The sequence below is a fragment of the Hemitrygon akajei genome, chromosome 6, assembly GCF_048418815.1.
Source record: "Hemitrygon akajei chromosome 6, sHemAka1.3, whole genome shotgun sequence".
Classification (NCBI taxonomy): domain Eukaryota; kingdom Metazoa; phylum Chordata; class Chondrichthyes; order Myliobatiformes; family Dasyatidae; genus Hemitrygon; species Hemitrygon akajei.
Genome location: NC_133129.1, coordinates 91,060,152 through 91,131,267, shown reverse-complemented (window position 1 = coordinate 91,131,267; position 71,116 = coordinate 91,060,152). Strand labels below are relative to the sequence as shown.

The 71,116-nt window shown below is 54.7% G+C and overlaps 2 protein-coding genes across 5 annotated transcripts in view; both read right to left on the bottom strand.

Moving 5' to 3' along the window:
- The window catches only part of LOC140729258 (acetylcholine receptor subunit beta-like), a 44,006-nt gene extending 26,450 nt beyond the window's left edge, over positions 1-17,556 (bottom strand). The window contains exons 1-2 of one of the 2 annotated variants that reach the window (XM_073048836.1): positions 17,267-17,556; positions 2,061-2,200 (exon numbers count right to left, since the gene is read on the bottom strand). In XM_073048836.1, the coding sequence (XP_072904937.1) occupies positions 2,061-2,200; positions 17,267-17,327 (201 nt within the window). In that variant the 5' untranslated portion in view covers positions 17,328-17,556. The remainder of the gene's footprint in view (positions 1-2,060; positions 2,201-17,266) is intronic. The other variant, XM_073048838.1, reaches the window with a different exon arrangement.
- A 17,112-nt stretch (positions 17,557-34,668) lies between these two features.
- Positions 34,669-57,766, bottom strand: pofut1 (protein O-fucosyltransferase 1). Of its 3 annotated transcripts, none has more exons than XM_073048831.1 (9): positions 57,663-57,766; positions 51,391-51,494; positions 46,097-46,288; positions 45,854-45,975; positions 42,248-42,430; positions 42,042-42,154; positions 39,775-39,967; positions 38,758-39,000; positions 34,669-35,493 (listed from the first exon to the last, which is right to left on the bottom strand). In XM_073048831.1, the coding sequence occupies exons 3-9, from the start codon at positions 46,215-46,217 to the stop codon at positions 35,305-35,307; spliced, it is 1,164 nt and encodes a 387-aa protein (XP_072904932.1). In that variant the 5' UTR covers positions 46,218-46,288; positions 51,391-51,494; positions 57,663-57,766; the 3' UTR covers positions 34,669-35,304. The 3 variants fall into 3 exon arrangements, with proteins under 3 accessions (XP_072904932.1, XP_072904934.1, XP_072904933.1); XM_073048833.1 differs by having other exon boundaries at positions 57,685-57,703; XM_073048832.1 differs by lacking the exon at positions 51,391-51,494 and having other exon boundaries at positions 57,663-57,756.
- Between the last annotated feature and the right edge of the window lie 13,350 nt (positions 57,767-71,116).

The following is a 71,116-nucleotide window of genomic DNA, read 5'->3' as shown; positions in this document are numbered from 1 at the left end:
GCGGAGAGGATGGTTCCTCTGGTGAGAGAGTCTAGGACCAGATGGCACAGCCTCAGAATAAAGGGCCATCCATTTGGGATGGAGAGGAGAAGGAATTTATCTAGCCAGAGGGTGGTGAATCTGTGGAATTCATTGACACAGATGGCTGTGGAGGCCGTGTCATTGGGTATATTTAAGGCAGAGGTTGATAAATTCTTGATTAGTCAGGGCATGAAGGGCTACGGGGGAGAAGACAGGAGATTGGGACTGAGAGGGAAAATTGGATCAGCCATGATGAAATGGCAGAGCACTCGATGGGTGAAATAGCCTGATTCTGCCCCTATATCTTATGCTCCAACCAGGCAAAACAATAACAATGCATAATAAAGTGTAAGAGCGGATGAAAAAGTGCAGTGCAGGAAGATCTTAACAAGGTAGATTGAGAGACCAAGAATCCATTGTATTGTCCAGGAGGTCTGTTCAGAAGTCTGATAACAGTGCGACGGAAGCTACCTCATTATAATCTTGCACGTTATCGTTAACCTACATTGCACTTTCTCTGCAATTGTTACGCTCCATTCTGTATTCTGTTATTATCTGACCTTATTCTACCCGGGTCGATTTAGCTGAGTGAAGTGTTATGTGAGACTGGACTATCGAGACAGCAGGTGGTGCATTTGCTAATCATCGGCTGCTGTCGGAGGAAGGCCCCGGTACTCATAATCTCTCTCGCTCCCCACCCCCTCAGAGAAAAATTGTAACATGGGGGGGAGAGAGTTGCTGGACTCTGCTCTCGTTGTTGTAGGAGTGATCTCTCTCTCTCCCTCACTGGAGAGAGAGAGACAGAGAGAGCCTGTCTGAGATACCAAAGTACTGGTTTGTGAACTGCCGTTTGACGGAATCTGGATCGGTGGGCCTTTTGGTGCATCTGCTGCTGCTCCAGTGGTGGGGTGTCGATGCTTGTGTAAAGGGAGGGGGGCTTCAATGTTTATCGTTCATTCTATGGGGTTTCTTGTTTCGTGGATGTCGGTGAAGAGGGCGAAATTCAGGTTGTGTTAATGCATACATCCTCCAAGAGGACCATAATCTTGTCATTGGGTTTGGAGGCTCGTGGGCCTCAGTGACCAGGAGAGCCATGTTGGCTGGAGTCAGGGCTTTATGCTTTGGCTCTAGGTAGGGTTACCCATGCCAAACAGGTCAAAGGGTAGAGGTCACCAGTCCTCCAGGTTCAAGAGTTCAACTCAGACTGGCCAAACAAAATTGTTATGGACACGGCAATGAAGAATCCTACATCTGAGAGTGACGGTATTCCTGAGTCTCCACCTGGGATTTGCGTGACTGACAGTGGTGAAAACTGAGAGGAAGCTACTGACACGATGAAGAAACCCTGAGCACCCCAGAGATGAACAGCATTCACTGCTGGGCCAGGCACCAGTGGTGTGACGGGAAGTGTCTGTGTCATGATCTGATCTGTAAGCAAGGCGTGCTTTTCACTGTGTCCTGGTACGTGTGACCATAGCAAAGAATCAGGAAGTCATGAGGCTGTGGTATTGTGTGCAATTCCGCTTGCCCGATAAAAGGATGGAGATCGAGGCTTCAGGGAGAGTGCCGGAGAGGTTAATCGGGATGCTGCCCGGATTAGAGGGCACGTGCCATAGGCAGAGTTTGGACAAACTTGGGTCGTTTTCTCGGGGCGTAAGAGGACAAGGGGCACCTAAGATGATGACAGCCACAGATTGACCAGACAAGCAGATTCTTTTACCCAGGGTAGAAATATTAAAGGACGTGCAGTGAAGGTGAGAGGGAGAAAGTTTAAAGGGTGAGTTTATTTGACTCAGAGAGTGGTGGAGGCCTGGAAGTGGGGGCAGTGGACTGGCATTTAAGAGGCCGTTAGACAGACACACAGATATGCAGGGAATGGAGGGATGTATATCAGCTATACGGACAGGAGGAGTAGGCATTGTGTTCAGCACAGGCACAACGGGCTGGGATGCCCGGCCAACACTGTAAATTTCAGAGTGAAGCTGACTGGGATCTGAGGGATCATTTTGGCCCGTGTTTCTGCGGCCGCAGCCACTCACCACACTGATCAGCTGGGAGAGGGTCATCCCCACCCTCACCGTCACCTTCTCATCTGCTGTTTCCGCCGGGCGCACCTTGGCGTTGTACCTGCTGAAGAGCTGCTCGAGGAGCCTCTTCTCCGCCTCCGATGCCCCCGCCCCTGGGTCAGAGGTCAAAGGTGAGGTGAGGCAACATTTTGCTTTCCCAGTTTCATCACCCCCCTCTTAACTCCCCCCCTCCTGTCTGTCCCGTCCCCTCCCGTGTGACACTTCCAGCTCCACCCCTCCCGATACCACGTCCCCTCTCCATGCCCATTCCGATCCTACCCCCTCCCTACCAAACCAGTCCCTTCTCTCCACCTCCATCATATCCCACATGACCTTCTGTGTCCACTGGCCATTCTTCTGCCTGGAGGAGAGGGAGGCACAACACAGCAAATCGCCTCCCCCTCCCCAACAATCTACTCACCACACAGGTCAATGGGACATGGACAATGAACTGTATTGGATCAATTGCGAGAAGGTCATATGCACATGCGGTCAGTTGAATGCTCGGTGAATCCACTGGCCTCAAAGTGCCAAATGCCCCTCTCTTCTTGCACGGGCTTTCGATTCCGCGTGTTTTCGTCTCGGCGGGCTCGGTTCCCGATCCCCACACTCTGATTTGTCCACTGCATCCCGTGACTAACATGACCCAGAAAATAACTTTAATCCCACTGCTCCAATGTCGTTCTTAATCTACGCACACGGAACAGACCAGATGCAGGGCTGTTGCAGACAAATCCGACCGTTTCCTTGGGACCCAAGAATCCATCTTTGGTCCCACGTACGGAGTAGAATACTAAAGCAAGGATGTGATGCTGAGGCTCTACAAGGTGTTGGTCACACTGCGCTTGGAGGATCGCGAGCCGTTTTGGGCTCCTTAGCTCAGAAAGGGTGTGCTGCATTGGAGAGGGTTCAGAAAAGGTTCACAAGAGTGATTCCAGGAATGACGGGGTTAACATACGAGGAGAACTTGAGGCCCTGGGTCTGTACACTCTGGAGGTTAAAGAATGAGGGGGTATCTCAATGAAAGCTGTTGAATATTCAAAGATCTGGAGCGTGTGGATGTGCAGACAATGTTTCCGATGGTGGGGGAGTCTAGGACCGGAGGGCACAGCCTCAGAATATAAGGACATCCCTTTAGAACAGAGATGAGAGGGAATTTATTTAGCCAGAGGGTGGTGAATCTGTGGAATTCATTGCCACAGACAGCTGTGGAGGCTAGGTCATTTGTGTATATTTAAAGCCGAGTTTTATAGTTTCTTGATTAGTCAGAGTGTCAAAGGTTACGGGGAGAAGGCAGGGGAATGGGGTTGAGAGGGGTAATAAATCAGGCATGATGAAATAGCAGAGCAGACTCAAGTGGCAAGTGGCCCAATTCTACCTACGTCTTCTGGTCTTATAAAGGGGTGGGTTTGACTTTGGGGCTTGTTGGGAGGAGGGAGGAAATGACACCACTAATTCCTCACCGGCCCATCCCAAAACGTCAGGTCCAAAGCATCCTTTTCCGACCAGTACCAGCTAAAGGAGTATGTGAGGGGGTATTAGGAGTACGTGAGTTTAGAAGGATGAAGGATAATCATTGGATAAAGGACGAAAACTGGAGTTGGTTTATTGTCGTCGGATGTTCCCAGGTACTGTGAAAAGCTCGTCCTGCATACCGTTCGTACATCAACTCATCAGAGGTTAGTTTTACTCGTCACACGCACATCGAAACATACGGTGAAATGCCCCGATGACCAACACAGTCCGAGGATGTGCTGAGGGCAGCCCGCAACCTACTAACCCTTAATCCGTACGTCTTGGGAATGAGGGCAGAAACTGCGGCACCCAGAGGAAAACCGCATGGTCGCGGGGAGAAAGTACGAGTTCCTTACGGAACCCGGGTCACTGGCGCTGTTCCGCTAACTGTTATGTTACACAGTGCATCGGGGTAGAACTATAACAGAACGCAGAATAAAGCGTTAACAGCCACACAGAGAGGGCGGGCAAGGCAGATCGTGAGATCAAGAGACCAGCTTATCGGTCTGCATTGTTAAAGTCAGCCAGCGTTCATCTTGACAAGGCAATATAAAGGCAAACAAACTGTCAATGACACAGTACTGTAGTGGTTAGCACAATGCTTTACAGTATCAGCAACCTGCGTTCAATTTCCACCGATGCCTGTAAGGAGCAACACACACTAACACTGGAGAAACTCAGCAGGCCAGGCAGCATCCAGGAAAAGAGTCCTACTGAAAGGTTTTGGCCCGAAACATTTTGTCAGTACCCTCTCCCTGGATGCTGCCTGGCCTGCTGAGTTCCTCCAGCATTTTGAGTGTGTTGCTCTGGATTTCCAGCATCTGCAGATTTCCTCGTGTTTGATGCCTGTAAGGAGTTTGTACGTTCTCCCTGTGACCACGTGGGTTTCCTCCCGAAGTCCGAAAACGTACCAGTTGGTAGGTCAACTGGTCTTTGTAAAATGCCATGCAGTTAGGTTGGGGTTAAATCGGAGGTTGCGGGGGGGCACGGATTGAAGGGCCGGAAGGGTCTATTCTGTGCTGTATCTGAATAAATTACATACTAGGGGTCCACTCAGTACATTAATGGTTCAATTTAATAGCAGAGAATGTATACAGTATACAACCTAAAATTCTTACTCTTCACAGACATCCAGGAAACAGGAAAAAAGCTAAAGAATGAATGTCAGAAATATTACAGCCCAAAGTATAACAGAGGGATAGAAGCTGTCCACAAGCCTGGAGATCCGTGAGTCCGGTGATCCGTGACCCTGGTGGTCCGTGACCCTGGTGGTCCGTGAGCCTGGTGGTCCGTGACCCTGGTGGTCCGTGACCCTGGTGATCCGTGACCCTGGTGGTCCGTGACCCTGGTGGTCCGTTAGCCTGGTGGTCCGTTAGCCTGGTGGTCCGTGACCCTGGTGGTCCGTGAGCCTGGTGGTCCGTGACCCTGGTGATCCGTGAGCCTGGTGGTCCGTGTGCCTGGTGATCCGTGACCCTGGTGGTCCGTGACCCTGGTGGTCCGTGACCCTGGTGGTCCGTGAGCCTGGTGGTCCGTGAGCCTGGTGGTCCGTGACCCTGGTGATCCGTGACCCTGGAGGTCCGTGACCCTGGTGGTCCGTGACCCTGGTGGTCCGTGACCCTCGTGATCCGTGACCCTGGTGATCCGTGTGCCTGGTGATCCGTGGCCCTGGTGATCCGTGAGCCTGGTGGTCCGTGACCCTGGTGGTCCGTGACCCTGGTGGTCCGTGACCCTGGTGATCCATGACCCTGGTGGTCCGTGACCCTGGTGGTCCGTTAGCCTGGTGGTCCGTGACCCTGGTGGTCCGTGTCCCTGGTGGTCCGTTAGCCTGGTGGTCCGTGACCCTGGTGGTCCGTGAGCCTGGTGATCCGTGACCCTGGTGGTCCGTGAGCCTGGTGGTCCGTGAGTCTGGTGATCCGTGACCCTGGTGATCCGTGAGCCTGGTGATCCGTAAGCCTGGTGATCCGTTAGCCTGGTGGTCCGTGACCCTGCTGATCCGTGAGCCTGGTGGTCCGTGACCCTGGTGGTCCGTGAGCCTGGTGATCCGTGACCCTGGTGGTCCGTGAGCCTGGTGGTCCGTTAGCCTGGTGGTCCGTGACCCTGGTGATCCGTGACCCTGGTGGTCCGTGAGCCTGGTGGTCCGTTAGCCTGGTGGTCCGTGACCCTGGTGATCCGTGAGCCTGGTGATCCGTGAGCCTGGTGGTCCGTGACCCTGGTGGTCCGTGACCCTGGTGATCCGTGACCCTGGTGGTCCGTGAGCCTGGTGATCCGTAACCCTGGTGGTCCGTGACCCTGGTGGTCCGTGTGCCTGGTGATCCGTGACCCTGGTGATCCGTGAGCCTGGTGGTCCGTGAGCCTGGTGATCCGTGAGCCTGGTGGTCCGTTAGCCTGGTGGTCCGTGACCCTGGTGATCCGTGAGCCTGGTGGTCCGTTAGCCTGGTGGTCCGTGACCCTGGTGATCCGTGAACCTGGTGGTCCGTGACCCTGGTGATCCGTGACCCTGGTGGTCCGTGAGCCTGGTGATCCGTGAGCCTGGTGATCCGTGAGCCTGGTGATCCGTTAGCCTGGTGATCCGTGAGCCTGGTGGTCCGTGAGCCTGGTGGTCCGTGACCCTGGTGATCCGTGACCCTGGAGGTCCGTGACCCTGGTGGTCCGTGACCCTGGTGGTCCGTGACCCTGGTGATCCGTGACCCTGGTGATCCGTGACCCTGGTGATCCGTGTGCCTGGTGATCCGTGGCCCTGGTGATCCGTGAGCCTGGTGGTCCGTGACCCTGGTGATCCGTGAGCCTGGTGATCCGTGAGCCTGGTGGTCCGTGTGCCTGGTGATCCGTGGCCCTGGTGATCCGTGAGCCTGGTGGTCCGTTAGCCTGGTGGTCCGTTAGCCTGGTGGTCCGTGACCCTGGTGGTCCGTTAGCCTGGTGGTCCGTGTGCCTGGTGGTCCGTGTGCCTGGTGGTCCGTGTCCCTGGTGGTCCGTGACCCTGGTGGTCCGTGACCCTGGTGGTCCGTGAGCCTGGTGGTCCGTGAGCCTGGTGATCCGTGAGCCTGGTGATCCGTTAGCCTGGTGATCCGTGAGCCTGCTGGTCCGTGACCCTGGTGGTCCGTGAGCCTGGTGGTCCGTGACCCTGGTGGTCCGTGAGCCTGGTGGTCCGTGACCCTGGTGATCCGTGACCCTGGTGGTCCGTGACCCTGGTGGTCCGTGACCCTGGTGGTCCGTTAGCCTGGTGGTCCGTGACCCTGGTGGTCCGTGACCCTGGTGATCCGTGACCCTGGTGGTCCGTGACCCTGGTGGTCCGTTAGCCTGGTGGTCCGTTAGCCTGGTGGTCCGTGACCTTGGTGGTCCGTGAGCCTGGTGGTCCGTTAGCCTGGTGATCCGTGACCCTGGTGGTCCGTGAGCCTGGTGGTCCGTGACCCTGGTGGTCCGTGACCCTGGTGGTCCGTGAGCCTGGTGGTCCGTGTGCCTGGTGATCCGTGACCCTGGTGGTCCGTGACCCTGGTGATCCGTGACCCTGGTGGTCCGTGAGCCTGGTGGTCCGTGACCCTGGTGATCCGTGACCCTGGAGGTCCGTGACCCTGGTGGTCCGTGACCCTTGTGATCCGTGACCCTGGTGATCCGTGACCCTGGTGATCCGTGTGCCTGGTGATCCGTGGCCCTGGTGATCCGTGAGCCTGGTGATCCGTTAGCCTGGTGATCCGTGAGCCTGGTGGTCCGTGACCCTGGTGGTCCGTGACCCTGGTGATCCGTGACCCTGGAGGTCCGTTAGGCTGGTGGTCCGTGACCCTGGTGGTCCGTTAGCCTGGTGGTCCGTGACCCTGGTGGTCCGTGTGCCTGGTGGTCCGTGTCCCTGGTGGTCCGTTAGCCTGGTGGTCCGTGACCCTGGTGGTCCGTGAGCCTGGTGGTCCGTGAGCCTGGTGGTCCGTGAGCCTGGTGATCCGTGACCCTGGTGATCCGTGAGCCTGGTGATCCGTAAGCCTGGTGATCCGTTAGCCTGGTGGTCCGTGACCCTGGTGATCCGTGAGCCTGGTGGTCCGTGACCCTGGTGGTCCGTGAGCCTGGTGATCCGTGACCCTGGTGGTCCGTGAGCCTGGTGGTCCGTTAGCCTGGTGGTCCGTGACCCTGGTGGTCCGTGACCCTGGTGGTCCGTGAGCCTGGTGGTCCGTTAGCCTGGTGGTCCGTGACCCTGGTGATCCGTGAGCCTGGTGATCCGTGAGCCTGGTGATCCGTGAGCCTGGTGGTCCGTTAGCCTGGTGATCCGTGACCCTGGTGGTCCGTGACCCTGGTGGTCCGTGAGCCTGGTGATCCGTGACCCTGGTGATCCGTGACCCTGGTGGTCCGTGTGCCTGGTGATCCGTGACCCTGGTGATCCGTGAGCCTGGTGGTCCGTGAGCCTGGTGATCCGTGAGCCTGGTGGTCCGTTAGCCTGGTGGTCCGTGACCCTGGTGATCCGTGAGCCTGGTGGTCCGTTAGCCTGGTGGTCCGTGACCCTGGTGATCCGTGAACCTGGTGGTCCGTGACCCTGGTGGTCCGTGACCCTGGTGATCCGTGACCCTGGTGGTCCGTGAGCCTGGTGATCCGTGAGCCTGGTGATCCGTTAGCCTGGTGATCCGTGAGCCTGGTGGTCCGTGACCCTGGTGGTCCGTGACCCTGGTGATCCGTGACCCTGGAGGTCCGTGACCCTGGTGGTCCGTGACCCTGGTGATCCGTGACCCTGGTGATCCGTGACCCTGGTGATCCGTGTGCCTGGTGATCCGTGGCCCTGGTGATCCGTGAGCCTGGTGGTCCGTGACCCTGGTGATCTGTGACCCTGGTGATCCGTGAGCCTGGTGATCCGTGAGCCTGGTGGTCCGTGTGCCTGGTGATCCGTGGCCCTGGTGGTCCGTGAGCCTGGTGGTCCGTTAGCCTGGTGGTCCGTGACCCTGGTGGTCCGTGACCCTGGTGGTCCGTGAGCCTGGTGGTCCGTGAGCCTGGTGGTCCGTGAGCCTGGTGATCCGTGAGCCTGCTGATCCGTGACCCTGGTGATCCGTGACCCTGCTGGTCCGTGACCCTGGTGGTCCGTGAGCCTGGTGGTCCGTGACCCTGGTGGTCCGTGAGCCTGGTGGTCCGTGAGCCTGGTGGTCCGTGACCCTGGTGATCCGTGAGCCTGGTGGTCCGTGAGCCTGGTGGTCCGTTAGCCTGGTGGTCCGTGACCCTGGTGGTCCGTGAGCCTGGTGATCCGTGAGCCTGGTGGTCCGTTAGCCTGGTGGTCCGTGACCCTGGTGATCCGTGACCCTGGTGGTCCGTGAGCCTGGTGATCCGTGACCCTGGTGATCCGTGACCCTGGTGGTCCGTGTGCCTGGTGATCCGTGACCCTGGTGATCCGTGAGCCTGGTGGTCCGTGAGCCTGGTGATCCGTGAGCCTGGTGGTCCGTTAGCCTGGTGGTCCGTGACCCTGGTGATCCGTGAGCCTGGTGGTCCGTTAGCCTGGTGGTCCGTGACCCTGGTGATCCGTGACCCTCGTGGTCCGTGACCCTGGTGATCCGTGAGCCTGGTGGTCCGTGACCCTGGTGGTCCGTGACCCTGGTGGTCCGTGAGCCTGGTGGTCCGTGACCCTGGTGATCCGTGAGCCTGGTGGTCCGTGACCCTGGTGGTCCGTGAGCCTGGTGGTCCGTGAGCCTGGTGGTCCGTGAGCCTGGTGATCCGTGAGCCTGGTGATCCGTTAGTCTGGTGGTCCGTGACCCTGGTGATCCGTGAGCCTGGTGGTCCGTGACCCTGGTGGTCCGTGAGCCTGGTGATCCGTGACCCTGGTGGTCCGTGAGCCTGGTGGTCCGTTAGCCTGGTGGTCCGTGACCCTGGTGGTCCGTGAGCCTGGTGGTCCGTTAGCCTGGTGGTCCGTTAGCCTGGTGATCCGTGAGCCTGGTGATCCGTGAGCCTGGTGGTCCGTTAGCCTGGTGGTCCGTGACCCTGGTGGTCCGTGACCCTGGTGGTCCGTGAGCCTGGTGATCCGTGACCCTGGTGATCCGTGACCCTGGTGGTCCGTGTGCCTGGTGATCCGTGACCCTGGTGATCCGTGACCCTGGTGGTCCGTGAGCCTGGTGGTCCGTTAGCCTGGTGGTCCGTGACCCTGGTGGTCCGTGACCCTGGTGATCCGTGAGCCTGGTGGTCCGTTAGCCTGGTGGTCCGTGACCCTGGTGATCCGTGAACCTCGTGGTCCGTGACCCTGGTGGTCCGTGAGCCTGGTGATCCGTGAGCCTGGTGATCCGTTAGCCTGGTGATCCGTGAGCCTGGTGGTCCGTGACCCTGGTGATCCGTGACCCTGGAGGTCCGTGACCCTGGAGGTCCGTGACCCTGGTGGTCCGTGACCCTGGTGATCCGTGACCCTCGTGATCCGTGACCCTGGTGATCCGTGTGCCTGGTGATCCGTGGCCCTGGTGATCCGTGAGCCTGGTGGTCCGTGACCCTGGTGATCCGTGACCCTGGTGATCCGTGAGCCTGGTGATCCGTGAGCCTGGTGGTCCGTGTGCCTGGTGATCCGTGGCCCTGGTGATCCGTGAGCCTGGTGGTCCGTTAGCCTGGTGGTCCGTGACCCTGGTGGTCCGTTAGCCTGGTGGTCCGTGACCCTGGTGTTCCGTTAGCCTGGTGGTCCGTTAGCCTGGTGGTCCGTGTGCCTGGTGGTCCATGTCCCTGGTGGTCCGTTAGCCTGGTGGTCCGTTAGCCTGGTGGTCCGTGACCCTGGTGGTCCGTGAGCCTGGTGATCCGTGACCCTGGTGGTCCGTGACCCTGGTGGTCCGTGAGTCTGGTGATCCGTGACCCTGGTGATCCGTGAGCCTGGTGATCCGTGAGCCTGGTGATCCGTTAGCCTGGTGGTCTGTGACCCTGGTGATCCGTGAGCCTGGTGGTCCGTGACCCTGGTGGTCCGTGAGCCTGGTGATCCGTGACCCTGGTGGTCCGTGAGCCTGGTGGTCCGTTAGCCTGGTGGTCCGTTACCCTGGTGATCCGTGACCCTGATGGTCCGTGAGCCTGGTGGTCCGTTAGCCTGGTGGTCCGTGACCCTGGTGGTCCGTGAGCCTGGTGGTCCGTTAGCCTGGTGGTCCGTTAGCCTGGTGGTCCGTTAGCCTGGTGGTCCGTGACCCTGGTGATCCGTGACCCTGGTGGTCCGTGAGCCTGGTGATCCGTGACCCTGGTGATCCGTGACCCTGGTGGTCCGTGTGCCTGGTGATCCGTGACCCTGGTGATCCGTGAGCCTGGTGGTCCGTGAGCCTGGTGATCCGTGAGCCTGGTGGTCCGTTAGCCTGGTGGTCCGTTAGCCTGGTGGTCCGTGACCCTGGTGATCCGTGAGCCTGGTGGTCCGTTAGCCTGGTGGTCCGTGACCCTGGTGATCCGTGACCCTCGTGGTCCGAGACCCTGGTGATCCGTGACCCTGGTGATCCGTGAGCCTGGTGATCCGTGACCCTGGTGATCCGTGAGCCTGGTGATCCGTTAGCCTGGTGATCCGTGAGCCTGGTGGTCCGTGACCCTGGTGATCCGTGAGCCTGGTGATCCGTTAGCCTGGTGATCCGTGAGCCTGGTGGTCTGTTAGCCTGGTGGTCCGTGAGCCTGGTGGTCCGTAACCCTGGTGGTCCGTGACCCTGGTGGTCCGTGAGCCTGGTGGTCCGTGACCTTGGTGGTCCGTGAGCCTGGTGATCCGTGAGCCTGGTGGTCCGTGACCCTGGTGGTCCGTGAGCCTGCTGGTCCGTGACCCTGGTGATCCGTGACCCTCGTGGTCCGTGACCCTGGTGATCCGTGACCCTGGTGGTCCGTGACCCTGGTGATCCGTGAGCCTGGTGGTCCGTGAGCCTGGTGGTCCGTGACCCTCGTGATCTGTGAGCCTGGTGATCCGTGACCCTGGTGATCCGTGACCCTCGTGATCCGTGAGCCTGGTGGTCCGTGACCCTGGTGGTCCGTTAGCCTGGTGGTCCATGCTGTCAGGGTTTTGTACCTGCTGCCCGATGGGTGATTTTGAGATGTTACCACCAGTAGGAGAGGCTCAAGCGAGGGGGCAGAACTACAATGTAAGAGGAGGCAATTACGAATACATGGTTCCCTGAAAGTAGAGTCACAAATCAACATGGTGGCGAAGGCAGCTTTAGGCACACTGGTCTTCATCAATCAGGGATGTCATGTTGGAGTTGTACAAGACCTTGCTGAGGCAGCATTTAGAATATTGTGTTCAGTTTCGGCCACCCTGCCACAGGTCCGTTTGTAATGTGAACCTATGTCGTATGACATGGGCGATAATGGTCTTTCCATCACCATAATTGTTCTTGGCAAGTTTTTCTACAGAAGTGGGCAGTGTCTTTACAAGACGGGTGACCCCAGCCATCATCAATACTCTTCAGAGATTGTCTGCCTGGTGTCAGTGGTCACATAACCAGGACTTGTGATCTGCACCGGCTGCTCATACGACCATCCATCACCTGCTCCCATGGCTTCATGTGACCCCGATTGGGATGGGGGGGGGGGTGCGCTACAGGTGCTACACCTTGCCTAAGGGTGACCTGCAGCTAGCAGAGGTAAGGACTCCTTTCGTAGAGACACATCTCCACCATGATACCCACCTGCTATAGGAAAGATGCCATTAAGTTGAAAACAGTGTGAGCAGATATATGACAGATCAGAAACGTTTGGCAGTTAGTTAGTTACTGTCTGGCATTTAGGGCAGCAATGAAGGTCCTCCATCTGTCTGTCCTTGGCCATTTCCTCTATTCAGGGACCTCATTTCTACCTCTATGGTACAGCACCAAGTTGTCTCTGGTCTCCCATGTTTCCTCTGCCCTTCATGGGTCCAATGAAGTGCTGTCTTGAAGATGGAGTGGGTCTCTCTTCTCATCGTGAGCCCGATCTATCTCCATCACTTCCTCATGACGACTGTGGCCATGTCCTCTTGGTGACTCTGAAGGAGCAGGCTGTGGTTGGAGATCTTTCTTGGCCAGAAAATACATTGGGCCGGTTAGGACATTATTCCTCGGAGTTTCAGAGATCGGGGTTGAGTTGATGGAGTTGTATATAAAATCACGAGGGCCATAGACAGTGTGACGTGGTCTTTTTTTCAGGGTTGCGGAATCGAGAACACAAGGGCACAGGTTTAAGGGCGAGAGGGAAGAGATTTAATAGGAACCTGAGGGACAACTTCTCCACGCAGAAACCGTAAAGAGTATGAGTTGCCAGAGGAAGCACTCATGTCGGGTTTAAAAAAGGTATGTGAATAAGAAAGGTTCACAGCAGGAGTTCCCAACCTGGGGTCCACAGACCCCTCAGGTAATGGCATTGGTCCCTGGCATAAAAAAGGTTGGGAACTCCTGGTTTAAGGATATATGGGCCAAACGCGGGCAAGTGGGCATATTGATTGCTGTGAACCAATTGGGCTGAAGGACTTTTTCCATTTGGGATACTCTGTGTATGTAGGAACTAATACAGGCAAAGGGGGAGAATCTCTGGAATTCTCAACCCTTGAGGGTGAGGAGGAGGTGGACAAACTTTTGATAGATCGTGGGGGAGGGGCTGAGACAGAGGGGACGAGGCCTGCAGGAGATTAGCTACAATTATAGAGAATGGCAAGGCTGGTTAGAGAGGCCGAGTGGCCTACAGCTGTTCCATCCTCTTGTATTTCTCAAAAGACTAGGAGATTGCCAGTGTTACCCTGCACCCTGGGTAGTAACTAAGCTAATTGCTAACAGGGTTCAAAGTAATTTTTTTTCCATATTTATTTTGAATTTTTTTTTCTAATAGGATGAAGTCAGAATGGTTTCCTGAAGGGGAAATCTTGCCTGACAAATCTGTTGGAAATCTTCTAGGAAATGACAGGCAGGATAGACAAAGGAGAGTCAGTGGATGTTGTTTACTTGCATTTTCAGAGAGCCTTTGACAAGGTTGCTTAACAGGAGCCCATGGCATTACAGGAAAGGGTATAGCACAGACAGAAGATTGGCTGAATGGCAGGAGCGGGAATAAAGGGAGCCTTTTCAGGTTAGCTCCCAGTGACTAGTGGTGTTCCGCCGGGGTCAGCTTTGGGGCCCCTCCTTTTCACGTTCTACCTGGACGATAACTTTGGGGCCGGGTTTGCGGACTGTACAAAGATAGGTGGGGGACAGGTAGCATTGAGGAAGCGGGGAGTCTGCAGAGAAATCGGGACAGATTCCGGGAATTGGAAAAGCAGTGGCCGATGGAATATTGTGTAGGAAGTGTATGGTCTTGTACTTTGGTAGGAGGAGTAAAGGCATAGACTATTTTCTAAGCAGGGAGCAAATTTAGAAATCAGAGGTGCAAAGTGACTTGGGAGTCCTTGTGCAGGATTCCCTAAAGGTTAATTTTCAGGCTGAGTTGGTGGTGAGGAAGGCAAAAGTTAGCATTCGTTTCCAGAGCACTAGAATATAAAACCAAGGATGTAATGGTGAGGCCTCACTTGGAGTATTGTGAGCAGGTTGGGCCCTTATCAAAGAAAAGATGTGCTGACATGGGAGATGGTCACAGGAATGATCCTGGGAATGAAAGAGTTAACACACGAGGAGTCTTTGATGGCTCTGGACCTGTGCTCGCTGGAGTTTAGAAGAATGACAGGGGATCTCAGTGAAATCCATCGAATATTGAAAGGCCTGGATAGAGTGGATATGGAGAGGGTGTTTCCTGTTGTGGGGGAGTCTAGGACCAGAGGGCTCGGCCTCAGAATAGAGGGACATCCCTTTAGAAAAGGAGATGAGAAGAAATTCCTTTGGCCTGAGAGCAGTGAATCTGTGGAATTTGTTGCCACAGGTGGGTGTCGAAGCCAGGTTATTGGGTATATTTAAAGCGGCCATTGACAGCTTCTCGATTAGTGAGGGGGTCAAAGATTACTGGGAGAGGACAGGAGATTGGAGCTGAGAAGGAAGATGAATCAGCCACGATGGAATGGTGGAGCCGACTCAGTGGGATGAGTCCTGCTCTCACGTCCATTGTCTTTGGCCTTAACATTGAAGTATGGATGTTACCTCATACTACCTTAAGATTCATTCTCTTGTTTGCAATTATAGGGAAAAAATACAATGGACAAGGACTGACTAGCAATGTGCAAAAAACAAACTACGCAAGTATATATTACACTGAGAACATGGGTTGTTGAGTCCTTGAAAGTGAGTCCATAGGTTGTGGCATCAGTTCAGAGTTGAGGTGAGTGAAGTTATCCTCTCTAGTTCAGGAGCCTGCTGGTTGCAAGGTAATAACTGTTCCTGAACCTGATGACAGCAGCAAAAAGAGAGCGCAGGACCTTAAGATATAGGCCATTTGGCCCATCAGGTCTGCTCCACCATTTAAGGCTGATCCATTTTCCTTCTCAGCCCCAATCTCCTGACCTCTCCCTGTAATCTTTGACGCCCTGACTAATCAAGAACCTGTCAACCACCACTTTATTGACTTGTGGTCTCCAAATTCCACAGATTCACCACCCTCTGGCTAAAAAAAAAATCCTCCTCATCTCTGTCCTAAAGGGACATCCTTCTGTTCTGAGATTGTGTCCTCCGGTCCACAATCGAGAAAAATCCTCTCCATATTCACTCTACCTGGGCCTTTCAATAGTCATTCGGTTTCAATGGGCTGGAGTTCCCATCCTGGGGTCCACAGACCCCTCGGTTAATGGTAGGGCACCCATGGCATAAATAAAGGGTTGGGAATCCCCGAGGTGAGGGTCCTTGCTGATGGATTCTGCTTTCTTGTGGCAGCACTCCTTGTAAATGGTGGGGAGGGCTTTGCCCGTGATAGAGCAGGCTGTGTCCGCCACTTACTGTGGGGTTGGTCAAAGTCCAAAAATAAACACAGCAGGCGGCTTGTCTCTGTGATTTTGCTGTCCCATGCTAAGTATGAATAGACCAGGCTCGTATATTCGTGTGGGGCGAGTCAGACAGACTTGTTACCTGATAAGTGAGTCCCCACCAACATTCCCCAGACTTAAGCTGTCTGCCTGCACTTCTTACTCACTCAGTGCCCGATACACCACAGGCATTTAGGGCACCATTGAAGCCCCTCCATCTCTGGGGGTGTTCAGGTCTTCCTTCATCATGTCAGTAGCTTCCTCTCGGTTTTCGCTCCTGTCAGTCACACAAGTCCCAGGTGGAGGCTCAGGAATACCGTCACACTCAGATGTAGAAGAATTCTTCACTGCTGTTTCCCTAACAAATTTGTTTTACCAGTCTGGGTTGTTGGCCCTGAGCTGAACCCCTGAACCTGGAGGACCGGTGAACCACTCCTAGTCTGACCTCTACCCTTTGACCTGTTTGGCATGGTGACCCTACCAAGAGCCAAAGCATAAAGCCCTGACTAGCTCTCAGGGTCATTGGGGCCCAACGACAAGGCTGTGGTGGTCCTGGAGGGCCTGCGCTGCAAGCAAGGCCCAGTGTGCCAGAGGAACTGGGCAGGTCGAGAAGACCTCTGTGGGAGAGAAGCAATTGTCGACATTTTCTGTCGAAACCCTCCGAAGATTTTCACCACATCTCACTAGATGTGACAACAATAAACCTCCCCTCCCTTACCCCCCACCCCCGGCACTGTGGAGATCAGACGAAACCAGCCAATGCTAGCTGTCTGACAGGGCGTCCTGGAGTCAAGATCTCAGCTGTTCCTCCCTCCACAGATGCTGACCAACCTGCTGAGAGTTTCCAGCAGTTCTAGGTTTCATTTTGGACACCCCACCCTCCCCATCAAACCCACCTCAGATCCCAGAGCCCCCCACCCTCCCAATCAAACCCACCTCAGATCCCAGAGGCCCCCACCCTCCCCATCAAACCCACCTCAGATCCCAGAGCCCCCCTTCTCCATCACTCACCTCAGATCAGAGACATCCCCCACTCACCTTCCATTTCAAAATCCACCTCAGATCACAGAGCCCCCCACTCTCCCCATCAAACCCACTTCAGATCCCAGAACCCCCCCACCCTCCCCATCAAACCCACTTCAGATCCCAGAACCCCCCCACTCTCCCCATCAAACCCACTTCAGATCCCAGAACCCCCCCACTCTCCCCATCAAACCCACTTCAGATCCCAGAGCCCCCCCACCCTCCCCATCAAACCCACTTCAGATCCCAGAGCCCCCCCACCATCTCCATCAAACCCACCTCAGATCACAGACATCCTCACCCACCCCTTCATACCCACCTCAGATTTCAGAGAACCCCCATCTACCCCTTCAAACCCACCTCAGATCACAGAGAACCCCTCGCTCTCTCTTTCACATCCACCTCAGATCTGAGACTCCCCGGCCCTCCCCTTCAAAACCCTCCTCAGATCTCAGAGACACCCCCACCCTCCCCCATGACCCATCACTGTGATACCTGTCCCTGCTTTCTCCCTCTCCCTCCAGCCCCTCCTCTCTCCCACCACTTCCCTATCATCCCTCCCTCTGTCCCCTCCAATCTCCCCCTCGCTCCTCTCCTCCTCCCCGCTCACCTCCTCATCCCTTCCATCCCCTCACTCTATTCTGTCCACATTTCCTCTGTTCCTTCCCCCTCCCTCTCTTTTGCTCACCCTCCTTCCCCCCTCCCCCGCGCTCTCCTCCCCTGCTGGATCCTGTGTTCTACACCCCTCCCTGGGACGTGCTGTGTTATCCACGAGCTGTGACCCCTAGTTCACACCACTCCTTTACCCCGACCCTCCTGCCTCTTCTGGAACGGACCCCTCGTTTCTTACCTATGCCTGCCCCCACAAGGAGCAGAACCTGAAGACCCAGCGCCAACCTCACCCGTTCCATCTTCTCCCGAAAACTTCCCACCAACTTCTGTCCGGCCACTGTCTGCCGAGCCCCGATTGGCCGCCGGGCTCGGACGGAGGGCAGTGAGCGCCGTTGAGTGGTGGGCACGGCCTGTCACTCAGCGGGTGGGCGGGATCCACCCTCGATAGGGCAGTGGGACGCCGGACACGGTCCCCCGCCCGGGAGGAACGAACACCTGTCCCGGCCAGTCAGCGATGCCCCCCACCCCACATCCCTCTGAAGGGCATTTAAAGGGACAACTGCAGCGATGTCAGTGAGGAATGTTAGGCGGTTTCATCTGCCGGGCGTTGCAGACGGGAAACCTGGATTTTAATCCTTCCCTGGAGTCACTTGTAGTCAGAATCAGGTTAATTATCACTGACGTGTGTGGTGAGTTCCTCCAGCATTTTGTCTGTGTGTGTTGTTTTGCAGCAGCAGTACGGAGGAAGCTATATAAATTGCTATAGGTTACAATATGAAATATACACAATTAAATACATGGTCCCAAAAGAGGGCAAAATTGTGAGGTACGGTAGTGTGCATGGACCGTTCAGAAATCTGATGGCGGAGGGGAATGGTTCGGTGTAATGTCAGAGGATGTATACAGTATACAACCTGAAATTCTTACACTTCACAGACATGCACGAAAGAAGAGACCCCCCCCCCAAAGAATGAGACAGGAAAACGTTAGAATTCCAGAACCTCCCACACCCTCCCCCACTTACTCCCACAAAAGCATCAACCCTCCCCTCCCCCACACTCCCAAAAAGCATCAACCCTCCCCCTCCCCCACACTCCCGCGAAAGCATCAACCCTCCCCCTCCCCCACTCACTCCCAAAAAGCATCAACCCTCCCCCACTCACTCCCACAAAGCATCAACCCTCCCCCTCCCCCACTCACGCAAAAGCATCAACCCTCCCCTCCCCCACTCACTCCCACAAAAGCATCAACCCTCCCTTTCCCCCCACACTCCCACAAAAGCATCAACCCTCCCCTTCCCCCACACTCCCACAAAAGCATCAACCCTCCCTTTCCCCCCACACTCCCACAAAAGCATCAACCCTCCCTCCCCCACTCACTCCCAAAAAGCATCAACCCTCCCCCTCCCCCACACTCCCACAAAAGCATCAACCCTCCCTTTCCCCCCACACTCCCACAAAAGCATCAACCCTCCCTCCCCCACTCACTCCCAAAAAGCATCAACCCTCCCCCTCCCCCACACTCCCACAAAAGCATCAACCCTCCCTTTCCCCCCACACTCCCACAAAAGCATCAACCCTCCCTTTCCCCCCACACTCCCACAAAAGCATCAACCCTCCCCTCCCCCACACTCCCACAAAAGCATCAACCCTCCCTTTCCCCCCACACTCCCACAAAAGCATCAACCCTCCCCCTCCCCCACACTCCCACAAAAGCATCAACCCTCCCCTTCCCCCCACACTCCCACAAAAGCATCAACCCTCCCCTTCCCCCACACTCCCACAAAAGCATCAACCCTCCCCTCCCCCACACTCCCACAAAAGCATCAACCCTCCCTTTCCCCCCACACTCCCACAAAAGCATCAACCCTCCCTTTCCCCCCACACTCCCACAAAAGCATCAACCCTCCCCTTCCCCCACACCCCCACAAAAGCATCAACCCTCCCCTCCCCCACACTCCCACAAAAGCATCAACCCTCCCTTTCCCCCCACACTCCCACAAAAGCATCAACCCTCCCTTTCCCCCCACACTCCCACAAAAGCATCAACCCTCCCCTTCCCCCACACTCCCACAAAAGCATCAACCCTCCCTTTCCCCCCACACTCCCACAAAAGCATCAACCCTCCCCTTCCCCCACACTCCCACAAAAGCATCAACCCTCCCCCTCCCCCACACTCCCACAAAAGCATCAACCCTCCCCTTCCCCCACACTCCCACAAAAGCATCAACCCTCCCCTTCCCCCACACTCCCACAAAAGCATCAACCCTCCCCCTCCCCCACACTCCCACAAAAGCATCAACCCTCCCCTTCCCCCACACTCCCACAAAAGCATCAACCCTCCCCCCCACAAATACATCAATCCCCACAACCCACTACCACAGTGCAATCACAATCCCCCAGAAACCATGATCTGGAGTCCATCAAAAACTACTCCCCATCCCAACACTTCGACCTCTCAACAGGCTCTCTTGCTACTGTGGCCTCCGTTGGTCGGGGTCGACCATGGATGTTCCACCCTCGCTGTCTGGATACGCAAGCCAGGGCAGTGCGACATGGAGAGCGAGCTGTTGCCCGTGTAGCAAGCTCCCCCTCACCACTCATCTGAGGAACCCATTGAACGGCAGAGACCGATACAGTTTGGCACCAGCAGCATCACAGGAGTTGCCAGCCACCACTGAACTCAACACAGGACTATCTTAGGGATTTCAGCTCCGGATTTACTCCTGAAATAGTAGGTATAAGCTGGAAGGCAGTGGAGGTTTGAGATCAGAGTTTTCCTTCACTTAGATGAGCTGCCAAGCCCCAACTGCCCAAAGTGACAGGTTTTAAGGCTCCAGTAACCCACCTTTGCCCCTTCTCCTGCCAGTAGAAATGGTTCTGCTGGATTAGTAGCTAAGCCACACGTGAAGGTCAGGAGCTGGACCTGGTTGTCAAAGGCTATTTGAGGTGCACGCCATTGGGAGTATTTAATAGATAGAGGGAGTTTGTTCCTCGACTACCGCCCTGGCTATAACAACCTTAAGGAACCTTCCCTCTCTGTCATTAACAAGAGTGAAGAAATATCGCTCCTGCTATGGCAAGAGGAGAGGCCAACAGCTCGCTGTTTCAATGTTACAATCTACAATGTCGCTTATTTGAGTCTCTCGACTTGAGAACCAGCAAACTTGATGTTTTGATCTCCTGCAACGCTTCAGATATTGATGGTTGAGGGGAAGAAGCCGTTCATAAATCATTGAATATGAGTCTTTGGGCTCCTGTACCTCCTCCCTGATGATAGTAATGAGAAATGGGCATGTCCTAGATTGACAGGGTCCTTCATAACACTGGACAATATTTTTTTTCTGAGCGTTGCTTCCTCAGAATTTTTTTTGGTCTATGACAGACCATTTGAAGCCGAACATAAATTCCAGATTACTTGAAACAAGAAATTATTTTTTCATTGAATACAATGCGTTTAATTGCATAATGGTGTTGACACTTCGCAATAGTTCAACTAAGCTAGAAATATTTTGTTGATGATTTTCGTTTGTACTCAGTGTCTGAAGCTTCTTGCTTAAGTGTCCAACAATAATCAGCCAGCATTGATGGATTCCAGTTGCTCTGACACTGTTTCTGTATAACTGCAATGTCCTGGCCAAGATCTGCAGGGAGGATGTCTAAATGGGAATGCATAAAATGAATCTTTAGTGACATATTGAACTTTACGGTTTTGTATGCTTGAAGCATTTGTCAACCAGCTGCACGTAGTTTGGTGCTCGGTCATTGCCAATCAAAATTTCAACTACAACCTTAAAGCCTTCCATGTGATTTTCTCCGGTCCCACTAAAAAAGTTCTTTGAATTGCCTGTCATTAATGACCTGTTTGATTTGTGAACCAACAAAGATGCCTTCCTTAATCTTGGCATCAGTTATTCTGTCTTGAATATAGGAATTTTGTTTAAAAAATGGTGCATGGTAGGGAAATTTCATGGAGACTTTCATGATCAGCAGCCCAAAAGTACCTTTGTTGTCCAGTGTAATGGATGCCACCTTCTTGGGGCACATCCTCAGTGGTGGGGAGGGTTGAGCCTGTGATGGGCCTGGCTGAGTCTACAATCCTCTGCAGCCTCTTTTGACCCTCTACTTTGGTGCCTCTAAACTTGACATCCATCCAGTCAGAATGCTCTCTATGGTGCATCCGTAGAGATTTGCTGGTCTTTTGTGACACATCAAATCTCCTCAAATTCCCAACAAAGAATAGCCACCGAACGTGCCTTCTTCCTTTTCTTTTAATTGATTTTTAAATGCATTTCTACAAATCAACTACAAAAAAACCCCGGCAAAATGTTTATGTTTATTTCCCCTTCTTCCTAATTGTGTCAATACGTTGAGGTCAGGATAGATCCTTCAAGATGTTGACACCCAGGACCTTGAAACTGCTCACCATTGCCACCGCTGACCCCTCGATGAAGACTAGTTTGTGTTCTCCTGCCTTCCCCCTTACTGAAGTCCAAAATCAATTCTATGGTCATACTGACGTTGTACAACTTTGTTGCTGTGACACCACTCAACCAGCTGAGCTATCTCACTCCTGTACACCTCCTCGTCACCATCTGAGATTCTGCCCACAGTGGAGTCTCCCGTGAAATTCCTTGCTGGTGTGAAGCTCACGGCAAAAACAATACATACATTGAAAATAATTACAACTTTAAATATTGAAAATAATTACAACTTTTTAATATTGCATTGACGTCAAGAAACAGCAGAATGGTGCAGAGGTTGTGATACAAAAAAGAACTTTGAAAGGTGAAGATGATTGGCTATTGGGGCGTAGTGGTTATCACAATGCTATTGCAGTTCAGAGTTCTATCCCGGCATCACCAGTAAGGAGTCTGTATCCTCCCCACAGAATGTGTGGGTTTCCTTCGGGTGCTCCGGTTTCCTCCCACAGTCCAAAGACGTACTGGTCAGTAGGTTAACTGGTCATTGTAAACTGTCACGTGATTAGGCTATGATTAAACCGTGGGTTGCTGGGCAGCATGGCTCAAAGGGCTGGAGGGGCCTAATCTGCTCCATAACTCAATAAATGAATTGTGTGTGGGCGAGCAGTAGAATCTGGGGATGGGGCTGGGGGGTGAGTCTAGTTGAATAATTTGGGGAGAGTGAAATAGAATCGGTGGATATGGGTGTCTGACGGTCAGCAGGGACTCAGTAGGCTGAAGAGCCTGTGTGTCTACAGGAAGCTTCAAGAGGACCACAACCTTGTTGTAGGGTTTGGAGGCTTCATGCCTCAGTGACCTGGAGAGCTGTGTTGGCAGGAGTCAGGCCTTCATGCTTTGGCTCTTGGTAGGGTCACCTAAGCCAAACAGGTCAAAGGGTAGAGGTCAGACTAAGAGTAGTCTACCAGTCCTCCAAGTTTAGGGGTTCAGCTCAGTGCTAACAACCCTGACTGGTCAAACAAAATTGTTCCAAAAAAACAGCAACGAAGAATCCTTCTACATCTGAGTGTGACAGTATTCCTGAGTCTCCACCCGGGACTTGTGTGACTGACAGTAGTGAAAACCGAGAGGAAGCTATTGACAGGAATGAAGGAAGCCCTGAACACCCCCAGAGACAGAAGGCCTTCATTGCTGCCCCGAATGCCAGCGGCATAAAAGGCAGAAGAGAGAGAATACATACCTAACTGCCAGATAAAGCAAAATGAAAAATCAGCCAATGTTGATCTTGCATAAGGACTGATTCAATGTTAACTTTCATCAGGCAAGTAGATGCAGACGAGGGTTCGATCCCATCTTAGAGTGCCGTCTGTCTCTGGAGTTTGTATGTTTGTTAATTTCTGTTTCCCTCTCTTCAGTTACTGCCTGACCTGCCAAGTGATTCCAAAAGTTTCTGTTTTTATCTCAGATTTCCAGCATCTGCAGTTTTTTTCCGGCTTACAAGGGAAATTGGGTGGAGATGCATCTCTGTCAAAGGAGGTGCAAGGGGCTCCTTCCCCCCACTAGGCTGTGGGTCACCCTTGGACAAGATGTAGCACCTGCTTACCACGTGGTCTCCATGACCACGTGTTTCCTCTGGGTGCTCTGGTTCCCTTGCATATTCCAAAGGTATGCCGGTTGGTAGGTTAATTAGTCATCGTAAATTGTCCTGTGTTTAGGCTAGGGTTAAATCAGGGGATTTCTGGGCAGCGAGGCTCCAAGGGTCTGTTCTGCACAGCATCCCAATCAATAAATCCGGCTGACTGAACCACTGCGGCCCTTCTAGTGAAGGTAGTTCCATGGTGCTCTGCCAGGGTCCAGGCTGAGTGATGGTGATTGAACCACCAGTCAGGGTTGCTGTGTAGGTTAAAGGGAAACCTGTGGGTGGCGGTGTTCCCCTGCACCTTCCCAGTGGGAGAGGCTGGGATATGTTCTTGGAGCTACCTGGGCAAGTGGCACACACAAATTGCTAGGTCAGGCAGCATCTATGGAGGGGAATAAAAAGTTGATACTTCAGTCCGAGACCCTTCAGGTCACCTGGATGAGTAACACTTTCTTGATTGGAAGCTCAGCCTTACTATCAACCCGGGATTGGAAATGGTTCTGAGGGACACACAGACGTCCTAACAGCACCTCCCATTCAAACTTTCAACTTCCCGCAATCACCCAGCAAAAAACACCGGGAGTTCTGCCGGTGATCCTGTGTCAGATTACCCGAAGAAAGGCCTCTCACTCCAAAAGAGGAAGGTTCAACTTAGCTACGACTGTGTATTCATTGTTCATGCAAATATATTTTTAGAATTTTGTTCTCAATGACATCTTTTCCTTTGATCTCCAGAGTTACTTAAACAATTTGGGGGTTTTGACAGCTGGTAAAGCTTGTCAAGCTGCTCAACGGAGTCAATATTTTGGGAGAGACCCTTCATCAGGACAACCTGCATTTTGGCAGTCCAACGCCATTTTACATGTGTTGCCATAACAGGAGCAGAATTAGACTATTTGGTCCATTGATGGAATGATGGAAATCCCGGAACTCCCTCTCCAACAGCACTGTGGGACCACCTTCACCAGAAGATCTGCGGTGGTTTGAGAAGACAGCTTTTTACCTTTTTACCATTGCTGCATTCAGGGCAGCAATGAAGGTCCTCCAGTTCAGGACTTCTTTCTTCATGTCAGTAGCCTCCTCTCAGTTTTCACCTCTGTCAGTCACACAAGTCCCGGGTGGAGACTCAGGAATACCATCACACTCAGATGTAGAAGGATTCTTCATTGCTGTTTCCATAACAGTTTTGTTTTACCAGTCAGGGTTGTTAGCCCTGAGCTGAACCCTCTGAACCTGGAGAGCCAGTAGTCCACTCTTGCCCTTTACCCTTTGACCTATCCAGCATGGGTGACTCTATCAAGAGCCAAAGAATAAAGCCCTGACTCCAGCCAACATCGCTCTCCGGGTCACTGAGGCACCCAAGCCTCCAAACCACGATGAGGTGCGGTCCTCTTGGAGGAGAAGGTGGCTTCATCTCCACCTTTCCAACATTGGAAATCTTGCTAAATGATTTCCAGCATCTGTAGGATCTCTTGTGTTTCTTCCAGTTCTGAGTGCTCTGCTGCGGATGAGTCTCTGGGAGTTTATGCTCGTGGGTGGCCCCCTGACCCGTTCAGAGATGGGGCATTGTGTGTTGTGGGTCCCCCACCTGCAGATGGGGACAGAGTTGTCATGATGTTCTGCACGTCCCATCAGTGGATTGATGCAACAGCACTATCTGGCGGTCCAGAGAACTACAGCTAAGGCTTGCAATATCATCTTAACACAGAGTCTCGGGTGTTCAGGAAGGAGTTCTAGAGCCAGAAAGAAACCGGAAACTGTTGTGTGGTACTGTCTCCAGTTACAACATATGAACTGTTTTGTGAATCATAGCTCAGTGTGTGAATGATGCTAGTGTTAGAGGAACATAACAACTTCCGTAAACAGCCATCTCGGTCTCATTCACACACTCCCAGGGTTAGACACAGAGTGAAGCTCCCTCTACACTGTCCCATCACACACTCCCGGGGTCAGACACAGAGTGAAACTCCCTCTACACTGTCACATCACTCACTCCCGGGGTCAGACACAGAGTGAAGCTCCCTCTTCACCGTCCCATCTCACACTCCCAGGGTCAGACACAGAGTGAAACTCCCTCTACACCATCCCATCACACACTCCCGGGGTCAGACACAGAGTGAAGCTCTCTCTACACTGTCCCATCACACACTCCCGGGGTCAGACACAGAGTGAAGCTCCCTCTACACTATCCCATCACACACTCCCGGGGTCAGACACAGAGTGAAGCTCTCTCTACACTGTCCCATCACACACTCCCGGGGTCAGACACAGAGTGAAGCTCCCTCTACACTGTCCCATCACACACTCCCGGGGTCAGACACAGAGTGAAGCTCCCTCTACACTGTCCCATCACACACTCCCAGGGTCAGACACAGAGTGAAGCTCCCTCTACACTGTCCCATCACACACTCCCGGGGTCAGACACAGAGTGAAGCTCCCTCTACACCGTCCCATCACACACTCCCAGGGTCAGACACAGAGTGAAGCTCCCTCTTCACCGTCCCATCTCACACTCCCAGGGTCAGACACAGAGTGAAGCTCCCTCCTCACCGTCCCATCTCACACTCCCGGGGTCAGACACAGAGTGAAGCTCCCTCTACACTGTCCCATCACACACTCCCGGGGTCAGACACAGAGTGAAGCTCCCACTACACTGTCCCATCACACACTCCCAGGGTCAGACACAGAATGAAGCTCCCTCTACACTGTCCCATCACACACTCCCGGGGTCAGACACAGAGTGAAGCTCCCTCTACACTGTCCCATCACACACTCCCAGGATCAGACACAGAGTGAAGCTCCCTCTACACTGTCCCATCACACACTCCCAGGGTCAGACACAGAGTGAAACTCCCTCTACACTGTCCCATCACTCACTCCCGGGGTCAGACACAGAGTGAAGCTCCCTCTTCACCGTCCCATCTCACACTCACAGGGTCAGACACAGAGTGAAGCTCCCTCCACACTGTCCCATCACACACTCCCAGGATCAGACACAGAGTGGAGCTGTTCTGAATGCGCTGGGAGAAATTGAGGAAAAACTGCTGTATGAAGGTCGTGAGTTACTTGGAGTTGGTTTGAAACGTCTCTTGGACATCTAAGTGAGCGGCTGGTTTAGTGTGGAATCTTCATTTGGAGTTTTTCTGCCAGTTTGGACGGGGTTCGTTGACGGCTGCGAACTGCGTAGCACCCTGCTGTGGCCGCTGGCAACTCACCAGGAAGCCGGGTCGCTCCAAAAACCGGCGACAAACGCCGTTGTTCCCCCACTGACATCAGGACAACCTCCTTCCATCTTTATCGTCATGACTCACGTTCGGTGTGGGAGCCGAAGCATCGTTTGAGACGTCTCGACCTCTCACGGCCTGGAAGTTCTGCAGGACTAACGGAGCCTTTCCCGGCGTTGGAATTTCTGGCGCCAAGCCAGCAAGGTACTGTCGAGTACAAACTTTTCTGGCCAGTTACTCAACTCGATCCAGGACTGTATAACCAGCTTTATAATTCTCAATTTGGACATAGAAGCAATATGCCGGACCGGTCTACAGGGAGTCGCAGGCCTTCGGGGAGTTATGCAAAGGCGGCTGCCTCTCCAGCCTCGGACAACGCCCTGTTTCGGTTGGTGAAAGTGGAACGCGGGGTGCAATGTATTTTGCGAACTGGAACTACCCTGGAAAAGTGCGCGGAGGCTATGGAGGACTTGTTGGGGAGAGATGGTGTTTTGGCCACTGAGAAAGAGTTCGGGAAGGCAGTGTTTTATCTGAGGAATGATGAGTTGGTGCATCGGGCCCTCAGTAGGGAGATCACGGTGGAAAACAGCTTTTTACAGATGGAGATGGTGACAGCTCCCACACAACGCATCGTCCTCGGTCACGTAAAGCCTTTCATCCCCAACGTGGACCTGCTTCCCGCACTAACACGCTTGGGGCAAGTACGGTCAGAAATAACTGCCATCAGGCACAAATTCAGGAGACGCACCCTCCGTACCGTAATCTCTTTCCGGTGACAGGTATTCATGCAGCTGGAAAGGGAGGACGAAGTTGAGGGCTGGTTTACTGTCCGGCACGAGGGTGTAGATTATCAGGTGTATTGGAGCTCTGAGCACCCACGGTGCCATGCGTGCGGGGAGGTGGGGCACTTTCGGAGGGATTGTCCGAACACCCGAAAACCCAGGGAGTCCACTTTGGGAACTAGTGCCCCTGATCCCATTTCTGCTCCTACACCTGTGCCGGCCGCTGCTCCTGCCCCGACCCTGTCTCTACCCCTGTCCCTATTCCTACGTCTGTTCCAGTCTCTGCTCCTACCCCTGTGGTTCAGGCGAGTGATCCTGAGGCTACGTGCAGGGAGGTTCAGGCGAGGGACGGGGTGGAGACTGTGCGGAGAAGGAAAGCGAGGAAGAAATACAAACAGATGAAGAAGTCGGCCCCCGAGACCGCAGAGCTCACGCCCATTTGCCCTGAAGTGGAGCGGGAGGCTCGGGGAAGTGCACAGTCGGACGGGGTGATGGAAGCGGAGAGTACTGCTCCATCGGTGAATCCCGCACCTGTGTGCTCGTCCGGGTTGAAGAGGAGAAGGGAATGTTCCCCCAAGAGGGCAGGGAATGTAGATGCGGGAGAGTCCCAGGAAGGGGTGGGAATCCGGGTGGAAGGTGTGTCTAACCCTGAATCCCCAGATGTAGCCACCAGTCCTGTGGTAGGTGGTGTGGTTGTGCAGGAAGCTAGTGCTGGGCCTGTTTGCACAACTAAAACAGACCTGGAGACCTCCACCCAGGACTTAGCAGTAAGCACCTCCCTGGAGGCAAATGTATTAAACAGTATGAGCGGAGAGGAGACCAAGCTCTCTCACTGTCAGCATCAGGCTGCCGGTGAATCCCTTGGACCAGAGCTGCTGGGGTCCCCTTCATGTCTGTATCCTGGGGAGGGTGATATAACCCGCATGCCGACCCCATCAACTAATGCCCTGCAGGGAGTCCCTGGGGATTTTCCCTCCATCATCGCAACTGTGGATAAGACTGATGCGACGGTGGAGCGGGAAGGTATGAGGGAGGTACCCGCTGTGCAGTGTGGGTTACAGGGGCAGCCACCTTATACACCACATGAGGAGGAAGATGGGGGATCTATCTGCAGTGAGGGGTTGGAGGGAGATTCTATTGATAGTGAGACAATGGACATCCTCACCCCTCCTGAAAAATCCCCATTGATACCTGTGCAGGAGATCAGAGAGTTTACTCACTCCTCTGTGGGTGCAAAGCATCGGCCTAAACTAGCCTCACTTCGCTGGCCTAGCATGCCGAGGCTGGTGAAGTCCCTGCGAGTCATCCTCGGACGGAAGGGGAAGAGGAATGCTGTGTCAGGGAATGACAGACGGCAGCTGAAATCCTTCCTGGATGACCTGGTGAGGGACATCAGGGTGGAAAGCAGCCTCGCTCCTTCGGGAGATGGTGGGTCACAGGGTAGTGATGGTAGCAGTCGGGCCCGGAAAGCAAAGAATGCTCTTGGTTTTCTTCGGGATAGTGCGGCTGAGGGCGCCACCGCTCTCAGTGGGAAGGGGACTGGTGCTGAGGCCTAGTGTGCTCCCGACATGAAACTTACCATAGCTACTCTTAATGTAAACGGTAGTAGGGGCTCTCTCCGCAGATACAATAATCTCTCAGTCCTCAGGGATGGGAGATACGCGGTGAGTTTCCTGCAGGAAACCCATACCACCCCGGGGGACGAGTCCGCTTGGCTCCTGGAGTGGCAGGGTGGGGTCTACATGAGTCACCTTAGCTCCAACTCTAGAGGGGTGGCGATCCTGTTGGCCCCAACCTTCCGGCCAGAAATCGTAGGAGTCCAAGATGTTGTGCCCGGCCGTCTGCTCCACCTGGCTGTGCGCCTCGATGGAGTACCGCTGCATTTTATCAACGTGTATGCTCCGAGGCGCAGGATGATGCAGACGCGCCTATTCTGTCAGCTGTCCATTCTGCTGAGTTCCATCGATCATGGGGACTGCTTCATCCTCGGGGGAGACTTCAACTGTGCCCTCGAGGTGGAGGACCGCTCGGGCCTCCAACGCGACCCAGCATCGGCGAAAAGGTTAAAGGAGCTAGTCGGCTCCTTTGACTTGGTGGACAGCTGGTGGAATCTTCACCCCGACTCTAGCGCCTTCTCCAGAAGATCTAGAGGGGGGGTTCTCGGATAGACCGCCTGTATATCTCTCGGGCTTATGTCTCCCGCGTGTCGGCGTCCTCCATGCGGCCGGTGTCGTGCTCGGATCATCACCTTGTGTGGATGGAATTTACTCCTCTGCACCCTCGGGTGGGATCCGGGTATTGGCACTTTAACAACCGGCTGCTGGAGGAGAGCCGATTCCGGGATTCATTCCGAGCGTTCTGGGCCACCTGGAGAGAGAGACGGAGAGAGTTCAGCTCCCTACGGCTGTGGTGGGATGTGGGCAAGGCCCACATCCGGTTTTTATGTCGGGAGTACACTAGGGGGTCGACAAAGAGGCGGGGCTCTGAGATTGAGCGGCTTGAGAGAGCGTTGCTTGACCTAGAGTCCCGTCTTGGTCCGACCGGTGGAGACCAACAGCTGTGGCAGGAATACCAGGAGAAGGAGGACGCACTCAGGCATCTGCAGCTTCAGCAGTCCCGAGGTGCATATGTGAGGTCGCGGATCCAAATGCTGCAAGATTTGGACAGCGGCTCACCCTTCTTCTACTCGTTGGAGAAGTGGCGGGGAGTTCAAAAGCAGCTGGTGGAGCTACTGGCTGCTGATGGCTCCTCCATCACGGATCCTGAGGAAATTATCAAAGAAGTCCGCACTTTCTATCGGTCCTTATTCTCACCAGATCCGTCAAATGCGGGGGCGTGCAGTGAGGTCTGGAAAGATTTGTCAAAGGTCAGCCCAGAGGACGCAGCGTGTCTGGACGCTCCCCTGACTCGGGAGGAGCTGTCTACTGCCCTTCGGCAACTCCGGAGGGGTAAATCCCCTGGCTTAGATGGTCTGAGTGTAGAGTTTTATCAGGCTTTTTGGGATGTCCTGGGGGTCGATTACAGCCTTGTTCTAGGGGAGAGCCTAGCCACCGGGGAAATGCCCCTCTCATGGCGGAGAGCTGTTGTGGTCCTGCTGCCCAAGAAGGGAGACCTTCGCCTGCTAAAGAACTAGCGCCTGGTCTCCCTCTTGTGCGCGGACTACAAGATCGTCGCCCGGGCAATGGCCAACCGTCTTGGTTCAGTACCGAGACAGGTGATTCACCCTGACCAATCTTACACGGTCCCGGGCCGCTCCATCCAGGACAATGTCCACCTAGTACGGGACCTGATCCACCTGCAGCAGGAGACTCGGTCCCGGGCAGCGTTTCTCTCTCTTGACCAGGAGAAGGCGTTTGACCGGGTAGACCACAGTTTCCTGGTGGGCACTCTGCAGGCCGTTGGGCTCGGACCACACTTTGTGGCCCGAGTTCTGCTCCTATACTCTGCCACAGAGTGCCTTGTTAAGGTTAATGGATCACTGGCAGCGCCCATTCCCTTCAGGAGAGGAGTACGTCAGGGGTGCCCCATGTCCGGTCATTTGTACGCGATCTGTGTCGAGCCATTCCTGAGCCTCCTACGGCGAAGGCTGACAGGTTTGGTTCTGCGTGAACCGGACATGGAGGTCATCCTGTCGGCCTACGCCGATGATGTACTCCTCATGATGACAGATCCCAGTGACCTGCGGAGGATGCGCGAGTGCCAAGAAGTTTTCTCGGCAGCATCCTCCGCTAGGATCAACTGGGCGAAATGTTCCGGACTCTCAGTGGGTCAGTGGCAGGTGGACTCCCTCCCGGAGGAGATGAGAGCTTTTGAGTGGAGCACTAGACATCTCCTCTATCTGGGAGTCTACCTGAGTCCTTCTGGGGAGACCTGGCTGGCGAACTGGCAGGACCTGGAGACGAACGTCATGGCCCGGCTGGGGTGCTGGTCAGGCCTTCTCAGGGTGCTTTCCAATCGAGGAAGGGTGGTGGTCATAAACCAGCTGGTGGCCTCCATGTTGTGGTATCGGATGGTCACCTTGGCCCCTCCTGCCCCGTTTGTTGCGAGAATGCAGAGGAAGTTAGTGGACTTCTTCTGGGGCAACAGGAAACACTGGGTCTCTGCAGCGGTCTTGACTCTCCCAGTGGGAGAGGGCGGACAGTCACTGGTGTGCGTTCGAACGCGACTGGCGGCTCTCCGCCTCAGGACTCTGCAGAGATTCCTGGACGCCGAGCACCCTCCCAGGTGGCACGTGTTGGCGACTTTCTTCCTCCGGAGGGGCTGCTGTCTTCACGAAGACATGCGGCTACCACCGGCGGGCGTCAGCCGTACTGCTTTGCGGAGTCTGCCCGGCTTCTATCAGGACCTACTGAGAGTTTGGAACATGGTCGCCTCAGGCCGGGAATCCCCTCCCCAGGCGGAGGGCGGGGTCCTAGCCGACCCTTGCCCTACCTCAGTGGATGTCAGTGCGGCTCAGTTGTGTGGACCGACTCAGGCCGAGCTGCTTGTCGGGCCCAGACCCCGCAATCTTCTCCGGGAGCCGTGTCCACACAACTTGAGCCATCTCTCATCGACACCCACAGTCCCATTCAGGGATGGAAGTAAGAGGTATTTGTATGGGCTGCTGCTCCACACCCTCCACTTCCTTGCCCTTGTCCACCGTCCCGACACGCCATGGCGGTCGGTCTTTCCACTCGGAGATGAGGCGGGTCCCCACTGGAAGTCCCTTTACGAGGGGGTTCTTCCCATGCACCTGGGGGATCTCGGCTGGAGGGTGCTGCTTAGAGCGGTGCCCTGCAATAAGTTTTTTAGTTTGTACACGGATCTCCCACCCGCATGCCACTTCTGCGGGCTGGAGGAGACCGTGTACCACATGTACATGGAATGTGTGAGGCTGCAGCACCTTTTTGCGTATTTGCGTGGGCTGCTTCTCGCCTTCTGGCTGCATTTTAGCCCCACCATATTTATATATGGTCATCCAGTAAGGAAGGGGGCATGGAGGGATGAGGATGTCCTAGTCAACTTGCTCCTGGGGCTGGCGAAATCCGCCATCCGAGGGTCTTGGAAACGGGTGGCGGGAGGATCTCCCCGGGCAGACTGCCTGGCAATGTTTAGGGGGTATGTTCGTGCCCGGGTGAATATTGAAAAAGAACACGCGCAGTCCACGGCGACCTTAGAGGAGTTTCGAGACCGTTGGGCTCCGCGGGGTGTAAATGCCATCGTGGATAGAGATGGCAACATTTTGGTGTAATGTCTATTGTCTATTTGTAGTTTAGTTATTGTGTTTGCCACTGTTTTGTATATATTGTATAGCACCGATATTTGTAATAAAGGAAAAAATTTTTTTAAAAAAAGGGTCAGACACAGAGTGAAGCTCCCTCTACACTGTCCCATCACACACTCCCAGGGTCAGACACAGAGTGAAGCTCCCTCTACACCGTCCCATCACACACTCCCGGGTCAGACACAGAGTGAAGCTCCCTCTACACTGTCCCATCACACACTCCCAGGGTCAGACACAGAGTGAAACTCCCTCTACACTGTCCCATCACACACTCTCAGGGTCAGACACAGAGTGAAACTCCCTCTACACTGTCCAATCACACACTCTCAGGGTCAGACACAGAGTGAAGCTCCCTCCACACTGTCCCATCACACACTCCCAGGGTCAGACACAGAGTGAAGCTCCCTCTACACTGTCCCATCACACACTCTCAGGGTCAGACACAGAGTGAAACTCCCTCTACACTGTCCCATCACACACTCCCAGGGTCAGACACAGAGTGAAGCTCCCTCTACACTGTCCCATCACACACTCTCAGGGTCAGACACAGAGTGAAACTCCCTCTACACTGTCCCATCACACACTCTCAGGGTCAGACACAGAGTGAAGCTCCCTCTACACTGTCCCATCACACACTCCCAGGGTCAGACACAGAGTGAAGCTCCCTCTACACCGTCCAATCACACACTCCCAGGGTCAGACAGAGTGAAACTCCCTCTACACCGTCCCATCACACACTCCCAGGGTCAGACACAGAGTGAAACTCCTTCTACACTGTCCCATCACACACTCCCAGGGTCAGACACAGAGTGAAACTCCTTCTACACTGTCCCATCACACATTCCCAGGGTCAGACAGAGTCAAACTCCCTCCACACTGTCCCATCACACACTCTCAGGGTCAGACACAGAGTGAAACTCCTTCTACACTGTCCCATCACACATTCCCAGGGTCAGACACAGAGTGAAGCTCCCTCTACACCGTCCCATCACACACTTCCGGGGTCAGACACAGAGTGAAGCTCCCTCTACACCGTCCCATCACACACTCCCAGGGTCAGACACAGAGTGAAGCTCTCTCTACACTGTCCCATCACACACTCCCAGGGTCAGACACAGAGTGAAACTCCCTCTACACTGTCCCATCACACACTCTCAGGGACAGACACAGAGTGAAGCTCCCTCCACACTGTCCCATCACACACTCCCAGGGTCAGACACAGAGTGAAGCTCCCTCTACACCGTCCCATCACACACTCTCAGGGTCAGACACAGAGTGAAACTCCTTCTACACTGTCCCATCACACACTCCCAGGGTCAGACACAGTGTGAAGCTCCCTCTACACTGTCCCATCACACACTCCCAGGGTCAGACACAGAGTGAAGCTCCCTCTACACTGTCCCATCACACACTCCCAGGGTCAGACACACAGTGAAGCTCCCTCTACACTGTCCAATCACACACTCCCAGGGTCAGACACAGAGTGAAGCTCCCTCTACACCGTCCCATCACACACTTCCGGGGTCAGACACAGAGTGAAGCTCCCTCTACACCGTCCCATCACACACTCCCAGGGTCAGACACAGAGTGAAGCTCCCTCTACACCGTCCCATCACACACTCCCAGGGTCAGACACAGAGTGAAACTCCCTCTACACTGTCCCATCACACACTCTCAGGGTCAGACACAGAGTGAAACTCCCTCTACACTGTCCCATCACACACTCTCAGGGTCAGACACAGAGTGAAGCTCCCTCTACACTGTCCCATCACACACTCCCAGGGTCAGACACAGAGTGAAGCTCCTTCTACACTGTCCCATCACACACTCTCAGGGTCAGACACAGAGTGAAACTCCCTCTACACTGTCCCATCACACACTCTCAGGGTCAGACACAGAGTGAAGCTCCCTCTACACTGTCCCATCACACACTCCCAGGGTCAGACACAGAGTGAAGCTCCTTCTACACTGTCCCATCACACACTCCCAGGGTCAGACACAGAGTGAAGCTCCCTCTACACTGTCCCATCACACACTCCCAGGGTCAGACACAGAGTGAAGCTCCCTCTACACCGTCCCATCACACACTCCCAGGGTCAGACACAGAGTGAAGCTCCCTCTACACTGTCCCATCACACACTCCCAGGGTCAGACACAGAGTGAAGCTCCCTCTACACTGTGTGGTTTTGCAATGATCGGGGAGTGCATACAGAGATGGTTTGGTGTGACCCATGGAGTGAGTCCGTCCTACAACCAGACTCCCACTCCGGTGTCGAGGCTGAGGTCCAAAGCGAGGTTGCTGCTGCGAGATATAACAGAGACAAGGCAGGAGTTTATTTGAAAAGCTTGGTGCCCCTGTAATTCTGTAGGTCAGTGCCTTTGGGGCAGGTACACACACGGGCTCTCTCAGCTGTGCCCCAAGTGGACCAATGCATAATGGCCATCACTCCCGTCTCCAGCGGGGATGATGGACCCACCCACCCGGCCCGGAGCTGGAATTGTGTGTGTGTGTGTCTGTCTGTGTGGGGGGGGGGGGGGGGGGGGGGGAATGGGGTTGGATGAGAAGGGAATGATGGGACAAATGGGGAGAGGAGATAAGAGCAACAACTGGAGGGAGGAGGTAGGCTGGGGAGGGGAGAGTCAAAGCTGGGTGACACCCATCCAATGGTTGACCCTGTGTTGGCCTAAGTTTCTTCGCGCCCCCGACCTGCACACATTGCGCCCCCTTCTGGGCAGATGTTTTCTTTCAGCTGGGGCAAAAGGCAGAGGGGAGGTAGTGACGGTATTGCCAGGTCCCCCCTCTCCCAGGACACAGGTAGGCCAGTCACCAACCCCCCCACCCCCGCTGTCACTTCCGGGGTCCGAGGTGCTGTGAGTGTGAGGGGTTTGCCCTGGCAACCCCCCCAACACCCCATGCCTCCACCCCTGTCTCCGTCCACACTGCCGGTTCAGAGCTCGTCCCTGGGCGAGGGGGGGTGGTCCAGGCCGAAGAAAGAGGAGGGGCGCCGGTGAACGTCCCGGTCTCGCTTGACGAAGGCGGTGAAGGAGGAGACGCAGTTCCCGATGAAGTGGTCAGCCTGGGCCAGGATGTAGAGGTCAGTCTGTGGCAACTGGGAGGGGCGGTGGATCACACGGACCTGTGGGGAGGGAGGGGGAGCAGAGACGCAGGGTGTTAGAGGGGATAGGCGAGGGTCGGTGAGAGTGGGGAAAGAGAGGAGGAGGGGGGCCAGAGGGAGAGGGTGGGGGGAGAAGAGAGTGAGGGGAAGGGTGGAATGCAGGAGGGGGAGAGGAGAGATGAGGGGAAAGAGTGTCAGTGGGGGTTGCAGAGGTGGATATCGTTTACACAGCAAGACTCCATTCAGCACAGAGAGGTAACAAGCCAGCCGAGTGTGGCTCCAACAACCCTCAAGAGGCTCGACACCATCCGGGCACAGCACCCCATCTGCTCCCTCCATCCCCTGCAGTGGTTGCAGCTTGCATTGTCTACCCCAGTGCACCACGTTTCTCTGACCACTCACCTCTCCCCACCGAGGGCAGTTGGGAACACTGCGACCCGCAGGTTCCCTGCCATGCTGACCTGCAAATCCGTCACCCCCCCCCCCCGAACGTCAGTGGGTCTGAGCCCTGGGACGGCCCCAAGGGCACTGTGCAAAAGTCTTAAGCATATATAGCCACGGTGCCTAAGACTTTTACACAGTACTATATTTGTCAATGTGGAGCAGGGAGTGAGTTTGTAAATCTGGCCGGTATAAAAGATGTTGGGACTGTTGAGGGTGGAGTTCCATGATAGGGTTGTGGGACGGGTGGCAGAGAGGAGCAGCTGAAGTGAAAGGTGGCACAGTTGCAGACACAGCCAGCCCTGAGACCCCAAGAAAGGTCATTTGATTCCAATCAATCGGTGTATTAATTGTTCTCTTTGGTGCTTCCCACTCCCTCCCCTCTCCTTTCCCCTTTTCCCAACCATGATACCCCTCTCCCTGCCCCCTTCCCACTCTCAGTCCACAACAGAGACCCAGATCAGAATCAGGTTTATCATCATTCACATGCGTCATGAAATGTGTTTTTTCTTGCAACAGCTGCAGTACAGTGCAATATATAAAATTACTACAGCACTGTGGAGAAGTCTTAGGCTCCCTAGCATGCGCTCTGTGTGTGTGTGTGCGCGCGCCTAAGATTTTTGCACAATACTGTATGAGCAGAATTAGGCCATTCAGCCCATTGGGTCTGCTCCATTTCCCTTTCAACACCATTCACCTGCCCTCTCCCTATAACCTTTCACCTTCTTACTAATCGAGAACCTATCAACCACTGCTTTAAATATTCCCAATGACTTGGCCTCCACAGTCATCTGTGGCACTACCCTTTGGCTAAAGGAATCCTCCTTATCTCTGTTCTAAAGGGATGTTCCTATGGTTACAGGTTTGATCCTGAACCACAGGGAAAGCATAGTTCAGGCAGACAATAAGGTGCAAGGACCACCATGAGGTAGATTGTGAGGGTAAGAGTTTCTCTTGTACGTATAAGATGCCCGTTCGATATCCCGTCATTGTTGTGGAAATGGTTCAGAGAGCATTTGCTGGATTTATTCCTGGGAAGAATTGTGTGTGTGTGTCTGTGTGCGTGTCGTGTGCGTGTGCACGTGTCTCTGTGTGTGCTCGTATCTGGGTGTGTGTCTGTGTGCATGCATGCTGAAGTTCCCTCCCACATCCCAACAATGTGCAGAGTTGGTGGGTTGACTGGGCGCTGTAAATTGTCCCCTCCCCCGCCCCAGTGTGTGGGTGAGGGGTGAAATCTGGGGCAAGTGAATGGAAATGTGGGGAGAGTGAAATGGGATCAGTGTAAGAAGGAGCTTGATGGTGAGCCGACTAGTGTAAAAAGGGTGGATGTAATCAGTGGGCTGATAGGCCTGTTCACCATAAGACTTAACAGCAGAATGAGGTCATTCAGCCCATCGAGTCTGCCCCACCATTCCATCACAGCTGATTTATTATCCCTCTCAGCCCTGCTTTCTCCCTGTAACTTCTGCCTTATCAAGAACCGATCATCCTCTGGCATCCACAGAGACTGTGCCTTCTGTTGACGGATGCCCCACTCCACTGGAGGCAGTGTGAGCCGGCCGGTGTCCATGCTGGAGTCAGTGCTGCCCTCCAGTGTTCGCTCGGCAGAAGACAAGATTCATGCGAATTTCATGGTCTCAGGGACCTGGACTCTATATTTTTTTGTGTGTGACTATTTCAGTGATGTCTTATATGTGCTATGTGTGCCCTGTGCTGTGTATAACGCTTGGTACTGGGCCCTGGAGTAATGTTGTTTCGTTTGGCTGCCCATGAGTACTTGTGTATGGTTGAATGATAATCTACCTTGAACTTGAACTTGGTCCTTCCTAGACTGCCATACTATTAGAAACATCCTCTCCACATCCACACTAACTGGGCATTTCAATATTCCATAGGTTTCATTTAGATCCACCCTCCAGCAGATTCCCACCCAGAGCCATCCACACTCCCCATACGGTAACCCTCCATTCCTGGGATCTTCCTCGTGAACGTCCTTTGGACCCGCTCCGATACCAGCACATCCTTTCTTAATCTATTCAATATAAGTGTACTGTAATCGATTTACTTATTTATCATTACTATTATTTTTTTCCTCTTCTACATTATGTATTATGTTCTATTGCATCGAACTGCTGCTGCTAAGTTAATTTTACGACACGTGCCAGTGATAATAAACCTGATTCCGATTCTGAGATATGGGACCCACAAATGCTCGCAATACTTCAAGTGCGGTCTGACCAAAGCCTTATAAAGCCTCAGCATCACATCCTTGCCTTTATATTTTGGTTCTCTAGAAATGAATGCTAACGTCGCATTCTCCTTCCCAACAAACGACTCAACCTGCAAGTTAACCTTTAGGACTCCCAAGTTCCTTTGCAGCTCTGGTTTCTGAATTTCCTCTTTAGAAAATAGTCTACACCTTTATTCCTTCTACATGACCATACACTTCCCGACACAGTATATCATCTGCCACTTCTTTGCCCGTTCTCCCAATCTCTCTAAGTTCTTCTGTGGACTACCTGCTTCCTTGACATTACCTGCCTCTGCACCTGTCTTTGTGATGTCCACAAACTTGGCCACACAGCCATCCATTCCATCACTCAAAATATTGACATATAACGTGAAAAGAAGAGGTCCCAACACCAAACCATGTAGAACACCTCCAGCCACCAGCAGCCAAACAAATGACACACTTTATTCCAACTCTTTATCTCCTGCCAGTTTGCCAATCTTCTATCCCTGTTGATATCTTTCCTGTGATACCCTGGGCTTTTACCCTGTTTAGGATCCTCTTGTGCTGTTTGTCACCCATGGGTCCCACCCATCCCCCCCTCCCCACCTCACCTTCTGGCCCACAGCCTCCTTGACCTCCTCGGTGTAGGGCTCTGAATCGCTGGCGATGTAGACAGACTTGGCGCCAATGGCGTGCGCCCAGGTCCCCACTGCCCGCTTGATCTCGGCCAGGCTGGGCAGGCACATCTCCATGGTGAGAGGGCGGGCTGAGTGATGGTGGTCACCCACGCACTGTGGGGATGCCATGAGGTGGGGGCCAGCCGTACCCTCTTTCACCATGCTGCAGGCATTCCTCTGGGGGAGGGGGGGAAGAGAAACAGAAGTTGGGAAAGGTACACGGGTGATGCAGAACAGTAAAGACAGCACTGGCTTCCAGACCCAACCCAAACATACGGGGGCGGTGGGGGGGCGGAGGGACCTTTATTGCAGTGGGGAGGGATCTTGGGCTTTAAGCAGATGGTGGACCTTATACAGCAGAGCTTAAGAGTCTATTAGAGGCATGAACCTCCATAAGGAACACAAACTTGTCGCAGGGTCTGGAGGCTTGCATGTCTCACCGACCCGGAGAGCTACATAGTCTGGGGTCAGGGCTTTATGCTTTGGCTCTTGGTAGAGAGGTCAGACAGGTCAAAGGGCAGAGGCCATACTGAGAGTGTGCCCACCGGTCCTCCAGGTTCAGGGGTTCAGCTCAGGACCAACAACCCTGACTGGTCAAACAAAATTGTTACAGAAACAGCAATGAAAAATCCCCCTACCTCTGGTATTCCTGAGTCATCACCCGGGACAGCAGTGAAAGCCCAGAGGAGGCTACTGACGATGAAGGAAGCCCAGAACGACACTAGAGATGGAGAACCTTCAGTGTTGCCCTAGACACCAGCGGTTTAACGGACAGTAAGTGTGCAGAGGCACGTAAATGTGGAGAATAGTGGTGTGCAGGACTTGTGGCACACAAAGGCGTGGGGGACGTGTGGGGCGTGCAGGGCCCAGAGCAGGTCACGTGGGATGCAGGGGCCCGGTTCGGGGTGGAGCCCTACCCCTGCCCATACAACGAGCACGCTGGCTGCTCACCCAGTCCACTCCGACACGCAGGTGAATGCCCAGGTAGGGCCTGAGAAGCAGGGACTTGATCTGCCCCTCCGCCTCCTGTGCAAACCTGTCGGCCCAGACCACGAACCTCTGCAGACGTCGGTGTTCACTCAGGACGGGGAACTGGGCCGGAGCCCCGGGGAGGGCCAGCACCGGGTGCTCAGTTGCTGGAAACCTGCAGAGGGACCAGCGGTCAGAATCAGAATCAGGTTTATTAACCACCGGCATGTGTCACGAAATTTATTAACTGAACAGCAGTTCAATGCAATGCGGAAACCAAACATAATAAGTAACTCAGTTACAGTATATGTACACTAAATAGATTAAAAATCATTGAAAAACATAAATAATATATATTTAAAAAGTGAGGTAGTGTTCACGGGCTCAATGTCCATTTAGAAATCGGATGGCAGAGAGTAAGAAGCAGTTTTTGAATCAATGAGTGTGTGCCTTCAGGCTTCTGTACCTCCTACCTGATGGTAGCATTTAGTTAGCTCCATCTAGGGTACTCACCTACAAAGTACCCAGGACATCTTAAAGGAGAAGAGGGCTGTCCTGGGTGTTGGGGGTCGTTAATAATGGATGCTGCCTTTCTGAGACACTGCTCCTCTAAGATGTCCTGGGTACTTTGTAGGCTGGTGCCCAAGATGGAGCGGACTAGATTTACGACCCTCTGCAGCTTCAGTCGGTCCTGTGCAGTAGCCCCTCCATACCAGACAGTGACGCAGCCTGTCAGAATGCTCTCCAAGGTATAACTATAGAAGATTTTGAGTGTTTTTGTTGACATACCAAATCTCTTCAAACTCCTAATAAAGTACAGTCGCTGTCTGGCCTTTTTTATAGCTGTATCGATATGTTGGGACTAGGATAGATCCTCAGAGATTTTGACACCCAGGAACTTGAAACTCCTCACTCTCTCCACGTCTGATCTCTCTGTGAGGATTGGCATGTGTTCCTTCCTCTTACCCTTTCTGAAGTCCACAATCAGCTCTTTCGTCTTACTGATGCTGAGTGCCAGGTTGTTGCTGTGGCACCATTCCACTAGTTGTCACATCTCACTCCTGTACGCCCTCTCATCACCACCTGAGATTCTACCAACAATGGTTGTATCGTCAGCTAATTTATAGATGTTATTTGAGATGGTATTCCTGACATAGGTGTTTGTGTTGTCCAGATGGTCTAAAGCCCTGTGGAGAGCCATTGAGATTGTGTCAGCTGTTGACCTATTGTGGCAATAGGCAAATTGCATTGGGTCCAGGTCCTTGCTGAGGCAGGACTTCAGTCTAGTCATGACCAACCTCTCAAAGCATTTCATCACTGTCGATGTGAATGCTACCAGGCAAGAGTCATTAAGGCAGATCACATTATTCTTCTTAGGCACTGGTATAATTGTTGCCTTTTTGAAGCAAGTGGGAACTTCCACCCGTAGCAGTGAGAGGTTGAAAATGTCCTTGAATATTCCGCCAGTTGGGTGGAGTAAGTTTTCAGAGTCCCACCAGTCCTTCCGCCTTGCGAGGGTTCACCTTCCTGACAGGCAGCCTGACACTGGCCCCCGAGACAGAGATCGCAGGGTCACCGGGTGCAGCAGGAATCTTCACAGATGTCATTACATTCTCCCTTTCAGAGTGGGCATAGAACACATTGAGTTTGCTGCCACTGTGTTTCACATTGTAGGAGGTAATGTCAATGCAAACCCAGCAACCTCAGTCCACCATGTTGCAACCTCGACAAGATCACTCCGGGAATCAGTCAGTTGCCCTCGTCACTAAGGATGTGACATCAGTCGGGCACACCAGTCACTAAGGGCGTGACATCAAGGTCAGGTGACCTGGACGCTTAGGACATGACATCACAGTCTGGCGACCCGGTTGCTAAGGGTGTGACATCACAGTCAGCCACCCCAGTCGTAAGGGCGTGACATCACAGCCAGGACCCCAGTCGCTGGTTGCTGTGGCTAAATGAAGCTGCCCTGGTTTCTGAGACTCGACACAACAAACAACTGACTTAGCCCTAATCCCTGGTACCGAAGGTCCAATGGAGGACCCTTCACCCATCTCTTGGAATCTCCTCCATCTTTACTCCCTCGTGACTCCCTACACATCCCCAGGAAATCCCACACCACCAATCCTCACCCACTGGGATGACCTCTCCGTCCTAGTCCGAGGCAGGATTGGGAGGAGGAGGCGGTGTTTCTCAGAGTCCGTGGACAAGCTGTTCCCCTCCCTCCGCCTTCCCTACCACCCTCCTACCTCTCCATCCACTGGGCCTTGTAATAGGAGCTGAAGGTCAACCCGCTGAAGAGCTCCGAGCGGTCAAACTCCACGCCAAAGTGGTCCCAGAATGGCCCGAAGGGGTTCCCGTCCTGTTGGTGTGGAGGCAGAGGCAATGTTAAGCCCACCAGTCACAAACCCTTCCCTAGCTCCCCCCCCCCCCCCCCCCCCCCCCACCAGCTCACCTTCATGGGGCAGGAGGACCGATCGGTGCTGCGCTGGGCAGCTGCCTCAAAGCAGTAAGCCACCCTCTGGCCGGGCTTCCAGTGCTGAGGCGCCAGCTCCTCCATGAATCTCTCCATGCTGACCACCCGGTGAAAATCCTGCAGCCTCTCCAACTGGAAGTACTCCGAGAACGGAACGTGGGCCTGGGGAAACAGAGGCGGATGTATGAGGGAGGGAAGGAGCAGGCTCACCCCACCCTGCTTCCCCCCACGACACCCGTTCTCTGGGGTGGCTCACAGATTGTGGAGGGAAGGCAAGTCTATGCAGAGCCAGGCAGACCTGGAGACGTTAACACGGAGAGGGTGAGACCAGGAGACGTTAACACGGAGAGGGTGAGACCTGGAGACGTTAACACGGAGAGGGTGCGACCAGGAGACGTTAACACGGAGGGGGTGAGACCTGGAGACGTTAACACAGAGAGGATCAGACCAGGAGACGTTAACACGGAGGGGGTCAGACCAGGAGACGTTAACACGGAGAGGGTGAGACCAGGAGACGTTAACACAGAGAGGGTCAGAGCTGGAGACGTTAACACGGAGAGGGTGCGACCAGGAGACGTTAACACGGAGAGGGTGAGACCTGGAGACGTTAACACGGAGAGGATCAGACCAGGAGACGTTAACACGGAGGGGGTCAGACCAGGAGACGTTAACACGGAGAGGGTGAGACCAGGAGACGTTAACACGGAGAGGGTGAGACCTGGAGACTTTAACACGGAGAGGGTCAGACCAGGAGACGTTAACACGGAGAGGGTCAGACCTGGAGACGTTAACACGGAGAGGATCAGACCAGGAGACGTTAACACAGAGAGGGTCAGAGCTGGAGACGTTAACACGGAGAGGGTGAGACCAGGAGACGTTAACACGGAGAGGGTGAGACCAGGAGACGTTAACACGGAGAGGGTGAGACCAGGAGACGTTAACACGGAGAGGGTGAGACCAGGAGACGTTAACACGGAGAGGGTCAGAACTGGAGACGTTAACACGGAGAGGGTGAGACCAGGAGATGTTAACACGGAGAGGATCAAACCAGGAGACGTTAACACGGAGAGGGTGAGACCAGGAGACGTTAACACGGAGAGGGTCAGACCAGGAGACGTTAACACGGAGAGGGTGAGACCAGGAGACGTTAACACGGAGAGGGTCAGAACTGGAGACGTTAACACGGAGAGGGTGAGACCAGGAGACGTTAACACGGAGAGGGTGAGACCGGGAGACGTTAACACGGAGAGGGTGAGACCGGGAGACGTTAACACGGAGAGGGTCAGACCAGGAGACGTTAACACGGAGGGGGTGAGACCAGGAGACATTAACACGGAGAGGGTCAGACCTGGAGATGTTAACACGGAGGGGGTGAGACCTGGAGACGTTAACACGGAGAGGGTCAGACCAGGAGACGTTAACACGGAGAGGGTCAGACCTGGAGACGTTAACACGGAGAGGATCAGACCAGGAGACGTTAACACAGAGAGGGTCAGAGCTGGAGACGTTAACACGGAGAGGGTGAGACCAGGAGACGTTAACACGGAGAGGGTCAGAACTGGAGACGTTAACACGGAGAGGGTGAGACCAGGAGATGTTAACACGGAGAGGATCAAACCAGGAGACGTTAACACGGAGAGGGTGAGACCAGGAGACGTTAACACGGAGAGGGTCAGACCAGGAGACGTTAACACGGAGAGGGTGAGACCAGGAGACGTTAACACGGAGAGGGTCAGAACTGGAGACGTTAACACGGAGAGGGTGAGACCAGGAGACGTTAACACGGAGAGGGTGAGACCGGGAGACGTTAACACGGAGAGGGTCAGACCTGGAGACGTTAACACGGAGAGGGTCAGACCAGGAGACGTTAACACGGAGGGGGTGAGACCAGGAGACGTTAACACGGAGAGGGTCAGACCTGGAGATGTTAACACGGAGGGGGTGAGACCTGGAGACGTTAACACGGAGAGGGTCAGACCAGGAGACGTTAACACGGAGAGGGTCAGACCTGGAGACGTTAACACGGAGAGGATCAGACCAGGAGACGTTAACACAGAGAGGGTCAGAGCTGGAGACGTTAACACGGAGAGGGTGAGACCAGGAGACGTTAACACGGAGAGGGTGAGACCAGGAGACGTTAACACGGAGAGGGTCAGAACTGGAGACGTTAACACGGAGAGGGTGAGACCAGGAGATGTTAACACGGAGAGGATCAAACCAGGAGACGTTAACACGGAGAGGGTGAGACCAGGAGACGTTAACACGGAGAGGGTCAGACCAGGAGACGTTAACACGGAGAGGGTGAGACCAGGAGACGTTAACACGGAGAGGGTCAGAACTGGAGACGTTAACACGGAGAGGGTGAGACCAGGAGACGTTAACACGGAGAGGGTGAGACCGGGAGACGTTAACACGGAGAGGGTCAGACCTGGAGACGTTAACACGGAGAGGGTCAGACCAGGAGACGTTAACACGGAGGGGGTGAGACCAGGAGACATTAACACGGAGAGGGTCAGACCTGGAGATGTTAACACGGAGGGGGTGAGACCTGGAGACGTTAACACGGAGAGGGTCAGACCAGGAGACGTTAACACGGAGAGGGTCAGACCTGGAGATGAGGTAATGCGGAGAGGAACCAGACGGGGGAGAGGAGACAAAGAGAGGGAAAAACAAGCGAAAGGGGAAAATACAGGGAGTCAGAACTGCAGAGGGGGCAATATAGAGAGGGGAAGAAAGTCAGAGCCAGAACGGGGGGAGTATTGCAAGGAGGGAGTCTCAGAGACAGAGAGGGGGTAATGCAAGGAGGGGTAAAACAATAGAGGGGTTTGTGAAGATAGTGGGGCAGAGAGGGATGATGCCAGAGAGGTAGGGAGGGTTAGAAGCGGGAGGGGATGGGAGGTAGAGGGGTGTGTAGAAAGTGGGAATCGAGAGACAGGAGACTGGGGCAGAGAGGGAGGGTCAGAATTGGAGAAGGTGATAGAAGGTCATGGAATTATACAGGATGGAAACAGTACATAGAGGAGAGGGGAATACAGAGGAAGACTGCAGAGTAGGGGCAAAACAGATGAGAGGAATGCAGAGCAGCGAGGAGATCGGCAGCAGCCTCGAAACCAAAACCGGCCCTTACCCGCAGAGTTCAACCTCCGCATACAGGAAGGAGGTGGAGGCTTTAAGGGAGGGTCAGAGGAGAATTAACCAGGGTGCTGTCTGGATTAGACAGCATGTCTTATTAGATGATAGAAAAGCGGAGGGGAGGGTTAGATAGAGCAGGTTAAAAGGTCAGCACAACATTGTGTTCTATACCGTACGTTAAGACCACAGGACCATAAGACAAAGCAGCACTAGGCCCCTGAGTCTGCTCCGCTATTTGATCACGGCAGATTTAATTTCCCTTGCAACCCCACTCTTCCCACGTTCTTATTTTTCGATGTTCTAGAGTCCCTGCTGGCCACCCAGTTAATCGGGGTCCCGTTTCCGTGCAGTACAATGCCAACCATCTTTAGACCTCCTGCACCCCTCCCCTTGGAGGGTCAGAGCGCAAACCGGCTCCTATCCCGTGCGACAGGTTGTGTCCAGACGACTTACGTTTGTGTACGGAGGGGTGTGGTGCCGGTAGACCACCCAGGGAGGGACCGCCAGCGTCCGGTTCAGCATCTTGGCGAAGGCCAGCGAGCCCAGGAAGTGGTCAGCCTGGTTTCCGAATCGACCTGTGGGCGACACCCAGAGGAGAGGAGACACAGAGTGGGTCAGGAAGGGTGGGAGAGGACACGGCGAGGCGTGGGGGTCTCGGGGACGTGGTGGGGATGCTGCAGCAGGATTCTCACTTACCCATACAGGGACAGTAGAGGATGTAACCGTTCTCATCCCAGGATAGAGGGTCGGAGGTGGTGCTGGCCTCGGGCAGGAGGAGGAGAGACAGGAGGGCCACAACAACGGCCCGCGACACCATCCCCAACCCCCCCCCCACTTGACCGCTGGTCGCACAGCCTCCTGGGAGAGGGAATCCGTCCTTTCCAGGTCCTGCAGATGGGAGGTAAGAAAGAAAGGGTGAGAGGGATAACGACCAGCCAAGTCTCCCATCTCCCTCCTCTGCCCCACTCCTGCAGAAAGAAACATGAGGTGTCACATATATGCAACTCAGTTCGTGTTCTCACCTTCCAGACTTTTAAAGTTCTCTCCCTTCCCCTCTCCCTCTTTCTCCCTCCCCTCCCCCCTAATGAAGTGTCATGCCTCCCCTTCCTTCGGACATTTAAAGTGACAGGTCCCTCCCCTTCCTTCGGACATTTAAAGTGACAGGTCCCTCCCCTTCCTTCGGACATTTAAAGTGACAGGTCCCTCCCCTTCCTGGGACAAATAGAGTGACAGCCGCAAGCCCCACCCATCCACAACATTTAAACTCTCTCTGGACAGTTAAAGTGACAGGCCCTCTCTCTGGACAGTTAAAGTGACAGGCCCTCTCTCTGGACAGTTAAAGTGACAGGCCCTCTCTCTGGACAGTTAAAAGTGACAGGCCCTCTCTCTGGACAGTTAAAGTGACAGGCCCTCTCTCTGGACAGTTAAACTGGCAGGCCCTCTCTCTGGACAGTTAAAAGTGACAGGCCCTCTCTCTGGACAGTTAAAGTGGCAGGCCCTCTCTCTGGACAGTTAAAAGTGACAGGCCCTCTCTCTGGACAGTTAAAGTGGCAGGCCCTCTCTCTGGACAGTTAAAAGTGACAGGCCCTCTCTCTGGACAGTTAAAGTGACAGGCCCTCTCTCTGGACAGTTAAAGTGACAGGCCCTCTCTCTGGACAGTTAAACTGGCAGGCCCTCTCTCTGGACAGTTAAAAGTGACAGGCCCTCTCTCTGGACAGTTAAAGTGGCAGGCCCTCTCTCTGGACAGTTAAAAGTGACAGGCCCTCTCTCTGGACAGTTAAAGTGACAGGCCCTCTCTCTGGACAGTTAAAAGTGACAGGCCCTCTCTCTGGACAGTTAAAAGTGACAGGCCCTCTCTCTGGACAGTTAAAAGTGACAGGCCCTCTCTCTGGACAGTTAAAAGTGGCAGGCCCTCTCTCTGGACAGTTAAAGTGGCAGGCCCTCTCTCTGGACAGTTAAAAGTGACAGGCCCTCTCTCTGGACAGTTAAAGTGACAGGCCCTCTCTCTGGACAGTTAAAAGTGACAGGCCCTCTCGCTGGACAGTTAAAGTGACAGGCCCTCTCTCTGGACAGTTAAAAGTGACAGGCCCTCTCTCTGGACAGTTAAAGTGGCAGGCCCTCTCTCTGGACAGTTAAAAGTGACAGGCCCTCTCTCTGGACAGTTAAAAGTGGCAGGCCCTCTCTCTGGACAGTTAAAGTGGCAGGCCCTCTCTCTGGACAGTTAAAGTGACAGGCCCTCTCTCTGGACAGTTAAAAGTGACAGGCCCTCTCTCTGGACAGTTAAAAGTGGCAGGCCCTCTCTCTGGACAGTTAAAGTGGCAGGCCCTCTCTCTGGACAGTTAAAGTGACAGGCCCTCTCTCTGGACAGTTAAAAGTGACAGGCCCTCTCTCTGGACAGTTAAAGTGGCAGGCCCTCTCTCTGGACAGTTAAAGTGACAGGCCCTCTCTCTGGACAGTTAAAAGTGACAGGCCCTCTCTCTGGACAGTTAAACTGGCAGGCCCTCTCTCTGGACAGTTAAAAGTGACAGGCCCTCTCTCTGGACAGTTAAAAGTGGCAGGCCCTCTCTCTGGACAGTTAAAGTGACAGGCCCTCTCTCTGGACAGTTAAAAGTGGCAGGCCCTCTCTCTGGACAGTTAAAGTGACAGGCCCTCTCTCTGGACAGTTAAAAGTGACAGGCCCTCTCTCTGGACAGTTAAAAGTGACAGGCCCTCTCTCTGGACAGTTAAAAGTGGCAGGCCCTCTCTCTGGACAGTTAAAGTGACAGGCCCTCTCTCTGGACAGTTAAAAGTGACAGGCCCTCTCTCTGGACAGTTAAAAGTGGCAGGCCCTCTCTCTGGACAGTTAAAGTGGCAGGCCCTCTCTCTGGACAGTTAAAGTGGCAGGCCCTCTCTCTGGACAGTTAAAAGTGGCAGGCCCTCTCTCTGGACAGTTAAACTGGCAGGCCCTCTCTCTGGACAGTTAAAGTGACAGGCCCTCTCTCTAGACAGTTAAAAGTGGCAGGTCCTCTCTCTGGACAGTTAAAGTGGCAGGCCCTCTCTCTGGACAGTTAAAGTGGCAGGCCCTCTCTCTGGACAGTTAAAGTGGCAGGCCCTCTCTCTGGACAGTTAAAAGTGACAGGCCCTCTCTCTGGACAGTTAAAGTGGCAGGCCCTCTCTCTGGACAGTTAAAGTGACAGGCCCTCTCTCTGGACAGTTAAAGTGACAGGCCCTCTCTCTGGACAGTTAAAGTGACAGGCCCTCTAACTCTAGACAGTTTAGCATACCCTCACATTTCGCACAGATCCAGTGACAGAGACACACGCTCTACCCCCAGGGAATCACATCCACACTCTCAGTGCTCAGGAGATCTTCCCATTGACCTTTAAACCCCGCCCAATGGCCTCTAACTGCAAAAGCCCTCCCTTCCCCGGCCCTCGTAACTCTCCAGCTTTCCGACCCTCTGTAACCTCGCGAACACAGGAGGTTCTGCAGATGCTGGAAATCTTGAGGGACACAAACACAGTGCTGGAGGAACTCGGCAGGTCAGGCAGCGCGGAGGAGAAACAGTCGACACCTCAGGCTGAGACCCTTCGCCAGGACGCAAAAGGCAGGGGGCAGAAGTCAGAAGGCGGGTGGATGGGGAAGCTGGCAGGTGATAGGTGAGAGGGAAGTTTGGTAGGTGGGGGAGAGGGTGATGAAGTAAGAAGCTGTGAGGTAATAGATGGAAGAGGTAATCTGATGGGAGAGTGGACCATTGGGGAGCAAGACAGAGGAGAAGGGGTAAGAGGGTAACCACTGTCCTCTTAACCCCTGTAATAGCATAAAAGGAAAAGTCCATGTGAGCTCCTCAGCTAATCCCTCTCCTATTGAACAACCCCTCGAGTGAGTTACATCAAAGACCAGCAGCTCCTTTGCCCAGCAACTTGCACGGAAAACAGTTCTTACCCCTCAATAGGTATAGTTATTACCCCTCAACGGCACAGCACATGATGACCCTCAACCTTCAGGCTCTTGAACCAAAGGGGGTAACTTCACTCGTTCATTTACCCTGTCGTTGAACTGTTCCCACAACCCATGGACTCACTCTCAAGGACTCTTCATGTTCTCGATATTTTTGTTTATTTGTTTATTTATTCTTTTTGTATTTGCACAATTTGTATTCTGTCTTTTGCACGCTGCTCGAAGAGCCAAGTTGGTACAGCCTTTCATTGATTCTATTATAGTTATTATTCTATTTATTGAGTGTGCCTGGGATGAAGTGAATCTCAGGGTTATATATGGTGATATACATGTACTTTGATAATAAACTTACTCTGAACTTTGAACACGCACACTGCTTTCACTGTCTGCCAACTGTTTAGAAAGGGAACCATCTTTATCATTATGTGCCGTGTCGTACGAGGTGGGCGCTCATGGACAGTGGGTGCTGTGTCGTACGAGGTGGGCGATCATGGACAGTGGGTGCCGTGTCGTACGAGGTGGGCGCTCATGGACAGTGGGTGCCGTGTCGTACGAGGTGGGCGCTCATGGACAGTGGGTGCCGTGTCGTACGAGGTGGGCGCTCATGGACAGTGGGTGCCGTGTCGTACGAGGTGGGCGATCATGGACAGTGGGTGCCGTGTCGTACGATGTGGGCGATCATGGACAGTGGGTGCCGTGTCGTACGAGGTGGGTGATCATGGACAGTGGGTGCCGTGTCGTACGAGGTGGGCGATCATGGACAGTGGGTGCCGTGTCGTACGAGGTGGGCACTCATGGACAGTGGGTGCCGTGTCGTACGACGTGGGCGATCATGGACAGTGGGTGCCGTGTCGTACGAGGTGGGCGATCATGGACAGTGGGTGCCGTGTCGTACGAGGTGGGCGATCATGGACAGTGGGTGCCGTGTCGTACGAGGTGGGCGATCATGGACAGTGGGTGCCGTGTCGTACGAGGTGGGCACTCATGGACAGTGGGTGCCGTGTCGTACGACGTGGGCGATCATGGACAGTGGGTGCCGTGTCGTACGATGTGGGCACTCATGGCCGTATTCACGACTATCAGTGTTCTTGGCAAAGCAGTTTGCCATTGCCTTCTTCTGGGCAGAGTCTTTCCAAGACGGGTGACCCCAGCCATTATCAATACTCTTCAGAGATTGTCTGCCTGGTGTCAGTGGTCACATAACCAGGATTGTGATCTGCACCGGCTGCTCGTACGACCACCTACCACCTGCTCCCGTGGTGACCCTGATCGGTTTGGGGTGGGGGGGTGCTAAGCAGGTGCTACACCTTTCCTAAGGGTGGCCTGCAGGCTAGCAGCGGGAAGGAGCACCTCACACCCACACACATGTACTTTGATAATAAATTTACTTTGAACGTGCACACTGCTTCCACTGTCTGCGAACTGTTTAGAAAGGGGATCCCAGAGCAAACACCTGGAGGAGACAGTCGACATTCTGGGGGCTGTCCTCTCCTATCTCAGCGGTCACAGAGACAGAGGCAAGGTCTGTGCGGGTCCTTCCTCTCCTCTTTGCTAATTACGCCACAGGGCCGGTCTGTCATCTGAACGTGCCTCCACTCCTGAGGAACTGACAGTGGAGTTCAGCAAGGGCACGTTGGGAGAACACACACCGGTCCTCATCGAGGGGTCAGCGGTGGAAAGGGTGAGCAGTTTCAAATTCCTGGGTGTCAACATCCCAGAGGCTCGATCCTGGGCCCAACACAGAGAGGGCTGGCAGCCCCACCTCACGAGGAGTTTCACAACGTCACCAACGGGTTACAAGTTTTTAAAGACGTACAGTGGGGAGCATTCTGACAGGTTGTGTCGTCGTCTGGCACGTAGGCTCTGACGCACAGGACTGCGAGAGGCTGCAGAGGGTTGGAGATTCAGCCAGCTCCATCACAGGCACAACCCTCCCCACCACCGAGATCCTCAAGAGGCTGTACCTCAGGGAGGAGGCACAGGAGACTGAAGATCAGAAACAGCCTCTTACCCTCTAATACCAGATTTCTAATTGAACCTCTGAACCCTACCTCACTATTCCTCCTTTTGCCCCGTTTGTTCCAGCTTACGGTAATTTTCTTCTGTCTTACACAGTACTGTGGTCACAGCTCTTGTTAATCCTTCGACCTCCACCCTGAACGTAGACACACACAAACTTGCTTAAAAGTTTGCAGAGATTTGGCAAGTAAAGAAAAGCTTTGACAAACTCCTACATAATCACAGTGGAGAGAATCCTGACCGGTTGCATAACGGTCTGGCACGGAAACAGCTATGCCCAAGAATGGGAAAGCCTGCCAACAGTGCTGGGCACAGCCCAGTCCATCACAGGGACAGCCCTCCCCACCACACAGCTCATCTACAAGGAGAACCCCCACAAAAGCTGCGTCATTAAGGCCCTGCTCTCGTCTCGCCACCACTATCCAGCAGGAGCCTCAGGTCCCACACCAACAGGTTCAGGAAGAGTTATTAACATCAGGCTGCTGAACCTGAGTGGATAACTTCACTCAGGCCAACAGTTAACCCATTCCAGACCCTATGGACTCACTTTCAAACACACCCCCCAGACCCTCAGCTCTCCGAGACACACACACACAGACCCTCACCTCCCCAAGACACGCCCCCAGACACTCACCTCCCCAAGACACACACACACAGACCCACACCTCCCCGAGACACACACCCCCCAGACCCTCACCTCCCCGAGACACACACACCCAGACCCTCACCTCCCCGAGACACCCCCCCAGACACTCACCTCCCCGAGACACACACACACAGACCCACACCTCCCCGAGACACACACACCCCCCCAAGACCCTCACCTCCCTAAGACACACACATCCAGACTCTCACCTCCCCGAGACACCCCCCCAGACACTCACCTTCCCGAGACACACACACACACCCAGACCCTCACCTCCCCGAGACACACACACACCCCCAGACCCTCACCTCCCCGAGACACACACACAGACCCTCACCTCCCCGAGACACACACCCCCCAGACACTCACCTCCCCAAGACACACACCCAGACCCTCACCTCCCCGAGACACACACACAGACCCTCACCTCCCTGAGACACACACCCCCCAGACACTCACCTCCCCAAGACACACACACACAGACCCACACCTCCCGGAGACACACACCCCCCAGACCCTCACCTCCCCGAGACACAAACACACACACAGACCCTCACCTCCCCGAGACACAAACACACACAGACCCTCACCTCCCCAAGACACACACACACCCAGACCCTCACCTCCCCGAGACACACACACACACCCAGACCCTCACCTCCCCGAGACACAAACACACCCCAAGACCCTCACCTCCCCGAGACACACACCACCCCCAGACCCTCACCTCCCCGAGACACACACACACAGACCCTCACCTCCCCGAGACACACACACACCCCCAGACCCTCACCTCCCCGAGACACACACACACCCCCCAGACCCTCACCTCCCCGAGACACACACACACCCCCCAGACCCTCACCTCCCCGAGACACACACACCCAGACCCTCACCTCCCCGAGACACACACACACCCAGACCCTCACCTCCCCGAGACACACACACTCCCAGTCCCTCACCTCCCCGAGACACACACACCCAGACCCTCACCTCCCCGAGACACACACGCACCCAGACCCTCACCTCCCCGAGACACACACGCACCCAGACCCTCACCTCCCCGAGACACACACCCCCCAGACCCTCACCTCCCCGAGACACACACACTCCCCAGACCCTCACCTCCCCGAGACACACACACACCCAGACCCTCAACTCCCCGAGACACACACACACACCCAGACCCTCACCTCCCCTAGACACACACACACAGACCCTCAACTCCCCGAGACACACACACTCCCCAGACCCTCACCTCCCCAAGACACAAACACACCCAGACCCTCACCCCCCCCGAGACACACACACACCCCCAGACCCTCACCTCCCCGAGACACACACACAGACGCTCACCTCCCCGAGACACAAACACACCCAGACCCTCACCTCCCCGAGACACACACACCCCAGACCCTCACCCCCCGAGACACACACACACCCCCAGACCCTCACCTCCCCGAGACACACACACAGACCCTCACCTCCCCGAGACACACACACAGACCCTCACCTCCCCGAGACACAAACACACCCAGACCCTCAACTCCCCGAGACACACACACACCCAGACCCTCACCACCCCGAGACACACAAACACACACCCAGACCCTCACCTCCCCGAGACACACACACAGACCCTCACCTCCCCGAGACACACACCCAGACCCTCACCTCCCCGAGACACACACACACCCAGACCCTCACCTCCCCGAGACACACACACACCACAGACCCTCACCTCCCCGAGACACACACACACCACAGACCCTCACCTCCCCGAGACACAAACACACACCCAGACCCTCACCTCCCCGAGACACACACACAGACCCTCACCTCCCCGAGACACACACACACAGACCCTCACCTCCCCGAGACACACACACACACCCAGACCCTCACCTCCCCGAGACACACACACAGACCCTCACCTCCCCGAGACACACACACACACAGACCCTCTCCTCCCCGAGACACACACACACACACACACCCAGACCCTCACCTCCCCGAGACACAAACACACACACACACACACACACACACACACCCTCACCTCCCCAAGACACAAACACACACCCAGACCCTCACCTCCCCGAGACACACACACACACACACCCTCACCTCCCCAAGACACAAACACACACCCAGACCCTCACCTCCCCGAGACACAAACACACAGACCCTCACCTCCCCGAGACACAAACACACCCCCAGACCCTCACCTCCCCGAGAAACAAACAAACACACCCTCACCTCCCCAAGACACAAACACACCCCCAGACCCTCACCTCCCCGAGACACAAACACACAGACCCTCACCTCCCCGAGACACACACACACACCCAGACCCTCACCTCCCCGAGACACACACCCAGACCCTCACCTCCCCGAGACACACACACACCCAGACCCTCACCTCCCCGAGACACACACACACCCAGACCCTCACCTCCCCGAGACACACACACCCAGACCCTCACCTCCCCGAGACACACACACACACCCTCACCTCCCCGAGACACACACACACACACCCTCACCTCCCCGAGACACACACACACCCCCAGACCCTCATCGCCCCGAGACACACACACACCCCCCAGACCCTCACCTCCCCGAGACACACACACAGACCCTCACCTCCCCGAGACACACACACACTCACACACCCTCACCTCCCCGAGACACACACACACACCCTCACCTCCCCGAGACACACACACTCCCCAGACCCTCACCTCCCCAAGACACACACACACACACACCCCCAGACCCTCATCGCCCCGAGACACACACACACCCCCCAGACCCTCACCTCCCCGAGACACACACACAGACCCTCACCTCCCCAAGACACACACACACTCACACACCCTCACCTCCACGAGACACACACACACTCACACACCCTCACCTCCCCGAGACACAAACACACACCCAGACCCTCACCTCCCCGAGACACACACACAGACCCTCACCTCCCCGAGACACACACACACACCCTCACCTCCCCAAGACACAAACACACACACCCCCAGACCCTCAGCTCCCCGAGACACACACACACAGACCCTCACCTCCCCGAGACACACACACACACCCTCACCTCCCCGAGACACACACACACCCCCAGACCCTCACCTCCCCGAGACACACACACAGACCCTCACCTCCCCGAGACACACACACACACCCTCACCTCCCCGAGACACAAACACACACACCCCCAGACCCTCACCTCCCCGAGACACACACACACACACCCTCACCTCCCCGAGACACACACACAGACCCTCACCTCCCCGAGACACAAACACACACACCCCCAGACCCTCACCTCCCCGAGACACACACACACACCCTCACCTCCCCGAGACACACACACAGACCCTCACCTCCCCGAGACACACACACACACACCCTCACCTCCCCGAGACACACACACACACCCTCACCTCCCCGAGACACACACACAGACCCTCACCTCCCCGAGACACACACACACACACACACCCTCACCTCCCCGAGACACACACACACACACCCTCACCTCCCCGAGATACACACACACACCCTCACCTCCCCGAGACACACACACAGTCCCTCACCTCCCCGAGACACACACACACACACCCTCACCTCCCCGAGACACACACACACACACACCCTCACCTCCCCGATACACACACCCAGACCCTCACCTCCCCGAGACACACACCCAGACCCTCACCTCCCCGAGACACACACACACACACAGACCCTCACCACCCGAGACACACACACACACACAGACCCTCACCTCCCCGAGACACAAACACACACACCCCCAGACCCTCACCTCCCCGAGACACACACACACACCCAGACCCTCACCTCCCCGAGACACACACACACACACCCTCACCTCCCCGAGATACACACACACACCCTCACCTCCCCGAGACACACACACACACACCCTCACCTCCCCGAGACACACACACACACACCCTCACCTCCCCGGGACACACACACACACCCTCACCTCCCCGAGACACACACACAGACCCTCACCTCCCCGAGACACACACACACACACACACCCTCACCTCCCCGAGACACACACACACACACCCTCACCTCCCCGAGACACACACACACACCCTCACCTCCCCGAGACACACACCCCCAGACCCTCACCTCCCCGAGACACACACACACACACACACAGACCCTCACCTCCCCGAGACACACACCCCCAGACCCTCACCTCCCCGAGACACACACACACACACACACCTCCCCGAGACACACACACACACACACACCCTCACCTCCCCGAGACACACACACTCCCCAGACCCTCACCTCCCCGAGACACACACACACACACACACACACCCTCACCTCCCCGAGACACAAACACACACCCTCACCTCCCCGAGACACACACACACACACACACCCTCACCTCCCCGAGACACACACCCCCAGACCCTCACCTCCCCGAGACACACACACACACACACACACACACACCCTCACCTCCCCGAGACACAAACACACACCCTCACCTCCCCGAGACACACACACACACACACACCCTCACCTCCCCGAGACACACACACACACACCCTCACCTCCCCGAGACACAAACACACACCCTCACCTCCCCGAGACACACACACACACACACACCCTCACCTCCCCGAGACACACACCCCCAGACCCTCACCTCCCCGAGACACACACACACACACACACACACCCTCACCTCCCCGAGACACAAACACACACCCTCACCTCCCCGAGACACACACACTCCCCAGACCCTCACCTCCCCGAGACACACAGACAGACCCTCACCTCCCCGAGACACCCCCCCAGACACTCACCTCCCCGAGACACACACACACAGACACAGACCCTCACCTCCCCGAGACACACACACACACCCAGACCCTCACCTCCCCGAGACACACACACACCCAGACCCTCACCTCCCCGAGACACACACACACACACACAGACCCTCACCTCCCCGAGACACACACACCCCCCAGACCCTCACCTCCCCGAGACACACACACAGACACAGACCCTCACCTCCCCGAGACACACAGACACAGACCCTCACCTCCCCGAGACACACAGACACAGACCCAGACCCTCACCTCCCCGAGACACACACACACACACCCCAGACCCTCACCTCCCCGAGACACACACACACACAGACCCTCACCTCCCCGAGACACACACACACCCAGACCCTCACCTCCCCGAGACACACACACACACCCAGACCCTCACCTCCCCGAGACACACACACACCCAGACCCTCACCTCCCCGAGACACACACACCCCAGACCCTCACCTCCCCGAGACACACACACACCCCCAGACCCTCACCTCCCCGAGACACACACACACACACACAGACCCTCACCTCCCCGAGATACACACACACCCCCAGACCCTCACCTCCCCGAGACACAAACACACCCAGACCCTCACCTCCCCGAGACACACACACACCCAGACCCTCACCTCCCCGAGACACACACACAGACCCTCACCTCCCCGAGACACACCCCCAGACCCTCACCTCCCCGAGACACACACACACCCAGACCCTCACCTCCCCGAGACACACAGACACAGACCCTCACCTCCCCGAGACACAACGCGAACCTCCCGCTTCTCTTTCTCTCTGCCTCACTACCACGCTACGGTCAGCAACTCGGAACAAAAAGTTTAGTTGCTGATGCCCGATCAGCGACTCGTTGTAATTCGAAACCAGTTTATTTCCACTTCCCTTCCGCTCGGCGCATTCAAACGAGTTCACCGCATGAAATTTCTTTTAAAATTCAATAATAAAAAAGAATAAAAGAAAGAATAAGAATAATTTTTTAAAAAAAGAATAAGAATTTTAAAAATGTATCCGTGTTTGTTCAGGGTCGAGCCTGGATGATGGGCGTTTGCTGTCTCGATACACGAAGCCGGGGTGTTACAATATGGAGAGCAGGCTGTTGCTCATCCGTGTGTGTGTGTGTCCGTCTGAGTGAGTGTGAGTGTGTGTGTGTGTCTCGGGGAGGTGAGGGTCTGGGTGTGTGTGTGTGTCTCGGGGAGGTGAGGGTCTGGGTGTGTGTGTGTCTCGGGGAGGTGAGGGTCTGGGTGTGTGTGTCTCGGGGAGGTGAGGGTCTGGGTGTGTGTGTGTGTCTCGGGGAGGTGAGGGTCTGGGGGGTGTGTGTGTGTCTCGGGGAGGTGAGGGTCTGGGGGGTGTGTGTGTGTCTCGGGGAGGTGAGGGTCTGGGTGTGTGTGTGTGTCTCGGGGAGGTGAGGGTCTGGGGGGTGTGTGTGTGTCTCGGGGAGGTGAGGGTCTGGGGGGTGTGTGTGTGTCTCGGGGAGGTGAGGGTCTGGGTGTGTGTGTGTGTCCGTCTGAGTGAGTGTGAGTGTGTGTGTGTGTATCGGGGAGGTGAGGGTCTGGGTGTGTGTGTGTGTCTCGGGGAGGTGAGGGTCTGGGTGTGTGTGTCCGTCTGAGTGAGTGTGAGTGTGGGTGTGTGTATCGGGGAGGTGAGGGTCTGTGTGTGTGTGTCTCGGGGAGGTGAGGGTCTGTGTGTTTGTGTCTCGGGGAGGTGAGGGTCTGTGTGTGTGTGTCTCGGGGAGGTGAGGGTCTGGGGGTGTGTGTGTCTCGGGGAGGTGAGGGTCTGTGTGTTTGTGTCTCGGGGAGGTGAGGGTCTGTGTGTGTGTGTCTCGGGGAGGTGAGGGTCTGGGGGTGTGTGTGTCTCGGGGAGGTGAGGGTCTGTGTGTGTGTCTCGGGGAGGTGAGGGTCTGGGTGTGTGTCTCGGGGAGGTTAGGGTCTGGGGGGTGTGTGTCTCGGGGAGGTGAGGGTCTGTGTGTGTGTTTGTGTCTCGGGGAGGTGAGGGTCTGTGTGTGTGTCTCGGGGAGGTTAGGGTCTGGGGGGTGTGTGTCTCGGGGAGGTGAGGGACTGTGTGTGTGTGTGTGTCTCGGGGAGGTGAGGGTCTGGGTGTGTGTTTGTGTCTCGGGGAGGTGAGGGTCTGTGTGTGTGTCTCGGGGAGGTGAGGGTCTGGGTGTGTGTGTGTGTCTCGGGGAGGTGAGGGTCTGGGTCTGTGTGTGTGTCTCGGGGAGGTGAGGGTCTGTGTGTGTTTGTGTCTCGGGGAGGTGAGGGTCTGTGTGTGTGTGTCTCGGGGAGGTGAGGGTCTGTGTGTGTGTGTGTGTGTCTTGGGGAGGTGAGGGTCTGTGTGTGTGTGTGTGTCTCGGGGAGGTGAGGGTCTGTGTGTGTGTCTCGGGGAGGTGAGGGTCTGGGTGTGTGTGTGTGTCTCGGGGAGGTGAGGGTCTGGGTGTGTGTTTGTGTCTCAGGGAGGTGAGGGTCTGTGTCTGTGTGTCTCGGGGAGGTGAGGGTCTGGGGGGTGTGTGTCTCGGGGAGGTGAGGGTCTGGGTGTGTGTGTGTGTGTCTCGGGGAGGTGAGGGTCTGGGGGGTGTGTGTGTCTCGGGGAGGTGAGGGTCTGGGGGGTGTGTGTGTCTCGGGGAGGTGAGGGTCTGTGTGTGTGTGTGTGTGTGTCTCGGGGAGGTGAGGGTCTGTGTGTGTGTCTCGGGGAGGTGAGGGTCTGGTGTGTGTGTGTCTCGGGGAGGTGAGGGTCTGGGTGTGTGTGTGTGTCTCGGGGAGGTGAGGGTCTGGGTGTGTGTGTGTCTCGGGGAGGTGAGGGTCTGTGTGTGTTTGTGTCTCGGGGAGGTGAGGGTCTGTGTGTGTGTGTGTCTCGGGGAGGTGAGGGTCTGGGGTGTGTGTGTGTGTGTCTCGGGGAGGTGAGGGTCTGTGTGTGTGTGTGTCTCGGGGAGGTGAGGGTCTGTGTGTGTGTCTCGGGGAGGTGAGGGTCTGGGGTGTGTGTGTCTCGGGGAGGTGAGGGTCTGTGTGTGTGTGTGTCTTGGAGAGGTGAGGGTGTGTGTGTGTGTGAGTGTGTGTGTGTGTGTCTCGGGGAGGTGAGGGTGTGTGTGTGTGTGAGTGAGTGTGTGTGTGTCTCGGGGAGGTGAGGGTGTGTGTGTGTGTGAGTGTGTGTGTGTGTGTCTCGGAGAGGTGAGGGTGTGTGTGAGTGTGTGTGTGTGTGTGTGTCTCGGAGAGGTGAGGGTGTGTGTGTGTGTGTCTCGGGGAGGTGAGGGTGTGTGTGTGTGTGTGTGTCTCGGAGAGGTGAGGGTGTGAGTGTGTGTGTGTCTCGGGGAGGTGAGGGTCTGGGGGGATGTGTCTCGGGGAGGTGAGGGTCTGGGGGGTGTGTCTCGGGGAGTTGAGAGTCTGGGGGTGTGTGTGTGTCTCGGGGAGGTGAGGGTCTGGGTGTGTGTGTCTCGGGGAGGTGAGGGTCTGGGTGTGTGTGTGTCTCAGGGAGGTGGGGGTCTGGGGGTGTGTCTCGGGGAGGTGAGGGTCTGGGTGTGTGTGTGTGTGTGTGTGTGTCTCGGGGAAGTGAGGGTCTGTGTGTGTGTGTGTGTGTGTGTGTGTGTGTGTATGTGTGTGTGTGTGTCTCGGGGAAGTGAGGGTCTGTGGGGTGTGTGTGTGTGTCTCGGGGAGGTGAGGGTCTGTGTGTGTGTGTCTCGGGGAGGTGAGGGTCTGTGTGTGTGTCTCGGGGAGGTGAGGGTCTGGGTGTGTGTGTGTGTCTCGGGGAGGTGAGGGTCTGGGGAGTGTGTGGGTCTCGGTGAGGTGAGGGTCTGTGTGTGTTTGTGTCGGGGAGGTGAGGGTCTGGGTGTGTGTTTGTGTCTCGGGGAGGTGAGGGTCTGGGTGTGTGTGTCTCGGGGAGGTGAGGGTCTGGGTGTGTGTTTGTGTCTTGGGGAGGTGAGTGTCTGGGGGGCTTTTGTGTGTTGGGGAGGTGAGGGTCTGGGGTTGTGTGTGTGGCTCGGGGCGGTGAGGGTCTGGGGGGGTGTGTGTCTCGGGGAGGTGAGGGTCTGGGTGTGTGTGTCTCGGGGAGGTGAGGGTCTGGGGGCGTGTCTCGGGGAGGTGAGGGTCTGGGGGTGTGTGTGTGTCTCGGGGAGGTGAGTGTCTGTGTGTGTGTCTCGGGTAGGTGAGGGTCTGGGGGGGTGTGTGTGTCTCGGGGAGGTGAGTGTCGGGGGGGGGATTGTGTGTGTCTCGGGGAGGTGAGGGTCTGGGGGGTGTGTCTGTCTCGGGGAGGTGAGGGTCTGGGGGGGTGTTTGTGTCTCGGGGAGGTGAGGGTCTGGGTGTGTGTGTGTGTCTCGGGGAGGTGAGGGTCTGGGTGTGTGTGTGTCTCGGGGAGGTGAGCGTCTGTGTGTGTGTCTCGGGGAGGTGAGGGTCTGGGGGGTGTGTCTGTCTCTGGGAGGTGAGGGTCTGGGGAGTGTGTGTGTCTCGGGGAGGTGAGGGTCTGGGGAGTGTGTGTGTGTCTCGGGGAGGTGAGGGTCTGTGTGTGTGTGTGTGTGTGTGTCTCGGGGAGTTGAGGGTGTGTGTGTGTGTGTCTCGGGGAGGTGAGGGTCTGGGGGTGTGTGTGTGTCTCGGGGAGGTGAGGGTCTGGGTGTGTGTGTGTGTGTCTCGGGGAGGTGAGGGTCTGGGTGTGTGTGTCTCGGGGAGGTGAGGGTCTGGGGGGGTGTCTCGGGGAGGTGAGGGTCTGGTTGTGTGTGTGTGTCTCGGGGAGGTGAGGGTCTGGGTGTGTGTGTCTCGGGGAGGTGAGGGTCTGGGTGTGTGTGTGTGTCTCGGGGAGGTGAGGGTCTGTGTGTGTGTGTCTCGGGGAGGTGAGGGTCTGTGTGGGTGTCTCGGGGAGGTGAGGGTCTGGTTGTGTGTGTGTGTCTTGGGGAGGTGAGGGTCTGGGTGTGTGTGTGTGTCTTGGGGAGGTGAGGGTCTGGGGGGTTGTGTGTCTCGGGGAGGTGAGGGTCTGTGTGTGTGTGTGTCTCTGGGAGGTTTGTGTCTCGGAGAGGTGAGGGTGTGTGTGTGTGTGTGTGTCTCGGGGAGGTGAGGGTCTGTGTGTGTGTTTTGGGGAGGTGAGGGTGTGTGTGTGTGTTTGTGTCTCGGGGAGGTGAGGGTGTGTGTGTGTCTGTGTGTGTTTGTGTCTCGGGGAGGTGAGGGTTTGTGTTTGTGTCTCGGGGAGGTGAGGGTGTGTGTGTGTGTGTGTGTTTGTGTCTCGGGGAGGTGAGGGTGTGTGTGTGTGTGTGTTTGTGCCCCGGGCGGTCTACCCCGCTCTACGCATCTGATGAAGCAAAAGGAAGGCACAAACTGATCTAGATTGGGTCCAGGAGTTTCCAGTTATTGTTGAGCTCAACGTCGGACTGCCTTGGGATTCCAGCTCCAGATTTGTCCCCTCGTGGGTTTACTGCAGAACCTTTCCCTGTGAGTGGTTATAGTCGCCAGGCAGCGGAGGTTTGAGATCCGACATTTCCTCACTTTTGCCACCCAGGTGGCACTCTGTTTCTTCATACACTTGTTGAGGGGTATACTCCCCGCCACCCTACCCCTCAACTCCCGCGGGAGAAGAACTCTAGACCGTGGTCCTTCCTCACCGGGCCCTTGCGGTGGCTGCACTGAGTTTGAGTGCGTCCCTCAGCACGTACTCCTGCAGCCGAGAATGTGCCAGTCGGCAGCATTCTCCCACGGACATCTCCGTGTGCTGGTAGACCATCAAGTTTCGGGCCGACCAGAGAGCGTCTTTCACCGAGCTGATGATCTGCCAGCAACACCGGGTGTTGGTCTCGGTGAGCGTCCCCGGGAACAGCCCGTAGATCAGAGAGTCCTCTGTCACGCAGCTGCTGGGGATGAGATCAGAGTTTTCCTTCTCTGAGATGAGCTGCCAACCACGGCTGACCAGCCCCATCTGCCCAAAGCGACTGGTCTTAAGGCACAGTTGCTCATCCTCCTTTCAGTAGAAACGGTTCCACCAGGCTTAGTTTCTAAGCCACATGTGAAGGCCAGGAGTTGGACCTGGTTGTCAGAGCATTAAATTGGTAGTAGGAGCTTATCCCCATTACCACCCCCGGCCTAATATATACAGAGGGAGGAACAATGCAAAAGAAAACCTTTATGTTGGCGGTCTTTATATTCGGTGGTGTAAACTTTGAAAAGAAACACAAATTTTACAACACACACAAAATGCCTGAGGGCCTCAGAAGGTCAGGCAGCATCTGTGGAGGGGAATTAAAAGGAAAATCAGTATTTTGAGCTGAGTACCTTCATTCAGTTGTTATGAGTGATGAACAGACCTGATGGTCAATGGGGTGCATAGTTAACCATTCCCAACCCCCCTCCTGAGAACCATGAACTATTGCTGTTGCTATGCTGCTCTTGAGAGAGAGAGACGAAACACAGGCAAGAACATTTGCTACAGTTAAGAGGGGGAGAGAGACCGTTGATTAACTGTATTATGACTCTTCCTGGATTATTTACCTTCCACTACAAGGACTGTACTTTGCTCGTTAACATTCCTCAGTGGACTGAAGGAGTGGCCTGATTTGATGGACACGGTCATTCAGAGTTGATGGATAGCTGAGACCCCGTGAGTGGGGATAAAAGACAGGTCTGGAGAGACACCCTTCAGACACACCAGTGGACACTGACTGAGTGTTGGGAACCCACAGAAAGGTGGGGGCTTCAAAGACCGAACCAGGAGATCAGTCAGTAAATCTCACAGTGTTACAGCAGGGCAGGTGGGGACTTGTGTGTGTGTCCACTCATGCCAGAGTGATGAGTCCACCACAGAAGAACGGTCTAGCTGAAGACCAGAGGGGTCGTAACTGAATGACCACAACGATACGACGGATTAAGAAAGCAAAGGAAGGTTTGGCTGCTGTAGCTGTTACCTCTCGCTCACTCTCTCTCTCTCTCCAACGATTTCAACACAACAACCATAACAACTTCAGCATTTATGAACTGAACTCTATACTTTCCTATGACAATTCATTTACCCCTAGACATCGATAGCTTGTTTATTATTGCTTATTATTATTCCTACACTTTTAGGTTTATTACTGCTAACTTGTTTTATATGTATATTTGCATTTTTGATATTGTATTGTGTAGTTTACTAATAAACACCTTTAGTTTGGTACCACCAGACTCCAACGGATACTTCTATCTCTGCTGGTCTGACACCCAGTTACGGGATACGTAACACAGTCCTGATGAAGGGTCTCGGCCCAAAATGTCGACTGTTTATTTCCCTCCATAGCTGCTGCCTGGTGTGCTGAGTTCCTCCAGCACTGTGTGTGTGTGTGTCTCGGAGAGGTGAGGGTGTGTGTGTGTGTGTGTCTCGGAGAGGTGAGGGTGTGTGTGTGTGTGTGTGTCTCGGAGAGGTGAGGGTGTGTGTGTTTGAGTGTGTGTGTGTTGCTTGAGATTTCCTGCATCTGCAGAATCTCTTGTGTCTGCAAACACTGGCGTGGTTGCCTCTCCCATGACCCTTGGGACGATACACCCTTTCATGGTTTGAGGGGCCCCCCCGCCCGACTCAACCTCTCCCTATGCGGTGGCAGAATTAGCCAAAACAGTGCCCTTCCCCAGCACGTGCCTGCAGTGGCAGTCCCCCGAGCTTCAGCCTGGGCTCTGCCGGTCCGCAGCAATCCTTGGTGAGCTGGAAGATGAACAGGACCAAAGGAGACCATCCATCGAGTCTGGTGAGGTTCCAGAGTCATTCACAGCTGATGGTCAAAGGAACTTACTTGGAACTCTCTTACAAAGGATAGTAAAGGTCAGCTGACTGGGGCATTGTGCAGTAACGGGGCCAGGTCTACCTTCTGTAACACCAGAGGCCTGTCCCACTATAGGAAACATCCTCTCCACATCCACTCTGTCATGGCCTTTCAACATTCGATAGATTTCAGTGAGGTTACCCCTCATTTTTCTGAATTCCAGTGAATACAGGCCCAGAGCCATCAAATTCTCTTCATATGACAAGCCATTCAATCCCAGAATCATTTTTCTGAAACTCCTCTGAACCCTCTCCAATGTCAGCACATCCTTCCTTAGACAAGGGACCCAAAACTGCTCACAACACTCCGAGTGAGGCCTCTCCAGTGCTTTATAAACCCTCAACATTACATCCGTGCGTTTATATTCTAGTCCCCTTGAAATGAATGCCAACATCACATTTGCCTTCATGAGGAAATCTGCAGATGCTGGAAATTCAAACAACACACACAAAATGCTGGTGGAACACAGCATTTATAGGGAGAAGCACTGTTGACGTTTCCGGCCGAGACCCTTCGTCAGGACTAACTGAAAGGAAAGATAGTAAGAGATTTGAAAGTAGTGGGGGGAGGGGAAAATGCGAAATGATAGGAGAAGACTGGAGGGGGTGGGATGAAGCTAAGAGCTGGAAAGGTGATTGGCGAAAGTGATACAGAGCTGGAGAAGGGAAAGGATCATGGGACGGGAGGCTCGGGAGAAAGAAAGGGGGAGGGGGGAAGCACCAGAGGGAGATGGAGAACAGGCAAACAACTAAATATGTCAGGGTTGGGGTAAGAAGGGGAGGAGGGGCATTAACGGAAGTTAGAGAAATCAATGTTCATGCCATCAGGTTGGAGGCTACTCAGCCGGTATATAAGATGTTGTTCCTCCAACCTGAGTTTGGATTCATTTTGACAGTAGAGGAGGCCATGGATAGACATATCAGAATGGGAATGGGACGTGGAGTTAAAATGTGTGGCCACTGGGAGATCCTGCTTTCTCTGGCGGACCGAGCGACCATTCAGGGCCCCAGACAGTCCTTCCAGGTGAGGTGACACTTCACCTGTGAGTCGGCTGGTGTGGTATACTGTGTCCGGTGCTCCCGTTGTGGCCTTTTATATATTGGTGAGACCCGACGCAGACTGGGAGACCGTTTTGCTGAACACCTATGCTCAGTCCGCCAGAGAAAGCAGTCCATTTACTCAATGGTGCCCCTGTGGAAAGTTCTTAGGATTTGGGGGCCCATACCAAACTTTCTCAACTGTCTGAGGTGGAAGAGGTGCTGTTGTGCTTTTTCACCACACAGCTGGTGTGTACAGACCACGTGAGATCCTCAGTGATGTCGATACTGAGGAACTTAAAGATGTTTACCCTCTCAACCCCAGAGCTACTGATGTCAATAGGGGTTAGCCCATCTCTACCTCCTGTAGTCCACAACCAGCTCCTTTGTTTTTGCAATATTGAGGGAGAGGTTGTTTTCTTGACACCATTGTGTTAGAGAGATGACTTCTTCCTTGTAGGCCACATCGTTATTATTTGAGATTAGGCCAATCAATGTAGTATCATCAGGAAATTTAATTAGCAGATTAGAGCTGTGGGTGGCAACGCAGTCATGGGTATACAGGGAGTAAAGGAGGGGACTTAGTACACAGCGCTGAGGGGCTCCTGTGTTGAGAGTCAGAAGAGTGGAGGTGAGGGAGCCCACTCTTACCACCTGCTGGCGATCTGACAGGAAGTCCAGGATCCAGCTACAATAAGGCAGAGGTCACTGAGCTTCTTGTCAAGCCTGGATGGAACTATGGTGGTGAATGCTGAACTGTAGTCCAAGAACTGCAATCTCACATAAGCATCCTTCTCCTCCAGATGTGGAAGAAGGGAACCGGTCCACTGCGAAGGCTTGGGAACTTAGTGTGAGCACCAGTCTACATCTTTGAGAGTGTTACAAGGATCCACCCTTCAGTAATAATGGTCAGAAAAGCACAGAGAGAACCTGTAAATACCGACAAGTACCTTTACTGTCTCCACAGTAAAGATCCTAGGTCCCCATGTTCTTTAACATTCCCTAGGGGTCTACATACAAGACCTCTGAGCAACACAGCCAGCCTTGCAGTGCCTCCGGAGAGGAATGACCAGTCGATGCCTTCATCGCCAGTGGGTGAAGGGTCTTGGACCAGTCCAGATGAAGGACAGCAGGCTTTCACTTTTCTCCCCTGATGCAGCCTGACCTGTTGAGTTCATCCAGCATTATGCCTAGGTTTTGCCCTGACTCCCAGCATCTGCAGAATCCCTTGTGACACCCCAGGGCACAAACGTCCACGCAGAGGTCCTACCTTGGTTTGTCTTCCTGGCTTCTTGGGGTGTAGAAGAACGAGTGTGGATCTCACTCAGCTTTAGAGGGCTCATCCAGCTTGGTGCAGGCCAGGCTGAGTTTCCCAACATGTCCCAGAATAATTAGATTCCCACCCATCCCCACAGGTCACCATCTGAGTCAAAACTTCAAAGTCCTTCATTCATTGGCCAACCAACGAGGGTGTTGGCATGTGACTGAATTCTGGCCAGTCACATTTAAGGTGCTATAATTGAACCCCAGTGTGACCAATGGGTGTGTGATGTCAGTCTAGACACAAGCACAAAGTTCTGGTTAACCTCGGCACCCCTCGAGGGTGCCCCTTTATTTACACCATATGTCCAGATAGGATTGTAAGAAAAATAAATACGATAAGAATAAATATACATTTTTAAAAAGGACAGCTCCACAGGTGACGTCAGAGTGGCTACTGCCAGTACCTTGTTGGAGGCCATCCTGAGAGATGGAAGAGCAGAACTGGCCTTTGGTTTCAGGTTGGCTCATAAAAGTCCTGGATACTGAAGGAATTCAGACCAAAAAACACCCCTGTTGTTGTATGATTTTGAACTTATATTTCTAAGTATGTCACACACAGCCATGCCATTCCGATAGGCCGGGTCTTCATTCTAAATGGCATTGACCATTCAATAGGACATCGGCCATTACACACACAGACACGCTCACGCACACGCACACACTCACACGCGCACGCACTCACACACGCACGCACGCACAAGCACACACTCACACACTGACACGCTCATGCACACACTCACACTCACACACGCACGCACACGCACACACTCACACTCACACACGCACGCACACGCACGCACACACTCGGGGATACATTCACAAAATGCTGGAGGAACTCACAGGTCAGGCAACATCTATGGAGAGGAATAAACAGTCGATGTTTTGGGCTGAGATCCTTCATCGGGGGTGCACGAAGGGTCCGGCATGAAACGTCAACTGTTTATTCCCCTCCGCTGATGCCTGCCAAGTTCCTCCAGCATTCTGTGTGCGTGTTGCTCAAGATTTCCAGCATCTGCAGAATCTCTTGTGTCAGACAGACATTCACCCTCATGCGGTTCGATACATGCTTCAGACATAAACCCAACCCTCCCCCCACCCTTCCCACCCAAAACCCTGCCAATTCGCGACGAAGGGGTACAGAGTCTGTTACCCACATTGGAGGGCCAGTAAACAACAGGGAGCCAGAGATGGGCCTAGCCTCTGGGCCACGGGCAGAGATCTGACCCCGAGGGCAGTGTGAGAACAGGAGAGATGGTCCCACTGAAACAGAGAGGGATTCAGCGGTTGGGGAGCAAAGGGCTGGGTATGTGTGGGGCTACTTCAAAGAGCCAGCCTATCCATGATGGGCCGAACAGGTCGCTGGCTTTGGAAAATCTTTCAAGCATTGGGAAATTGGGCCTGAAACAGGCAGAGGTGAATAATCACACAGGGAGATGAGGACTATGTGGACACAAAACATCCTGTGGCTCAGGGGTTAATGATGAGGTGATCATTAACCTAATTTCATGGATGTATGGGATTAATTTGTGGACAGACAACGGTCTGTGGGGAGAGAGTGGGACAGTGGGATTAGTTTGGGGACTGATACAGGTCTGTGGGGAGAGAGTGGGACAGTGGGATTAGTTTGGGGACTGATACAGGTCTGTGGGGAGAGAGTGGGACAGTGGGATTAGTTTGGGGACTGATACAGGTCTGTAGGGAGAGAGTGGGACAGTGGGATTAGTTTGGGTACTGATATAGGGCTGTGGGGAGAGAGTGGGACAGTGGGATTAGTTTGGGGACTGATACAGGTCTGTGGGGAGAGAGTGGGACAGTGGGATTAGTTTGGGGACTGATACAGGTCTGTGGGGAGAGAGTGGGACAGTGAGATTAGTTTGGGGTCTGATACAGGTCTGTGGGGAGAGAGTGGGACAGTGGGATTAGTTTGGGGATTGATACAGGTCTGTGGGGAGAGAGTGGGACAGTGGGATTAGTTTGGGGACTGATACAGGTCTGTGGGGAGAGAGTGGGACAGTGGGATTAGTTTGGGGACTGATACAGGTCTGTGGGGAGAGAGTGGGACAGTGGGATTAGTTTGGGGACTGATACAGGTCTGTGGGGAGAGAGGGGGACAGTGGGATTAGTTTGGGGATTGATACAGGTCTGTGGGGAGAGAGGGGGACAGTGGGATTAGTTTGGGTACTGATACAGGTCTGTGGGGAGAGAGTGGGACAGTGGGATTAGTTTGGGGACTGATACAGGACAGTGGGGAGAGAGTGGGACAGTGGGATTAGTTTGGGGACTGATACAGGTCTGTGGGGAGAGTGGGACAGTGGGATTAGTTTGGGGACTGATACAGGTCTGTGGGGAGAGAGTGGGACAGTGGGATTAGTTTGGGGACTGATACAGGTCTGTGGGGGAGAGAGTGGGACAGTGGGATTAGTTTGGGGACTGATACAGGTCTGTGGGGAGAGAGTGGGACAGTGGGATTAGTTTGGGGACATACAGGTCTGTGGGGAGAGAGTGGGACAGTGGGATTAGTTTGGGGACTGATACAGGTCTGTGGAGAGAGAGTGGGACAGTGGGATTAGTTTAGGGACTGATACAGGTCTGTGGGGAGAGAGTGGGACAGTGGGATTAGTTTGGGGACTGATACAGGTCTGTGGGGAGAGAGGGGGACAGTGGGATTAGTTTGGAGACTGATACAGGTCTGTGGGGAGAGAGTGGGACAATGGGATTAGTTTGGGGACTGATACAGGTCTGTGGGGAGAGAGTGGGACAGTGGGATTAGTTTGGGGACTGATACAGGTCTGTGGGGAGAGAGTGGGACAGTGGGATTAGTTTGGAGACTGATACAGGTCTGTGGGGAGAGAGTGGGACAGTGGGATTAGTCAGGGACTGATACAGGTCTGTGGGGAGAGAGGGGGACAGTGGGATTAGTTTGGAGACTGATACAGGTCTGTGGGGAGAGAGTGGGACAATGGGATTAGTTTGGGGACTGATACAGGTCTGTGGGGAGAGAGTGGGACAGTGGGATTAGTTTGGGGACTGATACAGGTCTGTGGGGAGAGAGTGGGACAGTGGGATTAGTTTGGAGACTGATACAGGTCTGTGGGGAGAGAGTGGGACAGTGGGATTAGTTTGGGGACTGATACAGGTCTATGGGGAGAGAGTGGGACAGTGGGATTAGTTTGGGGACTGATACAGGTCTGTGGGGAGAGAGTTGGACAGTGGGATTAGTTTGGGGATTGATACAGGTCTGTGGGGAGAGAGTGGGACAGTGGGATTAGTTTGGGGATTGATACAGGTCTGTGGGGAGAGAGTGGGACAGTGGGATTAGTTTGGGGACTGATACAGGTCTGTGGGGAGAGAGTGGGACAGTGGGATTAGTTTGGGGACTGATACAGGTCTGTGGGGAGAGAGTGGGACGGTGGGATTAGTTTGGGGACTGATACAGGTCTGTGGGTTGAGTGTGGGACAGTGGGATTAGTTTGGGGACTGATACAGGACTGTGGGGAGAGAGTGGGACAGTGGGATTAGTTTGGGGACTGATACAGGTCTGTGGGGAGAGAGTGGGACAGTGGGATTAGTTTGGGGACTGATACAGGTCTGTGGGTTGAGTGTGGGACAGTAGGATTAGTTTGGGGACTGATACAGGACTGTGGGGAGAGAGTGGGACAGTGGGATTAGTTTGGGGACTGATACAGGGCTGTGGGAGAGAGTGGGACAGTGGGATTAGTTTGGGGACTGATACAGGTCTGTGGGGGAGAGAGTGGGACAATGGGATAAGTTTGGGGACTGATACAGGTCTGTGGGGAGAGAGTGGGACAGTGGGATTAGTTTGGGGTCTGATACAGGTCTCTGGGGAGAGAGTGGGACAGTGGGATTAGTTTGGGGATTGATACAGGTCTGTGGAGAGAGAGTGGGACAGTGGGATTAGTTTAGGGACTGATACAGGTCTGTGGGGAGAGAGTGGGACAGTGGGATTAGTTTGGGGATTGATACAGGTTTGTGGGGAGAGAGTTGGACAGTGGGATTAGTTTGGGGACTGATACAGGTCTGTGGGGTGAGAGGGGGACAGTGGGATTAGTCGGGGACTGATAC

Coding starts and splice junctions, on each gene's coding strand:
- pofut1 (XM_073048831.1), bottom strand. CDS start 46,217: ATGGTGTCGCGGGCCGTTGTTGTGGCCCTCCTGTCTCTCCTCCTCCTG. Junction 42,431..45,853: donor ACACCCCTCCGTACACAAAC/GTAAGTCGTCTG, acceptor CTGTTTCCCCAG/GCCCACGTTCCGTTCTCGGA. Junction 35,494..38,757: donor AGGAGGCTGTGGGCCAGAAG/GTGAGGTGGGGA, acceptor CCCTCCCCACAG/GTCCGTGTGATCCACCGCCC.